The following is a 72,089-nucleotide window of genomic DNA, read 5'->3' on the forward strand; positions in this document are numbered from 1 at the left end:
GAACTCCAGGAGTTGGTGATGGACAGGGAGTCCTGGCGTGCAGTGATTCATGGGCTCGCAAAGAGTCAGACATGACTGAGTGACTGGACTGAACTAAAAAATCTATGGAATAGGAATGAGAATTCAGAAATAACCCCTTACATTTACAGTCAAGTGATTTTTTGACAAAGGTGCCAAGACAACACAATTGGAGAAAGAAGAGTTCTTTCAAAAAATTATCATTGGATCTCAAATGGCTATCCATGTAGAAAATAATACATTTGGGCGTCTATCTCCTTATTGGTTTTTAGGGTTTAAGTAAGTAAGGTAAGAAGAAAAGGGGGGAGACATTTGTGTGGTTAAAGGAAAAAAAAAAAAGGTAAAATGAAAAACCATTTGGTGTTTACATATTGATTGTTTCAGAGTCAGTTTCCCGGTTCTGATCTTGTACCATTGTTTTCTAAGTTTCTACCATTGTGGGACGTAGGTTAAGTGTACATGGGATATTTTGTACTATATCTATAATAGTATAAAAACTGACAATTATCTATCTCAAAATCGAGTTTTAATTTAAAAACAAGCTTGAGTTTTAATGAGAAAAGAAGTAGCAGAAGAAACGCTTTGCAACACAGAACAGGTGGAATTTGGTTGCAGGAAAAAAAATAGAGAAAAGGTGTCTCTGTCACTTATTTTTGGTAAAGTGATGGTAGCTCTGCAACATTCAAAAAATTAATACAATAATTATTATCTACTTTATTCAATGTTTTGAATCCTACCTTATGACTACTGTATTTTATGGTGTGTTGTTTTTTAAAAATAACAATTTTCTTGTGCAGCTTAAAAGGTCAGTATTTATTTTGCCCAATTTCAATGCATTCTGCATTTATAAGACTAACTATTTTGCAACAGTAATTGGTATTCATTGCAATGACTGGAAAAACCATTAGAATCTGATAAAAAATAGTGGATAAATAAGTTATTGATCAAAGAAGATATTAAGAAGAGGTGGAAAAAATACACAGATGAACTATACAAAAAAAGACCTTAATGACCCAGATAACCATGATGGTGTGATCACTCACCTAGAGTCAGATATTCTGGAATGTGAAGTCGAGTGAGCCTTAGGAAGCATCTCTACAAACAAAGCTAGTGGAGGTAATGGAATTCCAGTGGAGCTATTTCAAATCCTGAAAGATGATGCTGTGAAAGTGTGCACTCAATATGCCAGCAAATTTGGAAAACTCAGCAGTAGCCACAGGACTGGAAAAGGTCAGTTTTCATTCCAATCCCAAAGAAAGGCAATGCCAAAGATTGTTCAAACTACTGTGCAATTGCACTCATCTCACGCACTAGCAAAGTAATGCTCAAAATTCTCCAAGCCAGGCTCCAATAATACATGAACTGGGAACTTGCAGATGTTCAAGTGGGACTCAGAAAGGGCAGAGGAACCAGAGATCAAATTGCCAACATCTGTTGGATCATACAGAAAGCAAGAGAATTCAAAAAAACATCTACTTCTGCTGTATCAACTATGCCAAAACCTTTAACTGTGTGGATGACAACAAACTGGAAAATGCTGAAAGAGATGTGAATACTAGACCACCTTACCTGCCTCTTGAGAAATGTGTATGCAGGTCAAGAAGTAACAGAACTGGACATGGAACAACAATTGGACTGGTTGCAAATTGGGAAAGGAGTACATCAAGGCTGTGTATTGTAACCCTGCTTATTTAACTTACATGAAGAGTACATCATGAGAAATGCTAGGCTGAATGGAACACAAGCTGGAATCAAGATTGCAGGGAGGAATATCAATAGCTTCAGATATGCAAATGACACCACTTTTATGGCAGAAAGCAAAGAGGAACTAAAGAGCTTTTTGATTAATGTGAAGAAGAATGAGAAAAAACTGGCTTAAAGCTTAACATTCAAAAAAACTAATATCATAGCACCTAGTCCCATTACTTCATAGCAAATAGGTGGGAAAACAATGGAAATAGTGACAGACTTGATTTTCCTAGACTCCAAAATCACTGCAGACGATGACTATAGCCATGAAATTAAAAGATGCTTACTCCTTGGAAGGAAAGTTATGACCAACATAGACAGCATATTAAAAAGCAGAGGCATTACTTTGCTGACAAAGGACTGTCTAGTCAAAGCTATGGTTTTTCCAGTAGCCATGTGTGGAAGTGAGAGCTGGACCATAAAGAAAGCTGAACACCAAAGAATTGAGGCTTTTGAACTGTGGTGTTGGAGACAACTCTTGACAGTCTTTTGGACTGCAGGGAGATCCAACCAGTCCATCCTAAAGGAAATCAGTCCTGAATATTCATTGGAAGGACTGATGCTGAAGCTGAAGCTCCAATACTTTGGCCACTTAATGGGAAGAACAGACTCACTGGAAAAGTCCCTGATGCTGGGAAAGATTGAAGGCAGGGGGAGAAGGGGACAACAGAGGATGAGATGGCTTGGATGGCATTACTGACTTGATGGACATGAGTTTGAGCGAGTTCTGGGAGTTGGTGATGGACAGGAAAGCATGGTGTGCTGCAGTCCATGGGGTCGCAAAGAGTCAGATACGACTGAGTGACTGAACTGAACTGAATGAATATATTGGTTTTTTATCTAAATTATTTTGGAAAATTTAGATTGAATCATTATTCTTTGAGACAATAATACCCATTTGAGCTTCCTCAGATCAATGGAGGGCTTCCTGGGTAGCTCAAATGGTAAACAACCTGCCTGCAATGCGGGAGACCTCAGTTCAATTCCTGGGTTAGGAAGATCCCCTGGAGAAGGGCATGGCAACCCACTTCAGTATTCTTGGCTGGAGAATTCCATGGACAGAGGAGCCTGGCAGGCTACAGGCTACAGGGTTGCAAAAAGTCAGACAACTGAGTGATTAACAGATCAATAGACACTCACTGCTAAAACAAATAAAATCAACCATACTTTGGGTGGTTTAATTGGCTTGGATAACACATGAGCAATGCATTTCAGTAAATATAATTTTCAACTCTTTATCCAAACTAAGAAACTGTCTCTAAATGAAGCAATCATTATACACTGTGACCGTGACAATGACTGGGCTGTTACTATGGAAAAAGCAATGGAAGCAATTAACTAAAGCTATCAGCCTCTGTTATTAATTATCAGAATTTAGGCTCTGTTACTGTGGTAAAGGTCAGAATGTCAAAGAAACCATATAGCAGTGCAAGCAAAATCACAGAGTGAGTGAGGACTGATGTCAAGGGGGGATAAGGCTTGTGAGTAAACATTTAAAGAATGCCCCAATAGAGCATGCTGCTGCTACTGCTGCTAAGTCACTTCAGTCGCGTCCGACTCTGTGCGACCCCATAGACGGCAGCCCACCAGGCTCCCCCATCCCTGAGATTCTCCAGGCAAGAATACTGGAGTGGGTTGCCATTTCCTTCTCCAATGCATGAAAGTGAAAAGTGAAAGTGAAGTCGCTCAGTCGTGTCTGACTCTTAGCGACTCCATGGACTGCAGCCCACCAGGCTCCTCCATCCATAGGATTTTCCAGGCAAGAGTACTGGATTGGGTTGCCATACGTCTGAAGATTGACCCCAAATGAGGAGATATGTTCTCAGTGGGAAAAGTTTTACTAAAGCTTCAAGTGAGTCCCAAGAACCAAAGTGCTTGTCCCAGTCCTTCATGAGAGGAACACACATCCAAGAAAATATTTGGCTGAAGGTAGGAATCACAGAGAAGCAGCAACAATTAGTAAGAACATCCCCTCCTCACTTCCTGGCCTTGAGAGACATCTCCTGTGATAGAATAAAACAGCTTCCTTGAGAAGGCTACAAGGAAAGTTGTGTTCTTAAGAGAAAACAAAGGCAAGAACTTTCCCCTTTTAATGAATATACAATTTGAGTTTCATAGAGCATGGCAGAAGTTCAGAATTAGAAGGCACATGAAGTAATATTTTTAAAAAAATCTGGATGATGATGTTACCAGGTTGAATGTCTGATGATGACTGAGTTCAACAGGTATCAGATGTGGTAGAGAATGAATTTTAAGTCACCTTTTTACTGCTGCCCTTTAACTACACTAAGGTTGTGGCAGCTTATGAAAAGGTAGCTTCTTGAGGTTTTCTCATCTAATGCTGTTTATAGCTGGGAGAAATCTGTCAAAAGCAAGACACTCTACAGATAGGAAATAGAAAAGCTTTTGCATTGGTTCATTCATTCATTCAGTTTCATGCAAGATATTCCACTAATCACTGAAGATTTCATAGTGAGCAAAACAGACAAAATCCCAAAGCATTTTAGCTTGCATTCTAGTAGGAAGGATATAGAAAGGGTTGAGATTGAGGTCAAGAACTTCTTGGCGTCTCAATGTCAGGTTTGTGTGTATGTTTATATCATGAATATATAATAATATACATGGACGTGTATAGCAGTGAGGGGATAAAGATAGGATAGCAACAGTACCTCAAATAAAATCATCTAAACTTACAGAAGTCAAGAATAATTATGTCTGGGCCTGGTGGGTACTTTTAAAATTTAATGTAATACAATTTAACTTATCTTTATCTATCTATCTACCTACTCATGTATTTACACCTTCATATGACCGATCTAATTTCTGAGCCTCTATCTAAACCAATTTTTTTCTGTTATTTAACTCATGATTCAACTCATGTGGCCAGACATTTTGTATTTCTCATGATTCCACAATCTTTCTTCTTCTACTTCATCCTGCCTAGATTTCTACATCCTTATTTATGCCCCTACCTAAATTTTATTCCTAATCTTCAGCTCTGTTTCATGTTCCAGAAGTCTAGCCCCTAGACCCAATTTTGTTCTAATTGCCCTAATTAGGAACTGGCTCACATTTATTGAAGACTAATCCTAAGAAGCATATAGAGGACAGATACTTATGATAAATAATCTACTAAATTGTATAGCATTTGAACTTTCAAATCTACAATCTTCCTCATGTCTACCAAAGTTATTCACTTTGGAATGACTCTAAATCAATTTACATAGAAATTTACCTCATGACTTTAATTTTAATCCAATTCATTAATTTAATGCTTTAGAATACCACTGGTATTTCCATAATTCTTTCTTGAAGTCTCTCTGGGGAACCAATGTAAAAGAAAAATAAATTTAAGAAAATTTGCTTTTTGAAAGCATAAGGATGGTGGCAAAATCCTTGGCAATGAGGGTGAGCCAAGATGCCTCAACATCTAGGAGATATCAGAGAACCATCCCATGGCCCCTTTTCTTGCTCTTATTGCCACAGTGATAGAAAACGAAAGAAGTTTTGGAGAAGTGACAACATTCTAACATTCTTGCCTATAGATGTGAAAAGAATATTTTGGATATTCATAGATCCAATAAAGTTTCTTAAAACACTTCCATCCAGTAAGAGTTTGAATTACTACAAATTTTTTCAGGACTCGATGTCCACAGCTACTAAAAATGGGGGATGTGTGGCATGTGGGTAGAACCTGTGCCTACATCCCACCTATGCCTAATATACCCTAGTGAAAAGCCCTCAAATTCTCATACGTTATTCATCTTTCTAGGCCTGTTATCAAATTTATCACAAATCTAAGAAACAGGATGACAGAAGTATAAGTGGTGTCCAAATATATCAGCAGCTGTCAGGCACAAGAAAATGTGATGATATAATATACAAGAGGGGATGCTGGCTAGCCTTCAAGCTGGAGAGACAGGAGGTAGAGCCTGGTGAAAGAAATATTAAACCCTGCATCTCAGTTTATGACCATGATTGCCAAGGCAGACAGGAAGAATCTATTTTCTGCCTTGGTGCTAGCATCACTCTTCTCTGAAGTTTGATAGAGTCTGGCAGGTATGTTCTGATTTTCAGAATAAAGAAGGGTTTCATGCATTTAAGTTATATAAATGATGAGGTGCCCTCAATGTCCTAATATTTTTATATAGTTCATATAATCAGTTTCCTTCATTGGAATATGTTATCCTACTGAATTAGATACAAAAGTGTTAGTGTGGACAAACCCATCAACAAATATATATATATATACACACTTCTGATGAATAAAAGATTAGAATAACACCAAGATCCATATTATGTGATAAATATACAATTTCAACAGTGAGAGTCCTTGTGAGCAATCAGTTGTAAGACTTCCCAGATTCCACTTTCAGAAGACACATGCATTTCAGGTTCTTAAGACACTGGAAATTTCATGCTGCTTTCATGACTGATAGGGATTATGGTGATTGTCAGAATAGAGAAGAGTAGATATTAACCTTAGAAAGTTAGAATATTATGCCATAGATTCAACATATTTTCTCTTTTAATTTCAATTTGATTCTCTGAGTACAGAAAGGAAGAATGAATTTTATTATTGGAATCTAAGAAGAATTGATTTTATTAATATTTAGGATTATATTCATCATGATTTCATTGGAAATAGTTTTTAATTGAAGTATACTTAGCTTACAATATTATACTAACATCAGTGTGTAACATATTGATCTGATATTTTTTTATATTACAAAGAGATCATCACCATTAGTTAGTTATCATCTGTCCATGTACAAAAACATTATTTTGCTAATAGCTCTATTTCCTGTAGTATATTTCATTCTGGTGACCTTTTTTTATAACTAGAAGTCTGTATCTCCTAATCTAAGTCATCTATTTAGCTCGTCCTCACCAGCCTCCCCTCTGGCAAGCACTAGTTTTCTCTCTGTATTTCTGAGTCTGTTTTGTTTTGTTTTTCTTGTTACTTCATATTGTTTTTATATATGCCACATGTAAGTGAAATCAACAGTATTATTTCTATGATTTATTGCACTTAACCTAATGCCCTCCAGGCCCACCCATGTTCTCAGATGTGGCAAGATTTCAGTCTTTTCTATGATTCAGTAATATTCCATTACATATATGTGTGTGTCATGTCCAACTGCAATGCAGAAGACCTGAGTTCAATCCCTGTATTGGGCAGATCTCTCAGAGAAGGTAATGTCTACCCACTTCAGTATTCTTGCTCGGCTAATCCCATGGACAGAGGAACCTGGTGGATTACAGTCCCTGGGGTTGCAAAGAGTCGGACACAACTAACGGCTAACATGTTCATTTACATACACACACACACACACACACACACATAAATATATGAAACCTTCTTTATCTTCTTTATGCATTCATCTGCTTCAGTTCCTTCTATACCTTGACTATGGTAACTAATGCTACAGTACACATTGCTGTGCACATATCTTTTTTTTTTTAATTTTTATTTTTACTTTATTTTACTTTACAATTCTGTGTTGGTTTTGCCATACAGTGACATGAATCCACCACGGATGTACATGCATTCCCAAACATGAAGCCCCCCTCCCTCCTCCCTCCCCATAACATCTCTCTGGGTCATCCCTGTGCACCAGCCCCAAGCATGCTGTATCCTGCATCAGACATAGACTGGTGATTCGATTCTTACATGATATTATACATGTTTCAATGCCATTCTCCCAAATCATCCCACCCTCTCCCTCTCCCTCTGAGTCCAAAAGTCCGCTGTACACATCTGTGTCTTTTTTGCTGTCTTGCATACAGGGTCATCATTGCCATCTTTCTAAATTCCATATATATGTGTTAGTATACTGTATTGGTATTTTTCTTTCTGGCTTACTTCACTCTGTATAATCGGCTCCAGTTTCATCCATCTCATCAGAACTGATTCAAATATATTCTTTTTAATGGCTGAGTAATACTCCATTGTGTATATGTACCACTGCTTTCTTATCCATTCATCTGCTGATGGACATCTAGGTTGTTTCCATGTCCTGGCTATTATAAACAGTGCCGCGATGAACATTGGGGTACATGTGTCTCTTTCAATTCTGGTTTCCTCGGTGTGTATGCCCAGCAGTGGGATTGCTGGGTCATAAGGTAGTTCTATTTGCAATTTTTTAAGGAATCTCCACACTGTTCTCCATAGTGGCTGTACTAGTTTGCATTCCCACCAACAGTGTTGGAGGGTTCCCTTTTCTCCACACCCTCTCCAGCATTTATTGCTTGCAGATTTTTGAATCGCAGCCATTCTGGCTGGTGTGAAGTGGTACCTCATTGTGGTTTTGATTTGCATTTCTCTAATAATGAGTGATGTTGAGCATCTTTTCATGTGTTTGTTAGCCATCCATATGTCTTCTTTGGAGAACTGACAAACAACTAATCTCAAAAATATACAAGCAACATATGCAGCTCAATTCCAGAAAAATAAATGACCCAATCAAAAAATGGGCTAAAGAACTAAATAGACATTTCTCCAAAGAAGACATACAGATGGCTAACAAACACATATCTTTTCAAATTAGTATTTTTGCTTTACTTGGGTATATACCCAGAAGTGAAATTGCTGTGTTATATATTGAAGTTCTATGTTTAACTTTTGAGAGAAACTTCTATTATTTATCATAGTGGCTACACAAATTTACAATCCTACCAGTGGTATACAGTTACAAGGGCTCCAATTTCTTCACATCCTTATCAACATTTATTATTTCTTATCTTTTTGATAATATCTATTCTGAAAGGTGTGAGATGGTGTCTCATTATTATTTTTTTATTTCCTTAGATTTTACTTATTTATTTATTTTTTTACTTTACAATATTGTATTGGTTTCGCCAAACATCAACATGTATTTGCCACAGGTATACACGTGTTCCCCATCCTGAACCCCCCTCCCTCCTCCCTCCCTGTACCATGCTTCTGGTGTCTCATTATTATTTTAATTTTAATTTCCATGATGGTTAGTGGTATCGAGCACCTTTTCATGTGCCTCCTATACTTCTTTTAGAAAAATGTGTGTTTAGGTCCTCTATCTATTTTTCAATTGTATCATTGATTTGTTTTACATTGAACTGAGCTGTTTTATATGGAGCTGTATGTTTTCATTAAGTATTTTGTATACTAACCCATACCAGGCATATTATTTGCAATTTTCTTCTCTTATTTAGCACATTGCATTTTCGTTTTGTTTGTTTTATTGTTTTTTGTGTAGGCCTCCTTATGAAATTTTGCTCTGTCTCATAGATTTTGAATATTGTGTTTCCATTTTCATTTTTCTCAAGTTTTTTTCTCTTAATTTCTTCTTTGATTTCTTCATTAGTCTATTGGTTTTTAGTAGTGTATTATTTAGTCTCCATGTATTTGTGTTGTTTTTTTTTTCTCTCAATTTTGTTGCTGTGATATGTTTCTAGGTTCATAGTGTTGAGTCAGAAAAGATGCTTGATGTGATTTCAATCTTAAATTTAGTAAGACTTATTAGTGTTTTGTTGCCTAGAATGTGATCTACCCAACAGAATGCTCCATGTGCACATGAAAAGACTGTGCATTCTGCAGAGTTTGGAAGAACTACTCTGTGTATGGAGCTTCCCAGGTGGCACATACGGTACAGAATCTATCTGCCAATGCAGGAGACACAAGAGGTGTGGGTTCAGTTCCTAGGTCAGGAAGATCCCCTGGAATAGGAAATGACAATCCACTCTAGTATTCTTGCTGGGATAATCCCACGGAAAGAGGAACCTGAAGCATTATAGTCCATTAGGCCACAAACAGTCAGACACAACTGAGTAACTATGCACACATTCTGTGTATATCTATTGTCTTTCAATCTAAGGTGTCTTTTAAGGCCAATGTTTGTGAATGTTGACACTTAAAGAGTAACTATAATTAACCGGATTTTGACAAAGCAAATGTTTAAACATCCATTTTAAACACCTATACTGTGTTAGGTTCTGAGGGATATTGTGGTACTACACATAGGAATGGTAGTGTATTCTGAAGGCATATGAACAAGGGAAATTAAAATAATAATAATACTGGTGTTAATAAGTAATGTTGGAATGAAAGTTAATTTCCTTTATTATGGAAATTATTATGAAGTTATGTTAGAGTGCCTCTCACATAAAAAATGTCACCCTACTTATTTAACTTATATGCAGAGTACATCATGAGAAACGCTGGGCTGGAAGAAACACAAGCTGGAATTAGGATTGCCAGGAGAAATATCAATAACCTCAGATATGCAGATGACACCACCCTGACGGCAGAAAGTGAAGAGGAACTAAAAAGCCTCTTGATGAAAGTGAAAGAGGAGGGTGAAAAAGTTGGCTTAAAGTGCAACATTCAGAAAATGAAGATCATGGCATGTGGTCCCATCACTTCATGGGAAATAGATGGGGAAACAGTGGAAACAGTGTCAGACTTTATTTTACAGGGCTCCAAAATCACTGCAGATGATGATTGCAGCCATGAAATTAAAAGATGCTTACTCCTTGGAAGAAAAGTTATGACCAACCTAGACAGCATATTCAAAAGCAGAGACATTACTTTGTCGACTAAGGTCCGTCTAGTTAAGGCTATGGTTTTTTCCAGTAGTCATGTATGGATGTGAGAGTTGGACTGTGAAGAAAGCTGAGCATCGAAGAATTGATGCTTTTGAACTCTGGTGTTGGAGAAGACTCTTGAGAGTCCCTGGGACTGCAAGGAGATCCAACCAGTCCATTCTGAAGGAGATCAGTCCTGGGTGTTCTTTGGAAGGAATGATGCTAAAGCTGAAACTCCAGTACTTTGGCCACCTCATGGAAAGTGTTGACTCATTGGAAAAGACTCTGATGCTGGGAGGGATTGGGGGAAGGAGGAGAAGAAGACGACCGAGGATGAGATGGCTGGATGGCATCACCGACTGGATGGACGTGAGTCTGAGTGAACTCCAGGAGTTGGTGATAGACAAGGAGGCTTGTCATGCTGCAATTCATGGGGTCACAAAGAGTTGGACATGACTGAGGAACTGAACTGAACTGAACATAGAAAATAAATTTGTTTACACTTACTTTGGAATCTAAGGATGGTGCAAAGGATATCATTGCATGGGTGAGAGATCAGTTTTAGTCACATTCGTTAATTTCTTTCAAATATAAAATTTTATTTTTTTTAAGGAGAGATAATACATAGGTCTAGAAACATTAAAATAAGTTATAAATCCCTGAGCATCACTTTTGCCAGATCCATCTTTCCCAATGCTCACTGTATACAACGTATATATCTTGCACCTTCATTTCAGCCTTTGAGACTTCCTAAAACATCTTCCACTTTCAGGGATTGGAGAATTACATTAAAAGTCAAGGTCAAAACTGTACTGGAATCCTAAGTACAATTTTTCACGTTTGGACGTACTGACATTTGGGGTTGAATAATTCTTTGTTTGAGAGACATCAGAGGATATTTGGCAGTATACATGGACTCTACCTATTAAATGACAATAAACTCCATCCCCCATATGTCAGGTAGGGACAACCAAAAATATCACTATGTATTGCCATGTGTTTCCTAGGGAACAAAATTCTCCCTGATAATCACCTCCCTAGTGTTATTAATTAGGTAAAGTAGATATAAAAATCAGTGAAAAAATATTAAGTATAATCAAGTAGGGAAAGATGGATAAGAAGCTACAAAGTATGTGGAATTCTGACTTTATAGTTCAAAACAGGTCACTGTATATTTCATGAGAGCATTTTATGAAGCAATCACTCAGATTTATTTCTTTCATTCAGCATTCAGATATGCCTTCAATGTTGACTAAATGAGTTAATGCATGTAAACTCTTAAATCATGTCTGATACAGAATAACCAATACATAATAATTTAAAAATATTCAAATTTCTAGTGACCATATTTTTGTGCATTTTTAATGATACATGTAATAATGAAGAATTTTATTTCTTAACGATCAGTTATATATGTTTGTTTGTATTTCAGAGGTACATATAATATTGGATAAGCACTTAATTCATACTTGTGTATAAATTATTGAATAAAAGTGTAAATAAACAAAGTGGATATATTTTATTTTTATCAGTATATCAATAAATATATATCCTTATATGACAAGGATAATAATACACTTTATGCTTGCAAAATATTTGATAAGATGCCCACCTCAGATAACTTAAAAGAAAGAGTTGTCCAATGAGCCTAACTTTATTTGAAAAGGTAGCATGGAATAAATGCTATTAACAAGATTTGAAAATAAATATGTTCAGAAACATAAATTTTCTAGCAGGATACAGAGTTCAGAAATTTCTCAACATTGCTGATTAAAAATCAAGCTCTCCAAAACAGACTTAATAATGAGTATGTAGTTCATTTTGTTAAATTCTCCAAGTTTGGTATATTGATGTTCAGCAATGGCTCAGAGAGAAAAGATTAAGGGCTGAGTCTTGCCTAGGATATTTGAGAGGTTCAAGACACCCATAATTAAGTCTAGACAGAAAAGCATGTGTCTAAAAGAATTATGAGTTTGGTTACAGCAAGTGGAGTTGACCACAATTAGAAACGAACACAGGGGAGAGGAGCATAAAGATAGCGGAGGAATAGGACGGGAAGACCACTTTCTCCCTCACAAATTCCTCAAAAGAACATTTCAACTCTGAGCAAACTCCACAAAACAACTTCTGTAGGCTGGCAGAGGACATCAGGCAACCAGAAAAGCAGACCATTGTCTTCAAAAACAGGTAGGAAAAAATATAAAAGATGAAAAAGGAGACAAAGGAGGTGGGGAGGGAGCTCCATCCTGGGAAGGGAAACCTGTCCTGGGAAGGGAATTTTAAGAAGAGAGGTTTCCAAACACCAGGAAACACTCTCCCTGCCAAGTCTGTGGCGAGTCTTGGAAACACAGAGGGCAACATAACAGGAAGGAAAAATAAAGAAATAATTAAAACCAAGAGATTACAAGCCCAACAGTAACTCCCCCAGCGGAAAAGCAGCACAGACGCCTGCATCCGCCATTGGGAAGTGGGGGCAGGGCAGAGACGCGCGGGAGGCGTGGGCTGCAGTGCTTTGTAAGAATCGGGCAGGAACGCCCCACGCGCAACCAGAACAATCTAACTTGCGCTAGCAAACCAGACTGTGTGATAGCTACCGCACGAGAAGCTCGAACATAAGACACCGCCAGGACCGAGCACAGAACAAAGGACGGAACGGAAAAAGCCGGCTGCAGACCATCCCCCGCCGGGGACAGGCAGCCAGAGCCGTAAGAACTGGAAAGGGGCAATTGCAGACCCGGAGAGACTTTACTTACCTAACTGCAAGCAGGCTTCTTTGCTAAGACTTCTGGGGGTGCTGGACAGTCACAATCTGCCTCACGGGGGACGCCAGCGGTCCACCCAGAAAGTTGAGCAGCAGCGACAGAAAAGGTGACAAGCCGCGGCAATCACGCTCGCCAAACTCCTGAGCTACTCGGACCTGGGAAGGGCACAAAGCGCAGTCCCAGCCGAATCTGTGCCTCTGAGGGCTGCCTGAGTGCCAAACCTGAGCGGCTTGGACCGGGAAGTGCACGCAGCCTAGGGCCGGCCCCAGACGGTTCCCGGCTGAGCATCGTAGAGGCGGAGCGGTTTGTGTGCCGCGAGAAGGGACAGGTCAAGCGGGGCTGAGACACGGTGAGCACACGACAGTGCTATTTGTTTGCAGCATCCCCCCTCCCCACAGCGCGACTGAACTAGTGAGCCTAAAAAACCAGCAAACGGAAGAAGTTAAACAGAGGGAACCACCTTCGAAGTGATCCCACACGGCCCAAAACATCAGAGCAGGGCCAGATATATTTTTACTATTTTTAAAATCATTCCTTTTTTTTTTCTTTTTTTTTTCTAACTTTTTTTTTAATTGTTAAGTCTTCTATTTCTCCTCTAATTTTTATTACTATAACCTATTATTACTACTAAAAAAAAAAAAAGATTTTTTTTTTTTTTTAAGGCAAACACCATATATAGCCTTTGGATGGTTGTTGGTGGGTTTTTGTTTGTTTGTTTGTTTTGTTTTTTTGTTTGTTTGTTTTTTTAATAATTCTTGTTTTTTTTTCTTTCTTTCTTTCCTCCTTTTTCCTTCTGCTTCTTTTCTTTAATATTGTATTTTTGAAAATCCAATCTCTACTCTAGATTTTTAACCTTTGCTCTTAGGTTTTTGTTGTCAATTTTGTTCTTTTAAAAACCCAAACTTCACTACCCAAGTTTACCTGAGAGCGAGATTACTGGCTTGACCACTCTCTTCTCCTATGGACTCTCCTTTTTCTCCACCAGGTGGCCTCTGTCTCTTTTCTCCCCCATCTCTTCTCTATCCAACTCTGTGAATCTCTGTGTGTTCCAGACGGTGGAGAACATCTAAGGAACTGGTTACTGGCAGGATTTGTCTCTCTCCTTCTCATTCCTCTCTCTTATCCTCCTGGTCACCTCTGTCTACTTCCTCCCTCTCCTCTTCCCTGTATAACTCCGTAAATACCTCTGAGCGGGCCAGACTATAGAGTGCACATAAGGAAGTGACTACTGGCTAGCTTGCTCTCTCCTCTTTTGATCTCACCGCATCTCATTCCAGTTACCTCTAACTACCCCCTCCATCTTCTCTTCTCCTTGTAACTCAGTGAACCTCTCTGAGTGTCCCTCAATGTGGAGAAACTCTTCATCTTTAACCTAGATGTTTTATCATCGGTGCTGTATAGATGGAGAAGTCTAGAGGCTACTGTAAAAACAAAACTGAAGACCAGAAGCAGGAGGCTTAAATCCAAAGCCTGAAAACATTAGAGAACTCTTGAATTCAGGGAACATTAAGCAATAGGAGCTCATCAAATGCCTTCATACCTACACTGAAACCAAGCTCCACCCAAGGGCCAACAAGTTCCAAAACAAGACATATCACTCAAATTCTCCAGCAACACAGAAACACTCCCCTGAGCTTCAATATACAGGCAGCTCAAAATTATTCCAAAACCTTTGATGTCTCATAACCCATCACTGGTCACTCCACTGCACTCCAGAGAGAAGAAACCCAGCTCCACCCACCAGAACTCCAACACAAGCCTCCCTAACCAGGAAACCTTGACAAGCCACTGATAGAACCCCACCCACAGTGAGGAAGCTCCATAATAAAGAGAACTCCACAAATTACCAGAATATAAAAAGGCCACCCCAAACGCAGCAATATAACCAAGATGAAGAGACAGAGGAATACTCAGCAGGTAAAGGAACAGGAGAGTTGCCCACCAAACCAAACAAAAGAGGAAGAAGTAGGGAATCTACCTGAGAAGGAATTCCGAATATTGATAGTGAAAATGATCCAAAATCTTGAAATCAAAATGGAATCACAGATAAATAGCCTAGAGACAAGGATTGAGAAGATGCAAGAAAGGTTTAACAAGGACCTAGAAGAAATAAAAAAGAGTCAAAATATAATGAATAATGCAATAAATGAGATCAGAAACACTCTGGAGGCAACAAATAGCAGAATAACGGAGGCAGAAGATAGGATTAGTGAAATAGAAGATAGAATGGTAGAAATAAATGAATCAGAGAGGAAACAAGAAAAACGAATTAAAAGAAATGAGGACAACCTCAGAGACCTCCAGGACAATATGAAACGCTCCAACATTCGAATTATAGGAGTCCCAGAAGAAGAAGACAGAAAGAAAGATCATGAGAAAATCCTTGAGGAGATAATTGTTGAAAACTTCCCTAAAATGGGGAAGGAAATAATCACCCAAGTCCAAGAAACACAGAGAGTTCCAAATAGGATAAACCCAAGGCGAAACACCCCAAGACACATATTAATTAAATTAACAAAGATCAAACACAAAGAACAAATATTAAAAGCAGCAAGGGAAAAACAACAAATAACACACAAGGGGATTCCCATAAGGATAACAGCTGATCTTTCAATAGAAACTCTTCAGGCCAGGAGGGAATGGCAAGACATACTTAAAGTGATGAAAGACAATAACCTACAGCCCAGATTACTGTACCCAGCAAGGATCTCATTCAAATACGAAGGAGAAATCAAAAACTTTACAGACAAGAAAAAGCTGAGAGAATTCAGCACCACCAAACCAGCTCTCCAACAAATTCTAAAGGATATTCTCTAGACAGGAAACACAAAAAGGGTGTATAAACCTGAACCCAAAACAATAAAGTAAATGGTAACGGATCATACTTATCAATAATTACCTTAAACGTAAATGGGTTGAATGCCCCAACCAAAAGGCAAAGACTGGCCGAATGGATACAAAAACAAACCCCTCTATATGCTGCTTACAAGAGACCCACTTCAAAACAAGGGACACATATAGACTGAAAGTGAAGGGCTGGAAAAAGATATACCACGCAAATAGAGACCAAAAGAAAGCAGGAGTGGCAATACTCATATCTGATAAAATAGACTTTAAAACAAAGGCTGTGAAAAGAGACAAAGAAGGCCATTACATAATGATCAAAGGATCAATCCAAGAAGAAGATATAACAATTATAAATATATATGCACCCAATATAGGAGCACCGCAATATGTAAGACAAATGCTTACAAGTATGAAAGGGGAAATCAACAATAACACAATAATAGTGGGAGACTTTAATACCCCACTCACACCTATGGACAGATCAACTAAACAGAAAATTAACAAAGAAACGCAAACTTTAAATGATACATTAGATCAATTAGACCTAATTGATATCTATAGGACATTTCACCCCAAAACAATGAATTTCACCTTTTTTTCAAGTGCTCATGGAACCTTCTCCAGGATAGATCACATCCTGGGCCATAAATCTAAACTTGATAAATTCAAAAAAATCGAAATCATTCCAAGCATCTTTTCTGACCATAATGCATTAAGATTAGATCTCAATTACAGGAGAAAAACTACTAAAAATTCCAACATATGGAGACTGAACAACACACTTCTGAATAACCAACAAATCACAGAAGAAATCAAAAAAGAAATCAAAATATGCATAGAAACTAATGAAAATGAAAACACAACAACCCAAAACCTGTGGGACACTATAAAAGCAGAGCTAAGAGGAAAGTTCATAGCAATACAGGCATACCTCAAGAAACAAGAAAAAAGTCAAATAAATAACCTAACTCTACAACTAAAGCAACTAGTAAAGGAAGAATTGGAGAACCCCAGAGTTAGTAGAAGGAAAGAAATCTTAAAAATTAGGGCAGAAATAAATGCTAAAGAAACAAAAGAGACCATAGCAAAAATCAACAAAGCCAAAAGCTGGTTCTTTGAAAGGATAAATAAAATTGACAAACCACTAGCCAGACTCATCAAGAAGCAAAGAGAGAAAAATCAAATCAATAAAATTAGAAATGAAAATGGAGAGATCACAACAGACAACACAGAAATACAAAGGATCATAAAAGACTACTATCAGCAGTTGTATGCCAACAAAATGGACAACGTGGAAGAAATGGACAAATTCTTAGAAAAGTACAACTTTCCAAAACTGAACCAGGAAGAAATAGAAAATCTTAACAGACCCATCACAAGCATGGAAATTGAAACTGTAATCAGAAATCTTCCAGCAAACAAAAGCCCAGGTCCAGACGGCTTCACAGCTGAATTCTACCAAAAATTTCAAGAAGAGCTAACACCTATCCTACTCAAACTCTTCCAGAAAATTGCAGAGGAAGGTAAACTTCCAAACTCATTCCATGAGGCCACCATCACCCTAATACCAAAACCTGACAAAGATGTCACAAAAAAAGAAAACTACAGGCCAATATCACTGATGAACATAGATGCAAAAATCCTCAACAAAATTCTAGCAATAAGAATCCAACAACACATTAAAAAGATCATACACCATGACCAAGTGGGCTTTATCCCAGGGATGCAAGGATTCTTCAATACCCACAAATCAATCAATGTAATTCACCACATTAACAAATTGAAAAATAAAAGCCATATGATTATCTCAATACATGCAGAGAAGGCCTTTGACAAAATTCAACATCCATTTATGATAAAAACTCTCCAGAAAGCAGGAATAGAAGGAACATACCTCAACATAATAAAAGCTATATATGACAAACCCACAGCAAACATTATCCTCAATGGTGAAAAATTCAAAGCATTTCCCCTAAAGTCAGGAACAAGACAAGGGTGTCCACTTTCACCGCTACTATTCAACATAGTTCTGGAAGTTTTGGCCACAGCAATCAGAGCAGAAAAAGAAATAAAAGGAATCCAAATTGGAAAAGAAGAAGTAAAACTCTCACTGTTTGCAGATGACATGATCCTCTACATGGGAAACCCTAAAGACTCCACCAGAAAATTACTAGAGCTCATCAATGAATATAGTAAAGTTGCAGGATTTAAAATCAACACACAGAAATCCCTTGCATTCCTATACACTAATAATGAGAAAGTAGAAAAAGAAATTAAGGAAACAATTCCATTCATCATTGCAACGAAAAGAATAAAATACTTAGGAATATATCTACCCAAAGAAACTAAAGACCTATATATAGAAAATTGTAAAACACTGATGAAAGAAATCAAAGAGGACACTAACAGATGGAGAAATATACCATGTTCATGGGTCAGAAGAATCAATATAGTGAAAATGAGTATACTACCCAAAGCAATTTACAAATTCAATGCAATCCCTATCAAGCTCCCAGCCATATTTTTCACAAAACTAGAACACATAATTTCAAGATTTGTATGGAAATACAAAAAACCTCGAATTGCCAAAGCAATCTTGAGAAAGAAGAATGGAACTGGAGGAATCAACTTGCCTGACTTCAGGCTCTACTACAAAGCCACAGTCATCAAAACAGTATGGTACTGGCACAAAGACAGAAATATAGATCAATGGAACAAAATAGAAAGCCCAGAGATAAATACACACACATATGGACACCTTATCTTTGACAAAGGAGGCAAGAATATACAATGGAGTAAAGACAATCTCTTTAACAAGTGGTGCTGGGAAAACTGGTCAACCACTTGTAAAAGAATGAAACTAGATCACTTTCTAACACTGCACACAAAAATAAACTCAAAATGGATTAAAGATCTAAATGTAAGACCAGAAACTATAAAACTCCTAGAGGAGAAAATAGGCAAAACACTCTCCGACATAAATCACAGCAGGATCCTCTATGATCCACCTCCCAGAATTCTGGAAATAAAAGCAAAAATAAACAAATGGGATCTAATTAAAATTAAAAGCTTCTGCACAACAAAGGAAAATATACGCAAGGTGAAAAGACAGCCTTCGGAATGGGAGAAAATGATAGCAAATGAAGCAACTGACAAACAACTAATCTCAAAAATATACAAGCAACTTATGCAGCTCAATTCCAGAAAAATAAATGACCCAATCAAAAAATGGGCCAAAGAACTAAAGAGACATTTCTCCAAAGAAGACATACGGATGGCTAACAAACACATGAAAAGATGCTCAACATCACTCATTATCAGAGAAATGCAAATCAAAACCACAATGAGGTACCACTTCACACCAGTCAGAATGGCTGCGATCCAAAAATCTGCAAGCAATAAATGCTGGAGAGGGTGTGGAGAAAAGGGAACCCTCCTACACTGTTGGTGGGAATGCAAACTAGTACAGCCACTATGGAGAACAGTGTGGAGATTCCTGAAAAAATTGCAAATAGAACTACCTTATGACCCAGCAATCCCACTGCTGGGCATACACACCGAGGAAACCAGAATTGAAAGAGACACATGTACCCCAATGTTCACTGCAGCACTGTTTATAATAGCCAGGACATGGAAACAACCTAGATGTCCATCAGCAGATGAATGGATAAGAAAGCTTTGGTACATGTACACAATGGAGTATTACTCAGCCATTAAAAAGAATTCATTTGAATCAGTTCTGATGAGATGGATGAAACTGGAGCCGATTATACAGAATGAAGTAAGCCAGAAAGAAAAACACCAATACAGTATACTAACACATATATATGGAATTTAGAAAGATAGCAATGACGACCCTGTATGCGAGACAGGAAAAAAGACACAGCGGTGTATAACGGACTTTTGGACTCAGAGGGAGAGGGAGAGGGTGGGATGATTTGGTAGAATGGCATTCTATCATGTATACTATCATGTAAGAATTGAATCGCCAATCTATGTCTGACGCAGGATACAGCATGCTTGGGGCTGGTGCATGGGGATGACCCACAGAGATGTTATGGGGAGGGAGGTGGGAGGGGGGTTCATGTTTGGGAACACATGTAAGAATTAAAGATTTTAAAAATTAAATTTAAAAAATTAATTTAAAAAAAATAAAGAAAAAAAAAAGAAACGAACACAAACAGATTTTTAAAAGAGCTAGACAGTGTACTGAAACTATGGTATTAACAGTTTGAATTAGAACAGTATGACTGTTAAGTACTAATATTAGACCTTGGAACCTTTATCCTTTAGAGGCAGCAAGGAAACTGAGACAGCTGCCCAGCCCTCATGATTAGCCATGGAGTCATGCAACAAGAGTGTCCAGTGACCTGATGGATTTACCCACAGGAAATAGACCAGGAATTTAACAAAGGACCACGTCCCTTCTACCCTATACTCAGGATAGGGGTTCCTCATAGTACCTGCTCAGTAAGATCTCAAGAGTTAGAATGGGCATGTTTTATCACCATTATCTTTCCCCTAACTCATTGCATAGATATTATTTACTAGGAGCAGATGTTTTCTTTCTTTTTTTTTTTTTTCTGATTATTAAACTAAGAAAAATCATGTTGGTCTTGATACAAATTATTTCAAAACACTGGACTAAATATCATTTGGGGCTTTTGGGTTTTCTTCCTCCTAGAGGAAATCAGTGTACTGTATATGTATGTGGAAAGGATAGGGACCTGAATATTTATAACTCAAAGGGTAGGCTCTGTTTGTCATTATGGCTATTCACAGATGTTGAGTGCTCTCATTCCAGACATATAGTAGGGTTGACTTGCTTGCGATTTCAAGTCAGATTTTGCCTTGTGGCTTGCTTGGTCCATAAAACGTGAATGCAAGTGCTATGTGTTACTTCCAGGCAGAGGTGTTGAGTACTAGAACATGGCATGCCATACTCTCGTATATAATTCTGTGGTCATGGAAGCTTCTGTCAAGGTGATGCCTTCATAAACCTTGCCAACCCGCAGAGGGCATGTAGCTTAGGCAACAAATAAATTTTGCTCTTTCAAACCACTGAGAGTTTTCTAGTTATTGATTTTTACAGCATAACCAGATCTGTTCTAATTGATACCTTTATTAGTTATTTTTAAGATCTGTGAAACCCTTGAATGCATTTTCAAAATTATTTTTTAAAAAACCCACAAACCACTATTTTTAATGTAACAACTGTTTATTATGATACAAATATATATATTTTTTTCTTTCAAATATTTGCACTACTTCCACTTTATTTTTTTCAGGGTTATTTCTAATGATTAAACAAACATTTTTGTCACATTTTTAAGGAATGCAGAAACTTGCAACAGTAGAGAATTTGACTTTCTTCCAAATCCAACAAAATGTAATTCCATTATGCACTAATAATCATTATTGAAAATAATTTTAGAACATTAGGCAATTTTTTACTGGTTGTCTTTCACCTCGTTAGGTATATTGAGCATTTATTCTACTGTGTAATTGGAGAAGCAATTCAATTATATGATCCATTTCCAAATATGCACACATTCAGTAAAACCCGGTCAGTTTCCCCCTTCTCCTTTCCTACCAGAAGCATAGAAATTACTGTGTCAGAATCAAGTGGACAAATTGCATTACCCAAGAGTCCTATCTCCCAGGGTATTATAGTACAAAGTTAATGAGGGCTTTCAAACACCTGAATCTCTTAATGGTTTTGTTATTCCATTGTCTCCAGTAAAATGGCAAGGAAAGCTACTTCATCAAATATGATTCACAATATAATTGACATTTGATTCTTTTTTCAAAAAAAAAAAGTCAAGAATTCAAAAATGTGTTACCCCCTTAATTATATCTACAAAAACTATTTCAGTAAAAGTGGGTGAGGAGGGTAGTGAATTCAGTTAGAAAGCTGATTAGAAATAGAAAGAATCAGCTTGTCAAACTGGATTAATTTGAATTTTCTTCTCCTTTAGAGCTTTTAGTATTTCAATAAAATATATAAAGCTATTTCAAGATTAATATCTATTTTCTCTGTCTGACCACAGAGAATTCTTTCCTCTTGATAAGTCTAGGAACTGCTATTTTCTTTGTCATCTGATTAAAAAGAAAAGGATTTAGTAACTGAATCCTGGAAATGACTATAAAAATAAAACATCTTAGTGATTCCATTCCAAAAACTGCAATTTATAAATTTGTTATTGAATTAAAAAGCATGATGTCTTTAAAATTTTGAAAGGGACTATGCCTTAAGCAAATGCTTGCTTTAGAGCTATGGAGTATTACATCAGAAAATGTTTTGTGAGAGAATGTTAATGGAGTGATAGCAACAGAATGTATGCAAAGGTAGTAACATCAAAAAGGATTCAGGAGACACCCACATTCAGAATTTCTGATGGCAAAAATTTTATTGTTTAACATTGACTTCATTGCAGGTACAGAGAATGGACTTGTGGGCATAACAGGGGAAGGAGAGTGGGAAGAACTGGTAGAGTAGTATTGACATATATTCATTACCATGCAAAATAGATAGCTAGTAGGAAGCTGCTGTATAGCACACAGGGAGTTCAGTTTGGTGCTCTGTGATAACCTAGAAGGGTGAGATGAGGGGTGGGAGGGAGGCTTAAGAGGGAGGTGGTATATATATCCGTATGGCTGATCCACATTTTTGTGCAGCAGAAATTAGCACAATGTTGTAAAGCAATTATCTTTCAATTAAAAATAAATACATGATTTAAATATTTTATGCTAATATTTTTTTTTTCCCTTCAAGCTACATTTTTCTTCATACTTCTGAAGGCTGGGTTTCTAAGTCTGCAATTTTGGAGGCTACAACTTCAGTTCAACCGATCTCAGACATGCTATAAATGTCAAGGGACTTATTCTGCTTATAATGCCTTTCTTTTTCTGTCTTGTAAATGTCTAGTTATTCTTCAACACTCTATTTACATTCCAACTCAATAAAACCTTTCATAACCCCCTCAGGCAGTTATTTGATTTTTCTTCTGGGATCCCATGATATTTTGTTCACAGTACTTTTAAACTTCATGTATGACATTCTATCTATTTAGATGTCTCTTACGCTGTAAGAACTTTAAGAACCGAGTTTTTCTTCTCTATGATCTGCACACCTAAAATATGCTATATGATGCTGGGAAAGATTGAGCGTAGGAGAAGAAAGGGGTGACAGAGGATGAGGTGGCTGGATAGCATCACTAACCCAATAGACATGAGTTTGAGAAACTCAGAGAGAGTGAAGGACAGGGAATCCTGATGTAGTGCAGTGCATGGGTCGCAAAGAGTCAGACATGACTTAGTGACTGAACAACAACAACATGATAGGATTCAATTCATGTTTGTTAGATGAATAAAAGTGAAAGTGAAGTAGATCAGTCGTGTCCGACATTTCGCGACCCCATGGGCTGTAGCCTACCAGGCTTCTCTGTCCATGGGATTTTCCAGGCAAGAATATGGAGTGGGTTGCCATTTCCTTCTCCAGGAAATCTTCCCGACCCATGGATTGACCTGGGGTCTCCCAGATTGTAGGCAGAGGCTTTACTGTCTGAGCCACCAGGAAAGTCAGTTATATGAATGCATAACATTACAAATGGTCATTTTTGATGTAGCAGAGACTGATAATCATTCTCCAACCTTATTCTTCTCTTCTGCCTTTAGTAACAGACAATAGTCCCATGAGCTGGGCACGTGGCTGCTCAGACACGGATTTATCCATATCCCTGGGTGGATTATATGAATAAGTTTTTTTTATCAATGATATGTGAGCATGGATGATGTATGTAAGTGCTGTCTCTTTACCATAAAAATAAATTATGCATCTTCTGTTTATCCTTATTACCTTATCTACAGACTAGATACCAGATGTCATGCCAATGAGGCAGCTTTGACTCATTGCCAATGAGACAAAGATCACACCCTGAGGGATGGAAGAGTAACACATTAGGAATAAGCTGGGTATTGAGAAGACCTGAGGAACATGGCAGAAAGTGAAGAGGAACTAAAAAGCCTCTTGATGAAAGTGAAAGAGGAGAGTGAAAAAGTTGGCTTAAAGCTCAACATTCAGAAGACAAAGATCATGGCATCTGGTCCCATCACTTCATGGGAAATAGATGGGGAAACAGTAGAAACAGTGTCAGACTTTATTTTGGGGGGCTCCAAAATCACTGCAGATGGTGACTGCAGCCATGAAATTAAAAGACGCTTACTCCTTGGAAGGAAAGTTATGACCAACCTAGATAGTATATTCAAAAGCAGAGACATTACTTTGACGACTAAGGTCCGTCTAGTCAAGGCTATGGTTTTTCCTGTGGTCATGTATGGATGTGAGAGTTGGACTGTGAAGAATGGTGAGTGCCGAAGAATTGATGCGTTTGAACTGTGGTGTTGTAGAAGACTCTTGAGGGTCCCTTGGACTGCAAGGAGGATCCAACCAGTCCATTCTGAAGGAGATCAGTCCTGGGTGTTCTTTGGAAGGAATGATGCTAAAGCTGAAGCTCCAGTACTTTGGCCACCTCATGTGAAGAGTTGACTCATTGGAAAAGACTCTAATGCTGGGAGGGATTGGGGGCAGGGGGAGAAGGGGACTACCGAGGATGAGATGGCTGGATGGCATCATGGACTCGATGGACGTGATTCTGAGTGAACTCTGGGAGATGGTGATGGACAGGGAGGCCTGGCGTGCTGCGATTCATGGGGTCGCAAAGAGTCAGACACGACTGAGCGACTGAACTGAACTGAACTGAGGAAACAAATCCAGCTGCCCGCATGGTATGGTCCACTTCCTCATGGACTGTAATGAGAGAGAGAAATAAACTTTACACCACTTGAGACATCACATTGGATTCGCTTTGTTAGAGAAGCTTAGCCTATATCCAGTATAATATCTTATGCAATGTGTCTGCCCTGTGTGCAGGCAGGTGGTCCCAAGGCCCTTTTCAGGCCTGATGGATACTGTAATAGTGCAGTGGCTCCCAGTAGAACACAATAAGCTAAGTACCAGCTGTTCAAACTGATATCCACTGGCAATACAACTCCCAACAGCAGTAGCAGCTCCCAAACCCTCAGCCACCAGAATGAGTAGCCCCAGTGGTTCCCAAGTATTGGTTCTGTCCACAGCCCTGACAGGGTTTTTCAACTCTGTTCCCTTGTTACCAAATAGTTGCTATCCTCTCTGTATCTACATGACTGGATCTAGTTATGTGTTAAAAGTGCTTAACTAGTGCTCTCTTGAAAAAAGCTCCGGGTTGTTGATTTCCACATGTAAACAAGTTAGCACTAATAAAATGGTCTAGGTCATGCTAGTGATCTGACATCACTAAGTGTAGAGTATCTGGAGCTGAGTCAAGCTGCCCACACTTGGCTTTTGTGATGTGGTAAGAGCAGTCTCCAACACACCACAAACTTAGTATCACTCATCTGTTGTGGCATAACCCAACCATCCAAACTTACTAGCTTAAAAGCTCATTTGCTTCTTGCACTTTTGGACAGTAATTTTGTCTGGGATCACTATGTTAGGTAGTTGGAATAGGAAAGGGGAGTCCATAATGGCAGTGGCTAAAAGACAAAGAAAGGAAAAAGCACGTGAAAAATAGAACAAAGGAAGGTACAAGGTATGGAGTGAGGACCTCAGGTAAAACAAACAGCCCTCCTGGCTACCCCAATTTACACAGGGCAGGTCAAGGGGAGGAGAAAATGCATGTAAAAAGAGGAGCAAAAATTGAGCCACATGCCTCTCTTCTCTTTGCTTCTTTTGGGTCTGCTTGCCCCCACACCTTGAGGATGTATTTTCCTTTGCTTGCCAAATAAAACTGAGCTGTAACGCTAGTCAACACTGGTCCATCCATCACTTCAAATTTTTTGCTGTGGCGAGACAGAACCAAGGAAATTATTAACTCTCCTGGCATTTATCTTACCATTTCTCAGATTTAACCTGGCTGAAACAACCTTCTGCTCAGCCCCTGAGTGGTGGTAGCCAAACACAGCAGAAGCCCAACTTGGCAAAAGCTACTGCAGTGGAAGCTGAACATGAGGAAAACCCGGCACAGTGGAAGTGACAAGAAGCCCAGAGTGCTGGAAACCCGGACAGCAAAAACAAACTCAGCAGAAAGCTCACGTGGTTCAGTCTGAGATTCCAGAAGACCTCCTGTTGGGGTAGGAAGGCCTTGTCTCTATGGCTGAAAGGACATATGGCTAACAAAATCTTAATTCTTTTACAATCTCTCATTCTTTGTTTCCTCAAACCCTCCTCAAACAGGCAAGCAGCAATGGGTGCAATTGAGGGGTTCTGTCAAGGGTACTTAGTAGCTGTTGCCCAAGTGGGTGGAGGTTCTTCTGTCCTTAATCTTCTTTGTGCCAAGGATCAGGCCAATGAAAACTGTGAGCACAGGTCAGGTATTTGGCAGATTTTCTGGCAGGTTATGAAGGGGATTCCTCGGCACATTTTTCCCGATGCTTTTTCCTCCTGTCCTTCAGCTCCTTTCTTCCAGATCTTGAGCCTGGCCAAAACCCATGGTGCCTGACTTCAGGACCTAGAGAAGCTCAGGCTCTTGATGTCTCATTGCAAAAATTCACTGAGAGACACTGTGATAGGTAAGAGGTAGATTTGTTCAGATTTAGAGAGAGGCACACTCCAAGAGTGTGGGCCATCACAGAGGATGAATGTGGTGGCCATGGAATGTGCGGTGGTTAGTTTTCATATGATAATGAGTGGGAGGCTCACTCAAACAATTAGGGAGCCACCCACTCCTCCATGTTTTGACAGTGCCTTAGAACTGTCCTGGCACCTCTGGGTGTGTCATTTAGCTTGCAGATTGAGAATCAAGGTTTAGTTAAATTTTTCTTGTCATCTTGGACCCATTTAATTTTAATCTGTTTATGTTATGCCCTTGCACTATGTCATTCTGTCAAAAGTTGTGCCCTGCCCCCTTCCCTTCTGTTTCCTGAGTCTTGTCAAAGCCTGCAATGTAGCCTCTACCATCTTCTGGAGGGACACCAGAAAATAGCTGGCTTTTGGGAGGGAAATACTGTATAATATCCAATCCTGTCCAAGGTCAGGAGCGGCAGCAGAGAGGAGCTACTTCATGACCAATGTAAGGAGCGGCGGCTGGGCTTTGCTGGAGCAGCTGTGAAGAGATAACTCCAGTCCGAGGTAAGAGAAACCCAAGTAAGACGGTAGGCACTGTGAGAGGCATCAGAGGGCAAAGACAGAAACCACAATCACAGAAAACTAGCCAATCTGATCACATGGACCACAGCCTTGTCAACTCAATGAAACTAAGCCATGCCCTGTGGGGCCACCCAAGACGGATGGGTCATGGTGGAGAGTTCTGACAAAATGTGGTCCACTGGATAAGGGGATGACAAACCACTTCAGTATTTTTGCCTTGAGAACTGCATGAACAGTATGAAAAGTAAAAAAGATAGGACACTGAAATTTGAGCTCCACAGGTCTGTAGGTGCCAATATGCTACTGATGACCAGAGGAGAAATAACTCCAGAAAGAATGAAGGGATGCACCAAAGCAAAAATAATACCCAGTTGTGGACTGGACTGGTGATAGAAGCAAGGTTTGATGCTGTAAAGAGCAATATTGCATAGGAACCTGAATGTTAGGTCCATGAATCAAGGCAAATTGGAAGTGGTCAAACAGGAGATGGCAAGAGTGAACATGGATATTCTAGGAATCAGCGAACTAAGATGGACTGGAATGGGTGAATTTAACTCAGATGATCATCATATCTACTACTGTGGGCAGGAATCCCTTAGAAGAAATGGAGTAGCCATCATGGTCAACAAAAGAGTGCAAAATGCAGTACTTGGATGCAGTCTCAAAAATGACAGAATGATCTCTGTTTGTTTCCAAAGCAAACCATTCAGTATCACACTGATCCAAGTCTATGCTCCAACCAGCAATGCTGAAGAAGCTGAAGTTGAACAGTTCTATGAAGACCTACAAGACCTTCTAGAACTAACACCCCCAAAACATGTCATTTTCATTATACAGGACTGGAATGCAAAAGTAGGAAGTAAAAAAACACCTGCAGTAACAGGCAAATTTGGCCTTGGAGTACACAATGGAGCATGACAAAGGCTATTAGAGTCCTGCCAAGAGAACACACTGGTCATAGCAAACACCCTCCTCCAACAACACAAGAGAAGACTCTACACATGGACATCACCAGATGGTCAACACTGAAATCAGATTGGTTATATTCTTTGCAGCAAAAGATGGAAAAGCTCTATACAGTCAGCAAAAACACCAGGATCTGACTGTGGCTCAGAACATGAACTCCTTATTGCCAAATTCAGACTGAAATTGAAGAAAGTGTAGAAAACCACTAGACCACTCAGGTATGACCTAAATCAAGTCCCTTATAATTATACATTGGAAGGGAGAAATAGATTTAAGGGGCTAGATCTGATAGATAAAATGCCTTATGAACTATGGATGAAGGTTCATGACATTGTACAGGAGACAGGAATCAAGATCATCCCCAAGAAAAAGAAATGCAAAAAAGCAAAATGGCTGTCTGAGGAGGCCTTACAAATAACTGTGAAAAGAAAAGAAGTGGAAAGCAAAGGAGAAAAGGAAAGATATACCCATTTGAATGCAGAGATCCAAAGAACAGCAAGGAGAGATAAGAAAGCCTTCCTCAGTGATCAATGCAAAGAAATAGAGGAAAACAATAGAATGTGTAAGACTAGAGATCTCTTCAAGAAAATTAGAGATACTAAGAAACATTTCATGCAAAGATGGGCTCTATAAAGGACAAAAATGGTATGGACCTAACAGAAGCAGAAGATGTTAAGAAGAGATGGCAAGAATACACAGAAGAATGGTACAAAAAAGATTTTCATGACCCAGATAATCACAGTGGTGTGATCACTGACCTAGAGCTAGACATCCTGAAATGTGAAGGCGAGTGGGCCTTAGAAAGGATCACTACAAACAAAACAAGTGGACGTGAGGGAATTCCAGTTGAACTATTTCAAAACCTGAAAGATGATGTTGTGAAAGTGTTGCACTCAATATGCCAGCAAATTTGGAAAACTCAGCAGTGACCACAGGACTGGAAGAAAAGAACAGTTTTCATTCCAATCCCAAAGAAAGACAATGCAAAAGAATGCTCATACTACCACACAATTGCACTCATCTCACATGCTAGTAAAGTAATCCTCAAAATTCTCCAAGACAGGCTTCAGCAATACATGAACCTTGAATTTCCAGATGTTCAAGCTGGTTTTAGAAAAGGCAGAGGAACAAGAGATTAAATTGCCAATATCTGCTGGATCATGGAAAAAGCAAGAGAGTTCCAGAAAAACATCTATTTCTGCTTTATTGACTAAGCCAAAACCTTTGTGTGGATCACAATAAAGTATGGAAAATTCTGAAAGAGATGGGAATACCAGACCACCTGACCTGCCTCTTAAGAAACCTGTATGCAGGTCATGAAGCAACAGTTAGAATGAGACATGGAACAACAGACTAGTTCCAAATAGGAAAAGGAGTACGTCAAGGCTGTATATTGTCACCCTGCTTGTTTAACTTATATGTAGAGTACATCATGAGAAACCCTGGGCTGGATGAAGCATAAACTGGAATTAAGATTGCTGAGAGAAATATCAATAACCTCAGATATGCAGATGACACCACCCTTATGGCAGAAAGTGAAGAACTAAGCCTCTTTATGAAAGTGAAAGTAGAGAGTGAAAAATTTGACTTAAAGCTCAACATTCAGAAAACTAAGATCATGGCATCTGGTCCCATCATTTCATGGGAAATAGATGGGGAAACAGTGCAAACAGTGTCAGACTTTATTTTGGTGGGGCTCCAAAATCACTGCAGATGGTGATTGCAGCCATGAAATTAAACAATGCTTACTTCTTGGAAGGAAAGTTATGACCAACCTAGACAGTATATTAAAAAGCAGAGACATTACCTTGTCCAAAAATTTCCATCTAGTCATGGCCAACGTTTTTCCAGTGGTCATGTATGGATGTGAAAGTTGGACTATAAAGAAAGCTGAGCACTGAAGAATTGATGCTTTTGTACAGTGGTGCTGAAGAAGACTCTTGAAAGTCCCTTGGACTGCAAGGAGATCCAACCAGTCCATCCTAAAGATGATCAGTTCTTGGTGTTCATTGAAAGGATTCATGTTGAAGCTGAAACTCCAATACTTTGGCCACCTGATGCAAAGAGCTGACTCATTTGAAAAGACCCTGATGCTGTGAAAGATTGAAGGCAGAAGGAGAAGGGGACAACAGAGGGTGATATAGTTGGATTATATCACCGACTCAATGGACATGGGTTGTGGTGGACTCTGGGAGTTGATGTGGGACAGGGAGGCCTGGTGTGCTGCGGTTCATGGGGTTGCAAAGAGTTGGACACTACTGAGCCAGTAAACTGAACTAGATATTCAAGCCTTCATCTTCCATGTTTCCTGCAACATGTGCAACAACAGCATTTCTCAGTGAACGCGCTAGGGTGGGTGACAGTTACATAATGCCTGCCAGAAGTTAATCTGTTGGTGGTATCCATTCAAGGGCAAATGGGCTTCCAGACATAATGTTTGCCACTTTGGGAGTTAGCCCTGAAGGCTGTTTGGGCCCAAACTCTTGCCACCCTTATGCTAAAGTTACAAACATTCCTCTGGATCAAATCTTCACTCTACATTTATGGAACATCTTGTTTGTTGCCTCTTATCAATTTGTTCTTAACCCACTTACTAACTCCTACAACCAGATCCTGCTCCTTTGTAGGCAATATCATTCCATCCTGCTAATTTTAAAATACTCTAAGGTCCTTAACAGGACCATATAACCCACTCTTTTGTCATTACTTCTATTATTACCTAAAATGGATCTATGACAATGAAATGTTTACCACTGGAAACACTCTAAACTGCTCTTATGGAGGACTAGGGGAGGAAATCAGTGACTTGAATTCCCTCAAAGCAATACGAGGAGATAGCTTATAGTTGTTCTACCAGGTTCTCAGTCTCAGGGCACAGGCTTGGATTGCTTTACATCATGATATCTATTCCCATCAATGGTGGACAAACCAGCAATAAGTTAAGATCACAACACCTTAATCCTACCCAGCACTGGTCACACTGGAGACCTTGGAGATGCCAAATCCAGTCCAGGGGTCCCAAGAGGTTGACCTGCCTCGACCTGCCTAGGGATCTGTTCCTTGAAAAGTTATCACACCTCAGCCTGCTCAAGGATCCACCAGTCCAGGGATCCCAGGAGGTTGATACGCCTCAACCTTCCCAGGGACCCAATTCTTGGGAGGTCAACCTGCCTCAGTCTGCCCGGGGATTTGATCTCCAGGAGGCTGCCATGTCTCAGCCTGCCTGGGGATCTGCACCCTGACCTGGGGATGCCTGGCTCTCCAGTTGCAACAGTACTGGGTAGGATAAACTTCAAAAAGACTCACCACTTAGGAAGTCCGCCCATGGAAATAGGAGGCTTATTATTATTATTATTATTATTACTGTCTTTTTATTTTCCTCCCTGTCATAACTGTTTTTAAGATGGGAAATAACCAATCCACTTCTGGGCAGATGCCCTTAAAATGCATCCTTGGTAACTGGAAACTGATCCTCTAACCCTAAGGAGAAGTTGCTTAAAATCCTTTTGTGCCACTGCATGGCCACGGTATCCTCTGGGGGAACAAGGAGCACTGGCCTGAGGATGGGAGTTTACATTGCAATACCCTCCTGCAGCTAGACTTTTATGCAAAAGACAGGGGAATTGGACAGAGAGCCCCTATGTCCAAAATTTCTTCCGACTAAGAGATATGAAGAGACTCTGTCTCAAGTATGGGATTGTTGTATGCCCTAAAAGTGAGCCTACTAGGCAAATGGTGTTAGGCACAAACAACCAAAAGAAGGAGCCCCTCCCCATGAAGGCTCACCTCCTACAACTCCCGAGTTGCCTGTTGTTCCTTCCTTGTATCCAAACATGGCCCCATATCTGGGAGCACCCCCTCCACAAAAGCCAGCTCGAGTATGTCCCTTAGTTGAAACTGGAGGAGAATTTGGACCAACCTGGGTCCATAAGCCCTTCTCCCTCTCAGAACTAAGACAGATCAAACAAGACCTGGGAAGCTATACAGACGACCCAGGCAAATATATAGATACATTCCAACACATTATCTTGGTCTTTGACTTGATGTGGAAGGAAATCATGGTCATATTTAGTCAAACTTTATCTGACCTTGAGCATACTAGGGTCTTAAAGGAAGCCTGAAGTTAAGCTATGGGGCTTCACATGTCCAATAATAAATACCTAGTAGGGGAAACTGTGGTCCCCTCCTCAGATTATAATGGCTCTGAGCACCTCTGGGAAAGGGATCGTTTTCTAATATGTATAAATGCAGGACTAAAAGCAGCCCAGCAAAAAGCAATTAGCTATGCCCGGGTCTCAGCAACAACTCAGGAGCCCAACAAGAACCACATTGCTTTTCTGGAAAGGCTAAAAGAGGCTCTCCAAAAGTTTATCAATCTGGAGTCAGACACTTTTGAGGGACAAGTGATTTTAAAGGACAAATTCCTGTCCCAATGTGCATCAGACATCAGGACTAAGTTACAACAGCCACAGCAGCAGGACCCTGCTGTCTCTTTAGACGAGATGGTCCAGACAGCCACCAATACCTTTTATAGCAGAGGGAAGCCAATGCCCAGGAAGGGGAGAAAAGGAAAGAGACAAGACATGCCCAGATGCTGGCTTCCCTCCAGGGAAGCCCTGTGGTGAACCCTGAGTCCTCGAAGGACAAGGCATGAGGCAAATGCCTAATCTGTAGACAGGTGGGACATTGGGCCAAAGACTGCACAAACTGTGAGAAGTCTCCTAAAGCAGATTGCTACAAATATCATCAATTGGGATATTGAAAAGCACTGTGCCCTGGGGACCCAAGAGCCTCAAGATCAAGTGGCAAGCCTTCCCTCATGATGACTCAACAGGGCTGAAGTGGCCTGCTTAATCCAGCCCCCCTGAAACAGATAACCACCACAGGGCTTGAGCCAAGGGTGCAACTGGATGTGGCAGGTAGGTCTGAGAAGTTCTTAGTTGACACAGGGGCTACCTACTCTGTCCTGACTTCTTACTTCAGTTCTCCTCCCAAGCCTGTACCATTTTGGGTGCTACAGGGAAAACAACTACTAAAAGGTTCACCTGAGCACTTCTTTGTTGCTTGGATGGACAAATATTTTCTCACCAGTTTCTGGTGGCTCCTGAATGTCCTACTCCCTTATTGGGAAGAGATCTTTCCTTGCTTTCAAAATCTTGAAGCTATTCCAGTCCTAATAGATGATGCTTTAAAACTCTCTCTTGAAGGGAAATTATTTTTACCAGCCACCAAGTGAAACAACTCCTGAAAGGGAGAGTCCATTTATGGATGTCTGATCAAAGGATCCTCAGATATCAAGTAGTGCTGATGGAAAATCCAGGCCTGACTATATCTCCTTGTGAGGTTCTTAACCCAGCTACCCTCCTGCCTATCTCCAAGGGCTCTCTCCCCTTTCACTCTTGCCTAGAAACCCTGGACCTTGTCTCAAAACCCTGAGGGGGATTGTCAAAAGATCCGCTGACCAATCCTAAGGAAATCTAGTGCACTGATGTAAGCAGCTTTGCCTTGGATGGAAAAAGAAGAGATGGATATTCAGTAGTCTCCAATTTTGAGACTATAGTGGCTAAACCTTTGCCACCAGGTACTTTTCAGCCTAATTGGCTCAACTCAGCCCTGACTTGAGCTTTAGATATGGGAAAAGGAAAAAGAGTAGCCATTTACACTGACTCCAAGTATGCCTTTCTGGTGCTACATGCACATGCTGCTATTTGGAAACAAAGAGGCCACTTGACCACTCGAGGGTCCCCAATCAAATATGGTGGTCAAATCCTTAGGTTCTTGGAGGCAGTTCATCTCCCCACTGAGGTATCAGTTTCCCATTGTAAAGGAAACCAAAAAGGGAGCACAGAAGTGGCAAGAGGGAACCAATCAGCTGACCAGGGAGCTAAGAGAGAAGCATTTCAGAACAATGACCTAATAGAGATTTCCACCTTAGTTCCACAGACTAATTTGCCAGAAACACCTTCATATACAGAAGGTGAGACTCTTAAAGCTAAGAGTAAGGGTTTTCAAGAAGATCATATGGGGTGGCTCCAAAAGGAGGGACTCTTTTCTCTGCCTGGGAATCTCCAATGGAAGTTGGTTAACCCCTTACATGCTACCACTAATTTAGGGGAAAAGGGCCCTCCAAAGATTACTAGAAAGGTCCTTCATAGGAACAGGCCTCCAAACAACTATATGGCAAGTGGTCTCCTCTTGTCCCACTTGCCAATTAAACAACCTCAAGAAGCTCAAAGACCCCAGCTGGCCCAGCCCATCCAATGTGGGACCTACCCAGGAGAGGACTGGCAGATGGACTTCACCCAGATGCCAGGTTTTCTGGTGTATAAATACCTATTAGTCATGATAGATACATTCACAGGATGGATTGAAAGCTTTCCTACCTGGACTGTGAAAGTCAAGGAGGTGGTAAAAACACTGCTCCATGAAATCATTCTGAGATTTGATCTGCCCAGGTCATTAAAAATTGACAGTGAGACATAATTTACTTCTAAGGTCACCCAGTTCAGTTCAGTTCGTGTCTGACGCTGCGACCCCATGAACCGGAGCACACCTTTTCATACTGTTCATGGGGTTCTCAAGGCAAGAATATTGAAGTGGTTTGCCATTCTCTCCTCCAGTGGACCACATTTTGTCAGAACTCTCCACCATAACCTGACCATCTTGAATGGCCCACAAGGCATGGCTTAGTTTCATTGAGTTAGACAAGGCTGTGGTCCATGTGATCAGATTGGCTAGTTATCTGTGATTGTGGTTTCAGTCTGTCTGCCCTCTGATGCCCTCTATCAGCACCTATGGTCTTACTTGGGTTTCTCTTACCTTGGATGTGGGGTATCTCTTCATGGCTGCTCCAGCAAAGCACAGCCACTGCTCCTTACTTTGGATGTGGGGTATCTCCTCACAGCCGCCACCCCTGACCTTGGATGTGGGGCACCTCCTCCCAAGGAGTCTCTAAAGCATTGGGCATTACTTATTTTCTCCATTGTGCCTGGAGGCCCCAGTCTTTAGGAAAAGAAGAGAGAGCAAAACCAACCAATTCTTAAAATCAGCAATAAAATACATAACTCAGGAGACCTCCCTGGGATGGAAGGAGGCTTTACCAATAGCTCTCCTCTGCACCCATATTGCCCCTAAGCAACAGTTGATCTTAGTCCTTATGAGATGTTATATGGGAAAACTTTTGTTTATGTCAATGACCTCGTCCTAGATCCAGAGGCTCAGACCCTCCAGTCTTATACCGTGGCCATTGGGCAATTCCAACAGGATATACACTTGTGGGGTGTCAAACAGGACCCAAAAGATTCTCAAGAGTCACCACTCTATGCTCCAGGGACTCAAGTCCTAATTAAATTCTGGAAAGATGAGTCCCCAAAGGCTCAACACCAGACCACATGGAAGGGCCTCTACCCTGTAATACTTTCTACTCCCACAGCAGTCAGGGTACCAGGGCATGACTCCTGGATTCACTACTCATGAATCAAGCCATGGAAGTAAACAGAAGAGGACACTCAATATACCTGTGAGCCCCTGGGAGATCTCAGATACCTATTCAGAGCTACAAATGAGTGGCATTCTAATGAATACCCCCAAAATTCAGTTTCTGGGGATAAGATTTCTCAGTACAGCTCTAAAGAGACAATACAATTTGGTAGGGGTTGTTCTCCAAAATAGAGAGGAGATAGATCTCCTGAACCCTGAGCAAGGAGAAACTTGAGCCATCTTGAATGAGATGTGTTGTTTCTGGGTAAGTGCCTCCAGCTAAGTTAAAGAAAGTCTCACAGTCCTCAAGAAAAACATTCCAGATCCAATAGGACCTCAAAGAATGAGCTGGGAATTTCTCGAGGAGGCTACAATCTCTCTTTGAGGGATCCTTCTCTTGGTGATGGAGAATTTGGAGTTGGCTAATGCCCTTATTAATCCCTATAATCATCATATTGATGAGCTTATGATTGCTCCATGTATTATCAGTTGTCTAATCTGTTTTGTCTCTGCCCAGGTCAACAAACTACAACATGCAGTGCCAGTTCAACAAGGAGATATAAAACTACAGCCAACCATGGAAAATACCACTCACCCCTAGATGGACACCATCATAAGGACTCTGAGGCTTGAGACTAGCAAGAGGGGGAGGCCCAATGCCTCTTGCTATCCCAGTTCAGCAGGAAGTAGCCAGAGAGACCTCAAAGCCCCTATTCCCAAAGAATTGGGCCTCCCATCTCTTGAGGGGGGAAAGCTAGGTGGTTAGAATAGGAAAAAGGAGTCCATAATGGTGGTGACTAAAAGACAAAGAAAGGAAATAATCTGCAAAAATAGAACAAAGGAAGGTATGAGAACCAGAGTGAGAACCTCAGGTAAAACAAACAGCCCTTCTGGTTAGCCCAATTTACATAGGGCAGGCTCAGGGGGAGGAGAAAGACCAATAAAAAGGGGAGCCAAAATTGAGCAGCGGGCCTCTCTTCTCTTCATGTCTTTTGGGTCTGCCCGCCCTCACACCTTGAGCATTATTTTCCTTTGCTTTTCAAATAAAACTCAGCTGTAACACTGGTCTGTCTGTCACGTCAAATTTTAGCTGCAGTGAGACAGAACTGAGGAAATTACAAACTCCCTCAACAACTAGGTATTCCCCTGATGTTTTCTCCTGGGACCACTCCTGAGACTACAATTATTGGTCGCAGTTAATGGGCGTCTTGATTGAGACTGGATGGACTAACAGGGTCTCACTCACATGGCAGTACTCACTGTAGGCTCCCACAGACTCTCATCCTATTGTAGACTAAGGAGGATCTTTACTTGAAAGTCCCAGGGTAGATTACCAAGAGGGTGATAGAAGCAATTTCAATGCCTATTGAGATTTCTCTGAAGCCCTATAATGTTCCTCTCCTTGCATTCTGTTACTGTGCCAAGGTAAGTCACAAGGCCAATTCAAATTCAACACAATAAGCTATTCTGATTAGGTAAGTCAGCAGTTTAATTGGTAACATTTTTCCCTTGCCCAATTAGTATTTTAAAATATAGCCACACCATTTCACATCCATTATGATAGTTACTGTAAATTAAAAAGAGACAAAGGAAACAGAAAATAGCAAGAACTGTCAAGGATGTGAGGAAATTGGACCCCTTGTTCACTATTGGTAGTAATGTAAAATGGTTCAGCCATTATGGAAAATATTATAGTAGTTGCTTAAATATTTAAACAGAATTACCATTTGATCCAGTAATTTTACTTTTGAGTATATACCCAAAAAGTAAGGACTCAAAGAGATATTTGTTTACCCCTGATCGTAACAAAATTATTCATAATAGCCAAAATGTGGAAGCAAACCAAGTGCTGATGAGAAGCAAACCATCAACAGGTGAATAAAGATAACATGTAGTATGGGTGTGTGCATGCATACTGAGTTTCTTCAGTAGTGTCTGACTTTTTGTAACCTTATTAAAAAAAGACCACCAGGCTCCTCTCTCCATGCAATATCCCAGGAAAGAATACTAAAGTGGGTTGCCACTTTTCCAGGGGATCTCCCCAACCTAAGGGTCAAACCCTTGTCTCCTGCATTGAGAGGCATATTCTTTACCACTGAGCCACCAAGGAAGCCACAATGAAATATTATTCAGCATTAAACAAGAAAATGAGATGGTTGGATGGCATCACCAACTCAATGGATATGGGTTTGTGTAGACTCCAGCAGTTGGTGATGGACAGGGAGGACAGGCCTGCTGCGGTTCATGGGGTCACAAAGAGTCGGACATGACTGAGACAGAACTGAACTGAACTGAAACAAGAAAAGGAATTTTATAGACACTATAACATGGGAAAACCTTGAGGACATTCAGTTCAGTTCAGTTCAGTTCAGTTCAGTCGCTTAGTTGTGTTCGACTCTTTCAGTTCAGTTCAGTCGCTCAGTCGTGTATGACTCTTTGCGACCCCATGAATCACACCAAGCCAGGCCTCCTTGTCCATCACCAACTCCCGGAGTTCACTCAGACTCATATCCATTGAGTCAGTGATTCTGTCCAGCCATCTCATCCTCTGTCATCCCCTTCTCCCCCTGCCCCCAATCCCTCCTAGCATCACAGTCTTTTCCAATGAGTCAACTCTTCTAATGAGGTGGCCAAAGTACTGGAGTTTCAGCTTTAGCATCTTTCCTTCCAAAGAAATCCCAGGGCTGATCTCCTCCAGAATGGACTGGTTGGATCTCCTTGCAGTCCAAGGGACTCTCAAGAGTCTTCTCCAATACCACAGTTCAAAAGCATCAATTCTTTGGTGCTCAGCTTTCTTCACAGTCCAACTTTCACATCCATACATGAACAGTGGAAAAACCATAGCCTTGACTAGACGGACCTTAGTCGGCAAAATAATGTCTCTGCTTTTGAATATGCTATCTAACTTGGTCATAACTTCCTTTCAAGGAGTAAACATCTTTTAATTTCATGGCTGCAGTCACCATCTGCAGTAATTTTGGAGCCCAAAAAATAAAGCCTGACACTGTTTCCACTGTTTCCCCATCTGTTTCCCATGAAGTGATGGGACCAGATGCCATGATCTTCGTTTTCTGAATGTTGAACTTTAAGCCAACTTTTTCACTCTCCTCTTTCACTTTCATCAAGAGGCTTTTTAGTTCCTCTTCACTTTATGCCTTAAGGGTGGTGTCATCTGCATATCTGAGGTTATTGATATTTCTTCCAGTAATCTTGATCCAGCTTGTGCTTCTTCCAGCCCAGCGTTTCTCATGATGTTCTCTTCATAGAAGTTAAATAAGCAGGGTGACAATATACAGCCTTGACATGCTCCTTTTCCTATTTGGAACCAGTCTGTTGTTACATGTCCAGTTCTCACTCTTGCTTCCTGATCTACATATAGGTTTCTCAAGAGGCCTGTCAGGTAGTGTGGTATTCCCATCTTTCTCAGAATTTTCCACAGCTTATTGTGATCCATACAAAGGCTTTGGAATAGTCAATAAAGCAGAAATATATGTTTTTCTGGAGCTCTCTTGCTTTTTCCATGATCCAGCAGATGCTGGCAATTTGATCTCTGGTTTCTCTGCCTTTTCTAAAACAAGCTTGAACATCTGGAAGTTCACCATTCACATATCACTGAAGCCTGACTTGGAGATTTTTGAGCATTACTTTACTAGCATGTGAGATGAGGACAGTATATTAAGTGAAATAAGCTAGTCACAAAAAGAAAATATTTTTGATCCCCCTCAATTATATGAGGTACCTAGAGTAATGAATTTCATGGAATCAGAAAATAGAAAGGTATTTACCAGGAACTAGAAGGGGAAGCTGTTTAATAGGTATAGAAATCTTTTTGCTTTGTAAAATGAAAAGAGTTTAGGAGATTGTGAATGTACTTAACATTACTGAGTTGTGAACATAAAACGGTTAAGATGCTAAATTTGTTTTATATGTGTTCCATCATAAAACACACACATACACATACAGTCATGAATTCATCGACTCTCATTGAGAGACAGGCACTCTGCCTCCTCCCTTTGAATCTAGGTGAGTTTTTGACTCATTTGAAATCAATAAAATGTGTCAGAATGATGCAATAATTATGGTGTCAGAGAAGGCAATGTATTACATACCTTATTCATTGGAACACTTGCTTGTGGAGCCCTGAGTTGATTTCATAAGTCTGAGTTCATTACAGCTGCCATGCATGGTAAGCAAGCCAGGGTACATGGAAGAGTGCTGAATAAGTGTGATTGACAGGCTCACTCTAAGTCTCAGAACACACAACATCCACTGACCAACATGTAAGTGAAGATGTCTCCAGATGAGGCCATTCTCCAGCCATAGTCATGTCTAGCTGGTTGAATCCTGGTGGAAGTCTCAGACATCAGAATGCCAAGGAAAATCATTCCCACAAAACCTGGCCCAAAGTCCTGATCCCAGATTCAGGGAACTTGATAAAATATTTGTTTTAAGCCTCTAGGTTACATATGTATTGTTGTTGTTCAGTACTGTCTGACTGTTTGTAAGACACTCAGGCTTCTCCGTCCTCCACTATCTCCCAGAATTTGCTCAAATCCATGTCCATTGAGTCAGTGATGCTATCTAATCATCTCATCATTTGTTGCTCCCTTCTCCTCTTGTGCTCTATCTATCCCAGCAACAGGGTCTTTTCCAATGAATTGGCTCTTTGCATGAGATGGCCAAAGTATTGGAACTTCAGATTCAGTATCAGTCCTTCCAACGAGTATTCAGTGTTGATTTCCTTCAGGATTTGATCTGGTTTGATCTCCTTGCAGTCCAAGGGACTCTGATTACATATACATACACGTGTGTGTGTGTGTGTGTGTGTGTGTGTGCGTGTGTGTGTGTGTGTGTGTGTGTGTGTATCTGCTGTGCTTAGCCACTCAGTCATGTCCAACTCTTTGTGACTCCATAAAGTGTAGCTTTCCAGACTCCTCTGTCCCTGGGTATTCTCCAGGCAAGAATACTGGAGTGAGTTGCTATGCCCTCTTCCAGGGGAACTTCTGAACCCAGGGATTGAAGCCAGGTCTTCTGAATTGTAGGCAGATTCTTTACCATCTGAGCCATCTGGGAAAACACAAGGATATTAAAGTGAGTAGCCTATCCCTTCTCTAGGGAATCCTCCCTATTCAGGAATTGAACTGGGGTCTCCAGCATTGCAGGTGGATTATTTACCAGTTGAGCTACCAGGGAAGCCCATATATATACCATATTTGTTATATTTGGTGGTTTAGTCACTAAGTCATGTCATGAGACCCAATAGCCTGTAGCCCACCAGGCAGCCCATGATAGTAGCTTTATTGAGATATAATTCACATACTATAACATTCATTTTTTAAAGTGTATAACTCAGGGATTTTATTATATTCAAAGAGTTGTACAACCTTTACTTCTCTTTAATTTTAGAATATTTCATCTCCAAAAAAAAAAGAAAATTCCACACCCATTTGAGGTCATTTCTCATTCCTAATCCAGCCTTACTCTATGGATTTACCTATTTTGGAAATTTCATATAAACAGATCACACTACACACGATCTTTGTGTCTGACTTCTTTTGTTAGAATGAGGCTTTTAAGGATAGCCCATGTTGTAGCATGTATCAGTATTTCATTCTTTATATGACTGAGTAATATTCCATGGTATGAAAATGCCATATATTATTTATCCAATCATCAGTTGATGAATATATTGATTGTCTTCGCTTTTGAGCTATTCTAAAGAGTGATTTTATGAACATTTATGTTCAAATTTTTTCATGGATACATTTTTAAAAAAATTCTCTTGGATATATACCCATGAGGAAAATTGTGCAGTCATATGGAAAAGACCCTGATGCTGTGAAAGACTGAAAGAAAAGGGATAAAGGGGAAGGCAGGAAAAGGGATAAAGGGAAGGCATAGAATTAGATGGTTAGATAACATCATAGACTCAAGACATGAATTTGAGTAAACTTCGAGATGGGAATATCAAACCACCTAACCTGCCTCTTGAGAAATCTGTATGCAGGTCAGGAAGCAATAGCTAGAACTGGACATGGAACAACAGACTGGTTCCAAATAGGAAAAGGAGTATGTCAAGGCTGTATATTGTCCCCCTGCTTATTTAACTTATATGCAGAGTACATCATGAGAAACGCTGGACTGGAAGAAACACAAGCTCAAATCAAGATTGCCGGGAGAAATATCAATAACCTCAGATATGCAGATGACACTACCCTTATGGCAGAAAGTGAAGAGGAGCCAAAAACCTCTTGATGAAAGTGAAAGAGGAGAGTGAAACAATTGGCTTAAAGCTAAATATTCAGAAAATGAAGATCATGGCATCTGGTCCCATCACTTCATGGGAAATAGATGGGGAAACAGTGGAAACAGTGTCAGGCTTTATTTTTGGGGGCTCCAAAATCACTGCAGATGGTGACTGCAGCCATGAAATTAAAAGACGCTTACTCCTTGGAAGAAAAGTTATGACCAACCTAGATAGTATATTCAAAAGCAGAGACATTACTTTGCCAACAAAGGTCCATCTAGTCAAGGGTATGGTTTTTCCACTGGTCATGTATGGATGTGAGAGTTGGACTGTGAAGAAGGCTGAGCGCTGAAGAATTGATGCTTTTGAGCTGTGGTGTTGGAGAAGACTCTTGAGAGTCCCTTGGACTGCAAAGAGATCCAACCAGTCCATTCTGAAGGAGATCAACCCTGGGATTTCTTTGGAAGGAATGATGCTAAAGCTGAAACTCCAGTACTTTGGCCACCTCATTAGAAGAGTTGACTCATTGGAAAAGACTGTGATGCTGGGAGGGATTGGGGGCAGGAGGAGAAGGGGACGACCAAGGATGAGATGGCTGGATGGCATCACGGACTTGATGGATATGAGTCTGAGTGAACTCTGGGAGATGGTGATGGACAGGGGGCCTGGCGTGCTGAGATTCATGGGGTCACAAAGTGTCGGACACGACTGAGCGACTGAACGGAACTGAACTGAACTCAGGCAATAGTGAAGGACAGGGAAGCCTGGGGTGCTTCAGTCCATGGGACTGCAATATATGTGTGTGTGTGTGTGTGTGTGTGTGTGTATATATATATATATACACATATGGATTCATACATTTGCATATATATTCATACATATTTATATTGTTACAAGATACTAGATATAATTTCCTGTCCTTATTTATCTATTTTGTATACAGTAGAATGTATCTTTTGGTCCGATAGTCCTAATTTATCTTCCCTTTCCCCTTGCCCTTCAGCAACCACAATTCTGTTATCTGTCTTTGTGAGTCTATTTCTGTTTTGCAAATAAGTTTGCTTGTATCGTTTTTTTCTGAAAATTCCACATATAAGTGATGTCATATGACATTTGTTTTTCTCTGTCTGCTTACTTCACTTAGTATGATAATCTCTTAGGTCCATCCACATTGCTGCAAATGACATGATTTCATTCTTTTATATGGCTGAGTAGAATTTGATTGTGAATATATACCATATCTTCCTTATCCATTCATCTACCAGTGAACATTTAGGCTGCTATCATGTACTGGCAACTGTAAATAGTGCTATTATGAATATAAGGGTGCATTTATTTTTTTGAGTGAGAGTTTTCATCTTTTATATATATATGTGTGTATATATATATATATATAATGTGTATATATTCTCTCTATATAGATATGGATAGATAGATAGACAAATAGATAGATAGATAGATATACAGAAGTTGGAGAAGGAAATGGCAGCCCACTACATTATTCTTGCCTGGAGAATCCCATGGACATAGGAGCCTAGGAGGCCATGGTCCATAGGGTCTCAGATAGTTGGACCCTACTGAAGCGACTAAACACGCACACATGCATATACAGATGTGGAATTGTTGGATTTTATGGCAACTCTTTTTAATAAAACCTCCATATTGTTCTCCAAAGAAGCTGCACCAATGTACATTCCCACCAACAGTCTAGGAGGGTTCCCCTTTCTCCTCAGTTTTCCCAGCATTTATTATTTGTACAATTTTTACTTTTCTATCTTCTGAAAAATCACAAAAATGAGTATTAGTGTTAAGTATATTTATCCTAATGGATGATAAATTTGTATGTGATTCTATAACCAAGCAATGTAAAACAGTATTTTATAAAACAAAATTTTAGAAAATGTTATAGATTAAACCATGCTAGACTAGGATGGAAAAGGAAGATGGATTCATGACTTTCCTCAATCTTCTTTTTATTAAAAATGGCATGTGCTGAGCAAATCTGTCCATTTAAAGGAGTTTCTCATATCAGGACTAAAAAGACCCAAATAAAGAATTTAGATGTGCCATAAAACTTGTTTGTAATATATATAGCTTTATCACAAACAACAAAGAATGAAAGTAATTTTCATTATTTTAAATTAATTTGAACTTTCCCAAATTTTGGAATATTGTATCTTTGTCAGGAACTCAAATTTCCACCAATGAGAAGCCAAGCACTGTCTTTCACATGATTGTCTAATTTATCCAAATGCCCACATAATTGGACTTTGTTTCAGCATTATTATTTTCAAACTTTCACTGTTACTGGGAATTCAGTCTTGCTAAAACAAAATGAGATTAAATGTATGTCATAATACTGATGATATTTCAGATCTATCTATTACCCTTTTATAATCTAATGATAAAACTAACTCAAGGAGGAAAGTAAAATTTAAAGTGTTCCACTTGCTGCAGGAATCTAGGGCATTAAAAAAAAATCTAATGAGGGTAATTGCTTACAGTAAAGAGAGTTAGTAATGAAAGAGGAACTTTTCATTCTATCCATATGCAATATATAGTAACTGTTTGGCAAGGTGAATTAATAGCTTACCTAAAGTCTGACCACCTGACCTGCCTCCTGAGAAATCTGCATGCAGCCCAAGAAGCGACAGTTAGAACTGGACATGAAACAACAGTTGGGTTTCAGATTGGAAGAAAAGTTATGACCAACCTAGACAGCGTATTAAAAAGCAGAGTCATTACTTTACCAACAAAGATTCGTATTGTCAAAGCTATGGTTTTTCCAGGAGTCATATATGGATGTGAGTGTTGAACTATAAAGAAAGCTGAGTGCTAAAGAATTGATGCTTTTGAACTGTGGTGTTGGAGAAGACTCTTGAGAGTCCCTTGGACTGGAAGGAGATCCAACCAGTCCATCCTAAAGGAAATCAGTCCTGGGTGTTCATTGGAAAGACTGATGCTGAAGCTGAAACTCCAATACTTTGGCCACCTGATGTGAAGAACTGATGCACTGGAGAAGACCCCGATGCTCAGAAGGATTGAAGGCAAGAGAAGGGGACAACAGAGAATGAGATGGTTGGATGGCATCACCGACTTATTGGACATGTATTTGAATAGTCTCCAGAAGTTGGTGATGGACAGGAAGGCCTGGCGTGCTGCAGTCCATGGGTCAAGAGGAGTCAAACACGACTGAAAGACTGAACTACAACTGAACTGAAAGTCTAACCAAGACCAAGCACCTTCAGGTATCTCCCCAGTGCTCACTGATGGATCAGGAGACTGTTCTAGCACTTTGTAAGCAATAGATCCTTCATACTTCCTGTGACATGGAATGTAAGAGCAGTACTGTGACCCATGTTTCTGAAAACCTAACAGAAACTTCTATTTCTCAAGAATTCTATCAGGAATATCTTTTCCTTTATACAGATAATGGGCCTCACATTAGATTGAAGTTTTATTTCATTTGGTTTGAATAAGCAGGGTCAGCTCAATCAAAGGTCAATCAAATTAAATGTTAAATATTAAGATAATATTTTACTAATAAAATAAAACAGCTACCTTATTAAGTCAATAGATAATTCTGAAGCTTGTGTAATAGAAGAAAAATTTCCTTTGGATTCAAGAACAGTTTGCTTAATAAAAAGTATCATAGAATCTTTATAATCAAAATAAAAAACAAAGTCAGGACCAAATATTTTCTGATGGCATGTGGTGTCTAGTGTCTAAAATAGTGCTTTACTCACTAGGATTTTCATATTCTTAGTGTGTGACACTGTCATAAATTTATACAGTTGAGAGTTTGCATGAAGACAACATATTCCATAATCAATTTAATACAAATAGGTCATCAGAATTATTTAGCAAAAGCTATGCTCTCTGAAGTAAATACATAGGGTAATTTAAACTGAAATTCTAAGAATGCCCTTTTCAATATATGACAATTTCTACACGCCAAACAAAATGACAGTTCACTAAAGATGAGTAACTTCTCTGGTTCTACTAAAGTGGTCAAGGAAAATTCTCTATAATTACTTACACATGTTTTCATTTTTTAAAATTTAAATCCTCCCTCTCTCCCTGTCTCTTGTTCCCCTCCTCTTCCATTGCCTATCTCTCCTGGGAGATAGTCAAATAGTCAAGTGTGCTTGCTTGTCTCATAAGTATTTCCATAAGAACCTACCTGGAGTTTGTATGGGTTATTTTATTTTAACTCCTTCCTCAGTTGCTACCTAAACTCTTGTAATTGCTCAGTGCAAATATACACAAAGTAGGAGTTCAATATTAATAAAATAAATATATACATAAATTAAAATACTATAAACATAGTAGCCCAGCATTCACAGGATTAAGTAGAAAATGGTAATAGATATCAAGAAAACTTTTTAAATGAAGAGGCTGTTCCAGTTGATTGCTTTAACCTTTGAGAAGTTAAACTGGTAACTTGTTCAATAACTAGATAGAGCTTTAGAGTGAAATGGTGCTTATATAACTTTTAGCTAAAAAGAGATAACTCAGGTGGATGAGATGAAATAGTACGCACAACAGAGCAGGGGTAGAAACTCTCAGTACATCCATATGGTTTCTCAGGTGGGTTTCATGGTGGGATGGGTCAGAGAAATGTCCCCTCTGGTTGCACAGTGGAATCATCTGGAGAGATTTTCACATGCAGGATGTAGATCCTTCTCACAGAGAGTCTAACTTATTGGGTCCTAAGTGAATTTCAGGCACTCAATCTATAGATTGCATTTGTTTTGGAGATTATCCAAACCCACTAGATAAATAAGTAGGTATTTTGTAAAGCATAGACCAAACTTCTAAAGATGTTTTCAGTATCTGTAAGTAACTAAAGAGCAGAATACTTGTTAGACAAAGCCAGAATTCACAATATGTATTAAGTGTAAAATGAAGAGAAATAGGAGAGATGCATTAAGTATAAGCTAAGTAGTTGGTGGCCTTCCCAAGTGGCGCTAGTGGTAAAGAACCCACCTGCCAATACTGGAGACATAAGAGACGTGAGATGGGCTCAATCCCTGGATTGGAAAGATCCCCTGAAGGACAGCATGGCAACCCACTTCAGTATCCTTGCCTGGAGAATCCCATGGACACAGGAGTCTAGTGAGCTACAGTCCATAGTGTCACACAGAGTTGGACACAACTGAAGTGAATTAGCATGCTTATGACCAGATAGTAAGTACCAAGAGTGACTATTTATAAGACATGTAAATAACAAAAATATACACAAGAGGCATATGATAGTGATGAAGTTTCAACCTGACCATGTGTTTCATTCTTCCTCAAATGTTCTGTGCTCCCAAAACATAAATAAAAGCATTTTGCTGGCTAATTGGCAAAGGACAGCTGTTGCCAGGAATAATTATCCTCATGTCTGCTCCAAAAAGAAGACCAAGGGCTGTTTCTATCTATGGACCCAAATGCTAAAAAGCCTAATTCTGGTCTTCATAACCACACAATCAGCAGGGAAAACTGATGTGGCAGGGAGAGATACAGTACATGTGACACTTAATAGCCCATTTAAATTTATTTATTTATTTATTTTCTTCTCCTGATGTCATTATTATGTTTTAAATATAAATTTATTTATTTTAACTGGAGGTTAATTACTTTACAATATTGTATTTGTTTTTCCATACATCAACATGAATCCACCACAGGTATACACGTGTTTCCCATCCTGGACCCCCCTCCCTCCTCCCTCCCCATACCATCCCTCTGGGTCATCTCAGTGCACCAGCCCCAAGCATCTAGTATCATGCATCAAACCTGGACTGGCAATTCGTTTCACATATGATATTATACATGTTTCAATGCCATTCTCCCAAATCATCCCACCCTCTCCCACTCCCCCAGAGTCCAAAAGACTGTTCTATACATCTGTGTCTCTTTTGCTGTCTCGCATACAGGGTTATCGTTGCCATCTTTCTAAATTCCATATATATGCATTAGTATCCTGTATTGGTGTTTTTCTTTCTGGCTTACTTCACTCTGTATAATAGACTCCAGTTTCATCTACCTCATTAGAACCTAAAGAAACTAAAGACCTATATATAGAAAACTATAAAACACTAGTGAAAGAAATCAAAGACGACACTAATAGATGGAGAAATATACCATGTTCACAGATCGGAAGAATCAATATAATGAAAATGAGTATACTACCCAAAGCAATTTATAGATTCAATGCAATCCCTATCAAGCTACCAACGGTATTTTTCACAGAGCTAGAACAAATAATTTCACAATTTGTATGGAAATACAAAAAAACCTCGAATAGCCAAAGCAATCTTGAGAAAGAAGAATGGAACTGGAAGAATCAACCTGCCTGACTTCAGGCTCTACTACAAAGCCGCAGTCATCAAGACAGTATGGTACTGGCACAAAGACAGAAATATAGATCAATGGAACAAAATAGAAAGCCCAGAGATAAATCCATGCACCTATGGATACCTTATCTTTGACAAAAGAGGCAAAAATATACAATGGATTAAAGAGAATCTCTTTAACAAGTGGTGCTGTGAAAACTGGTCAACCACTTGTAAAAGAATGAAACTAGAACACTTTCTAATACCATACACAAAAATAAAGTCAAAATGGATTAAAGATCTAAACATAAGACCAGAAACTATAAAACTCCTAGAGGAGAACATAGGCAAAACACTCTCCAACATACATCACAGCAGGATCCTCTATGACCCATCTCCATTTACATTTAAATACTCCCTTTCTTTTCTTCCCTCCGAAACAAGCTCTGGGTACTTCTTGCTTGTATGCTTGTATTCTATCATAAATGTATTAAATTATTTTTACCCATATCTTTCCCCTGCTTCTGACTGTATGCTTTAAAAAATGATTTAGTAATAAGGTCACTTGAGTAATTTAATTTTGTGAATCTCACCATTTTGTGCCTCTGAAATAGCTCAATTGGTATTGTACTTGGAGACTGCCATTGCAATAACATAACTTCCTCTATGACATGATCAGTATTTGAAAAATACTTCCCAAGAGATTTTAATATACACCTGGGCTTGAGAGCTTCTGGGATAGAGAATTTGAAGATCTGAAGGAAAAGTACAGATGACACAGAATAAATTTACATTTTGTACTCTTTTATATTGGACATCTGGAATTCATAAAATTAAAAAAAATAAGACCATATCTTGATAGTAGAATGCATTTGGGACTGGGTGAGGAGAGCAGACTAGAAATTAAGCAGTGAATTTGAACGGCTGAAAAAAAAAAACATCTTGGTGAAATGAACCTGAAATAGGATGAGGGCTCTGGATGAAATGGATATCTAAGTGAGTAGATGGATCTCAGGATCCCTTCACTTCCCAATTCATATTATGAGGCCAATATTAACTGGATAAAAAAGCAATCAGAAACTTTACCAGAAAATAGAACTACAGGCCTGCATCCTTCATTTATGTCAATATAAAGGTCTCTAACACTTCTTAACAAAATTTTGTAAAAGCAACCCAATAATATACAAAAAATGTATGTAATATAGATAGCCAGTTAAAATTTGCTTTGCAACAGAGGGAACTCAGCACAGTGCCCTGAGACAACCTAGAGGGATGGGATGATCTGTGGGGTTGGAGGGAGGTTCAAGTGTACCTGTAGCTAATACATGTTGATGTTTGGCAGAAACCAACACAATTGTAAAACAATTATCCTCCAATTAAAAAAAGAATTTTAAAGTTTATATCAAGTACAACTGCAGTTTATGTCAGGAATGCCAAACTAATTTAGCAATAGAGATTTCCCCATTGTTCCACTCCATGCTTAGTTATCAACAGGACCTGAACTTCTGATGGGGTCATCAACTGTGCTAGTTTGCCCAGGACTATCCCAGTTTAGGTACTTCTATTACTTCCCAGAAACCCATCCCCAGTATGCAGGAAGTACTGGTTTATCAATGATGAGGAAAGAAAACTGACTTAATTTACAAAACTCATACTGTAGCCCTAAAGATAGAGGCTGCAAGAACTCTACTTTTAATGTCTAATGGATAAAGAACATTTACCTTCTGTTGTTATTGTAATTGTATTTTGCCCCTTTCACTGATTATTTCATTTCTTTTGACCAATGTGACTTGTGTGCAGTTTAATAACAATGAACTTAAACAATCTGTCTTTATGTATGGGTTAACTGTTGTGCTTTGTATAAAGAAATAGTGACTTTAGTCTCTGACAGTGATTACTATGACCATGTTTTCTAAGAGTTAAACCATGAAACAACTTCAATGTCAAAACCAGCATGAAACATTGAAAAATGATAAATAACTGTTACTTGAAGGAACTGGATTAGGGAGGTAGCCAAAATACAGCATACGCCAATGAGAATGTGGGCTTGGATGTGGGAGAAAAGAGGATGTTAAAGCATACATGAACACTGAATCTTACAAGTCCAGTGTGAGATAGGCAAGCACTCCAAAACCAAACCAAAGTCTTTCTATTTCCCACAAAGATAAGAATGTTCAGCTGAAGACAGAAGCCACTGAATTTGGGCATACCACACAAATAAACATGTATTATTGCTTTGTTCCTTTGATAGTTCTATAAAGCTCAATACAGATACATATCCTTATTGAGAACTTGCAGTCAAATTGTCTTTGGAAGAACAAAGGAAGAAATTTTGATAGTAGATGTACTGAAGCTTTACAAAGTAGAGCTAATTATGTCAAATCTTAACAATGATCATGCTTCTGGAGTATATCAAGTGACTCTTTGAATGATGGCAGCAACAACAAATACGTCCCTCTCTAAATTTTAGATGAGGAACTTTGGTTTGAAAAACAGAGTTTGCAATAACCTTTTTGATTTCTATGAAGACCTAAATGAAATGTAAGAAAATATAAAGCTAAAGATTGTTGAAATTTGTCAAATTCAAAATATAATTTACTTATCTAATCTGCTTATTTGGAAGACAGTAAAAGTAAAATTTTGGCAAATTTAATTAAGTCTACAAATTTCTAATCAAAGAAAATAAAAATAAAGCTATAAATATTGCTCTTTTCTTGTATAATTAACTGCTAAAAGCGCATGTAGTTTGTTTACCTGTGATGCTGAGGTTTTTAATAAAGATTTTGTTTAGTGTTTGGTTTTCTCAAAATGAAGTATTTATTGAAATTTACATTACTTTATTGAAATGCAAAATGGTCTCTTTCAGCATGAATTTATAAAATAACTATCTTTCACCATAGAAAATGTGTTAAAATATTGGTCTGCTGTAAAAATTACATTTTCAAACCGTGAGACAAAAATAAGTGCTTTCTAATTTGGAAATATAGTAAGAATATGAGTCAAAAAAAGGTTGCAGTAAAACACAAATTTATATTATATTTACTCAAAATTTCTTGATAACCTTAAAAGAAGCCATAACGTGCCAACAAAAGGATTAAGTTACTGCACTTGAGTTATTTGATGTTATGTGTAGGTTGTGACAAGTTACAAAGAAAAAAGACATCTTTTGAAAGAAGACTGCCTCAGAACTCAAAAATATTTCACCAGATAAAGGTGGCTAAATTAAGCATAATTTCTCGTTTCTTTACTAAAGCTGGCTTTTTTTTTTTTTTTTGGAATTCAACTTTCACATGTTCAAATTAGTTCTGTGTTTTAAAACAGTTATTCCTGAGAAAGAATTTAACTTGCAATAATAGTCAATGCATTTCAGAGTATTAAAAAAATGTTGGACATTTTGACATGGATAGCTTATATTATGAACATATAGATTCCAAAGACAAATACCTGGTCTACAAAAACAAGGCTATAGATAAAAAGTGGGTGGTCATTTTTCGAGAGCTGAAAACTAATTCCATATGTTTAAAACTATGTTGTTGTTAGTAAGTGAAATATTATGTCCCATACAGAAATGCTTTTTAAAGAAGATATTTAGTTTGTTGGCATAACACTAGACATATCAGAAAGTGGTATTATGTAAATTTGATAAAAACAGACCTGTAAGTTGAACAAAATTTAAGATTGACTATATTCAATTTTTTTTTTATTTTTTTTATTTTTTTTTGTTTTTATTTTTATTTTTATTTTTATTTTTTTTAATTTTAAAATCTTTAATTCTTACATGTATTCCCAAACATGAAACCCCCTCCCACCTCCCTCCCCATAACATCTCTGTGGGTCATCCCCATGCACCAGCCCCAAGCATGCTGTATCCTGCGTCAGACATAGACTGGCGATTCAATTCTTACATGATAGTATACATGATAGAATGCCATTCTCCCAAATCATCCCACCCTCTCCCTCTCCCTCTGAGTCCAAAAGTCCGTTATACACCGCTGTGTCTTTTTTCCTGTCTTGCATACAGGGTCGTCATTGCCATCTTTCTAAATTCCATATATATGTGTTAGTATACTGTATTGGTGTTTTTCTTTCTGGCTTACTTCACTCTGTATAATTGGCTCCAGTTTCATCCATCTCATCAGAACTGATTCAAATGAATTCTTTTTAACGGCTGAGTAATACTCCATTGTGTACATGTACCACAGCTTTCTTATCCATTCATCTGCTGATGGACATCTAGGTTGTTTCCATGTCCTGGCTATTATAAACAGTGCTGCGATGAACATTGGGGTACATGTGTCTCTTTCAATTCTGGTTTCCTCGGTGTGTATGCCCAGCAGTGGGATTGCTGGGTCATAAGGTAGTTCTATTTGCAATTTTTTAAGGAATCTCCACACTGTTCTCCATAGTGGCTGTACTAGTTTGCATTCCCACCAACAGTGTAGGAGGGTTCCCTTTTCTCCACACCCTCTCCAGCATTTATTGCTTGCAGATTTTTGGATCGTAGCCATTCTGTCAATTTTAACATCTCATGAGAGAAAAAAAGATTTATTTTAAAGTACTGCAGGCAGTTTAGAAAAGTACTACTAAAAAAGTTGGGAAAAAGAGTAAAAATAATCCATTACACCATATGTTGAAATATATTTTATGAAATATATGTCATTTGTTTAATTAACATAAAATTCTTTGATAAATAGAAAACTCATTGTTCATTTGCTAATTGTGTCTGATTCTTTGCAACCCCATGGACTGCAGCATGGCAGGCTTCCCTGTCCTTCACTCTCTCTGAGTTGAGTCAAAAACCATCTCATTCTCTCCTCCTGACCTCAATAAAATTTTCCAGTATTAGGGTCTTTACCAATGAGTCAGTTCTCTGCATCAGATGGCCAAAGTATTGGAGTTTCAGCTAAAGCATCAGTCCTTCTAATGAATATTCAGGATTTATTTCCTTAAAGACGGACTGATTGGATCTCCTTGCAGTCCAAGGGACTCTCAAGAGTCTTCTCCAACACCACGGATCAAAAGCATCAATTCTTCAGTGCCTCGTTTTATTTATAGTCCAACTCTCACATCAATACATTACTACTGGAAAAACCATAGCTTTGACCAGATGGAATTCTGTTGGCAAAGTAATTTTCTGCATTTTAATATGTTGTCTACGTTGGTTATAGCTTTTCTTCCAAGTAGCAAACATCTTTTAATTTCATGGCTGCAGTCACCATCTGCAGTGATTTTGGAGCAGCAAAAAATAAAGTCACTCACTCCATTATTTCCCAATCTATTTGCCATGAAGTGATGAGACCAGATACCATTGTCTTAGTTTTCTGAATGTTGAGTTTTAAGCCTAGTTTTTCACTCGTCTCTTTCAATTTCATCAAGAGGCTATTTAGTTCTTCACTTTCTTTCATATGGCGGTATCACCTGCATATCTGAGGTTATTGATATTTCTCCTGGAAATCTTGATGACAGTTTGTGCTTCATCCAGCCCAGCGTTTCTCATGATATGCTCTAAATATAAGTTAAATAAGCAGGGTGATAATACAGAGCCATGACATACTCCTTACCTGATTTGAAACCAGTCTGTTGCTTCATGTTCAGTTCCAACTGTTGTTTCTTGACCTGCATACAGATTACTCAGGAAGAAGACCAGGTGGTCTGGTATTCCCATCTCTTGAAGAATTTTCCACAGTCTGTTGTGATCGACACAGTCAAAGGTTTTGGCTTAGTCAATGAAAGAGAAGTAGATGTTTTTCTGGAACTCTCTTGCTTTTTCAATGATCCAGCGGATATTGGCAATTTGATTTCTGGTTCCTCTGCTTTTCTAAAACCAGCTTGAACATCTGGAAGTTCATGGTTCACGTACTGAAGAACCCTAGCTTTGAGAATTTTGAGCTTTACTAGTGTGTGAGATGAGCGCCATTGTGCAGTTGTTTGAGCATTCTTTGGCATGACCTTTCTTTGGGATTGGAATGAAAACTGACCTTTTCCAGTCCTGTGGTCACTGCTGAGTTTTCCAAATTTGTTGGCATATTGAGTGCAACACTCTCACAGTATCATCTTTCAGGATTTGAAATAGTGCAACTGGAATTCCATCATCTCCACTAGCTTTGTTCGAAGTAATACTTCCTAAGGCCTACTTGACTTCACATTCCAGGATGTCTGGCTCTAGGTGAGTGATCACACCATCTTGATTATCTGGGTCGCGAAAATCTCTTTTGTACAGTTCTTCTGTGTATTCTTGCCACCTCTTCTTAATATCTTCTGCTTCTGTTACATCCATACCATTTCTGTCCTTTATTGAGCCCATCTTTGCATGAAATGTTCCCTTGATATCTCTAATTTTATTGAAGAGATCTCTAGTCTTTCCCATTCTGTTGTTTTCCTTTATTTCTTTGCATTGATTGCTGTGGAAGGCTTTCTATCTCTCCTTGCTATTCTTTGGAACACTGCATTCAGATGTTTATATCTTTCCTTTTCTCCTTTGCCTTTCACTTCCCTTCTTTGAACAGCTATTTGTAAACCTTCCTCAGAGAGCCATCTTGCTTTTTTGCATTTCTTTTTCTTGGGGATGATCTTGATCCCTGTCTCCTGTACAATGTCATGAACCTCCATCCATAGTTCATCAGGCACTCTGTCTGTCAGATCTAGTCCCTTAAATCTATTTCTCACTTCCAGTGTATAGTCATAAAGGATTTGATTTAGGTAATACCTGAATGGTTTAGTGGTTTTCTCCACTTTCTTCAATTTCAGTCTGAATTTGGCAATAAGGAGTTCATGATCTGAGCCACAGTCAGCTCCCAGTCTTGTTTTTGCTGACTGTATAGAGTTTTCTACCTTTGGCTGCAAAGAATACAACCAATCTGATTTCGGTGTTGACCATCTGGTGATGTCCATGTGCAGAGTCTTCTCTTGTGTTGTTGGAAGAGGGTGTTTGCTATTACCAGTGTGTTCTCTTGGAAAAACTCTGTTAGCCTTTGACCTGCTTTGTTTTGTCCTCTAAGGGCATATTTACCTGTTACTCCAGGCAAATGTGTTTCTTGACTTCCTACTTTTGCATTCCAGTCTCTTATAATGAAAAGGATATCATTTTGGGTGTTAGTTCTAGAAGGTCTTGTGGGCCTTCATACAACTGTTCAACTTCAGCTTCTTCAGCATTGCTGGTTGGGGCATAGACTTGGATTACTGTAATATTGAATGATTTGCCTTGGAAACAAACAGAGATCATTCTGTTGTTTTTGAGATTGCATCCAAGTACTGCATTTTGGATTCTTCTGTTGACTATGATGGCTACTCCTTTTCTTCTAAGGGGTTCTTGCCCACAGTAGAAGATATGATGGTCATCAGAGTTAAATTCACCTATTCCAGTCCATTTTTGTTTAGTGATTCCTAAAATGTCGATGTTCACTCTTGCCTTCTCCTGTTTGACCACTTCCAACTTGCCTTGATTCATGGACCTAGCATTCCAGGTTCCTATGCAATATTGCTCTTTACAGCATTAGACTTTACTTCCATACCAATCACATCCACAACTGGGTGTTGTTTTTTACTTTGGCTCCACCTCTTCATTCTTTCTGGAGTTACTTCTCCACTGATCTCCAATAGCATATTGGGCACCTACTAACCTGGGGAGTTCACCTTTCAGTGTTTTATCTTTTTGCCTTTTTATACTCTTCATGGGTTTCTCAAGGCAAGAATACTGAAGTGGTTTACCATTCCCTTCTCCAGTGCACCACATTTTGTCAAAACACTCCACCATGGCCCATCCTTCTTGGGTGGCCCTACTTGGCATGGCTCATAGTTTCATTGAGTCAGACAAGGCTGTGGTCCATGTGATCAGTTTGTTACGTTTACAGTGATTTTGGTTTTCATTCTGTTGGCCTTCTGACAGACGAGGATAGGAAGCCTATGGAAGCTTCCTGATGTGAGAGACTGAGGGGAAAACTGGGTCTTGTTCCGATGGGTTGGGCCATGCTTAGTAAATCTTGAATCCAATTTTCTGTTGATGAGTGGGGCTGTCCTTCCTCCTTGTTGTTTGGCCTGAGTCAAACTATGGTGGAGGAAAGGAAGACAATCAGTTCAGTTCAGTCACTCAGTCGTGTCCAACTCTTTGCGACCCCATGAATCGTAGCACACCAGGTCTCCCTGTCCATCACCAAATCCTGGAGTGCATCCATCAAATCAGTAATGCCATGCAGCTATCTTATCCTCTGTCATCCCCTTCTTCTCCTGCCCCCAATCCCTTCCAGCATCAAAGCCTTTTCCAATGAGTCAACTCTTCGCATGAGGTGGCCAAAGTACTGGAGTTTCAGCTTTAGCATCATTCCTTCCAAAGAAATCCCAGGGCTGATCTCCTTCAGAATGGACTGGTTGGATATCCTTGCAGTCCAAGGGACTCTCAAGAGTCTTCTCCAACACCACAGTTCAAAAGCATCAATTCTTCACTGCTCAGCCTTCTTCACAGTCCAACTCTCACAACCATACATGACCACAGGAAAAACCATAGCCTTGACTAGATGGGCCTTAGTTGGCACAATAATGTCTCTGCTTTTGAATATGCTATCTAGGTTGGTCATAACTTTTCTTCCAAGGAGTAAGCATCTTTTAATTTCATGGCTGCAGTCACCATCTGCAGTGATTTTGGAGCCCCAGAAAATAAAGTCTGACACTGTTTCCACTGTTTCTCCATCTATTTCCCATGAGGTGATGGGACCAGATGCCATGATCTTCGTTTTCTGAATGTTGAGCTTTAAGCCAACTTTTTCACTCTCCACTTTCACTTTCATCAAGAGGCTCTTTAGTTTCTCTTCACTTTCTGCCATATGGGTGGTGTCATCTGTATATCTGAGGTTATTGATATTTCTCCCAGCAATCTTGATCCAGCTTGTGTTTCTTTCAGTCCAGCATTTCTCATGATGTACTCTGCATATAAATTTAATAATCAAAGTGACAATATTCAGCCTTGATGTACTCCTTTTGCTATTTAGAAGCAGTCTGTTGTTCCATGTCCAGTTCTAACTGTTGCTTCCTGCCCTGCGTACAGGCTTCTCAAGAGTCAGGTCAGGAGATCTGGTATTCAGAGAGCACAACTTATGTAAATTTTTTTTTATATTTATTACTCTATTTTGTCAAACATATTACCTAAATAGCCTTAATATTATTTATTGCTGTCATCATTATTTTGATTAATCAGTAGCACTGATGTAACAAAATGTAAAAATAAAACAGAAAAATAATTAATTTCAAGTGACTGTCATGTTCATGCTAAAAATATAGCTACCCTACTATAAGTTTTATTGTTATATTAATTGTTGTTGTTCTTCTGGTATGGCTTAATCCTATATTGGCTCTCTAAAGTGTTGGTTTTCCAGGGGGTCGCTGTCCATGGTATTTCCATTCCCCAGATGTGGACTGATGTTGGTGCTAGGGTTGTAATGGGGCAGGTACAACCTCAATCTTAATTGGCCTACTAAACTTGCTTTTTGGTGCTGAGTTATTGTTATTGTTTTTTCCTTAGCACTCTTGCCTCTTCTCTTCACAGCAGTAAACTCTGCTGTGGCTCTTCTTAGAGAGAAGTATTTTTCTTCTTTTCAACCCAGTGATAGCAAACCTCTGTTGGTATTGGAATAGGAACTTAAGCCCAAATTGGTTTGTACTGAGGCAATTAAATTGCAATGTATAATAAATTTTATAATAAGTCACTGACATTTGGGTGTTTCTAATTATAGAAAACATCTTATCATGTCTAATTCACTTTTATTCATTATTTTTGTGTTTTCTCAATTCTTCGGTAATTATATTAACTGTGATTTTGGTGTATCAACACAGCATCTTTCAGGAGAAGATTTTTTGGGGTGTATTTTTCAGTTTTTTTATATTTGCATCAAGATCAGTCTCTGTGTTAGTCTGACCTATATTTTCTCCCTATTCCTAGATTTATTCTAGGAAAACTTGTCTCTAAGGGTGAAACCAATCATTTAAACCTTGGATTTAGACTTTATATGATTTTTTGACATTATACCTCACCCCATTCTGATAGCAAGGTCGGCAAGACTCCTAGGCCCACATCCCATCCCTCTTTTACTTAATCAAGGTCTCTACATCTAATAAGTAGATTCTCTTTGGTCTCCCAACATGAAGTCTTATTCAAGTAACCCATATGGTTTGTCAGATTTGTCAATGTTCAGTTGTCAATGCAGTGTATCAGAATTGCCTGGTGTTTATTTAAAAATGATGATTCATGGTCTATAACCCAATAAATTCTTATTCAAGAGGTTTTGTGTAGGGCAAAAAAAAAAAATCTAAATTTATAGAAATATCTCCCCAAGTGGAATACTAAAAATCTGTGAACTAAAAGGCACTGTTTAGATTTTCTCAGTTTATTTCTTGTTAAAGACTTGTCCTTGAATGAGTTCCCTAAGAGTAGAAACAACTCATACATGTTGTCTTTCAGACACTAATGGCCTATTCTTGCCTTGGCCCCTTGTTCCTATATCCTGGCCAGAATTAAGAGATTTTCCTAATCTGGTGGAATCCGAACAAGATTGTATGCCATAAACCAATTCCTCTAGCAGAGAATGTTTAATAATTTTATCTCATATTGTAAAATGTAAAGAAACCAGTCAAATGTACAAAAGTGGAGAGCTCTTCAAAGTTCTTTGGATGACTATAGCATATTATTCACTTGGTTTGACATCTTTATGTAGAATAAGTTTCATTAATGAGTTTGCCATTTGATCCTCTAACACTGTTAGATTATGAATTATTTCTCTTGCCCCTCCAAGGTCATTTTGAAGATCCAGTGTTTGGTCAAATGTCACCATTTCTTTATATTCTTCTAAATCCTTTCTAGCATTCATGTATTTTCCTTAAGCAAATGTATCATTTTAACACTTTAAAATTCAGTTTGCATCCGTTTTACTACATTGCTTTTCATCCTCCATGTATGTTGTTTTTGTTCTTAAAATATTTTCTTCTTAACATTTCATTTGCTGTTAGTGGGCATCATCAGCAGAGCTTTGTCTGATGTTTAGTCATATTTTCAGTGGCATAACTTACTTGATAGAGTTGGAAATGACACTTTCCTATGATTTTACTTTATAGTTATAATGATATTTTCCATTATTTATCATTTAAACTGAGATGTATTGACTCAATGCTAGATTTTGTATTATCAAATTATAAAACAGATTTAAGTTTTTTTTTCCTGTCTGAAACAAGCAAGCATACAGATAAAACTTAAGAACTAAATGCAAATTTGAGTAGCTAGAATAATAAATATGCAATTGAGTATAACACTTTGGGAAATAGAAAAAATAATAATTGTTTGGCTCACAAAGATATTATTTAGATTTATTTTTGTTCCTTTAAAACTAAACGTATAGCTTATAACTTTTATTGAGATTTTCAACTAACTGTTTATTAAAAAGGTGAAAAAATTATTAAGAAGGAAGGTAAATTTTACTTGTAGAATTACTACATAAGCTTTTTTGAAAGAATTAATAGGTCAGTTCTGTGTGCTTAGTCGCTCAGTTGTGTTCAACTCTTTGTGACCCCGTGAATTGTAACCCATCAGGCTCCTCTGTCCATGGGGATTCTCCAGGCAAGAATACTGGGGTGGGTTGCCATGCCCTTCTCCAGGGAATCTTCCCAACCCAAGGATCAAACCCGGGTCTCCCACATTGCAGGTGGATTCTTTACCATCTGAGCCACCAAGGAAGCCAATGTGCTCTCAAGTCAGTTATGATTCAGTGACAGGTTCAGTCTCTCTTCCTTTTGGTTGTAGCCTAAGTTGATTTTGTTTTGTTTTGATTTTATAAGTTATTTATTTTTAACTGGGGGAATAATTGCTTTACAATATTGTGCTGGTTTCTGACATACATCAATTCAAATCAGCCATAGTTATATACATGTTCCCTCCTTCTTGAACCTCCCTTCCACTGCCTACTCCATTCCAACCTTCCAGGTTGTCACAGAGCACTGGGTTTGAAATCCCTGTGTCACACAGTAAGTTCCCACTGGCTGACTATTTTACATATGTAATGTAGAAATATATGTTTCAATGCTACTCTCAATTCGTCCCACCCTCTCCTTTTTTATTATTTTGACAGAGTGTGGTCATTGTGTAAGCATGGCTTTTATTCAGGGTAAATCGGTTTGCTTAGTATATTTAAGATGAACCTCTATTGCATTAACATCCTTTTGATCTTCACATTATCTGGCATGCAATTTTTTCATTCATAGATAAAATGATATAATAATTGTTAGATATATTATAATACTTTTCAATAATGGAAAGAAATGCAAACTTAAAAGTGCCCGAAGAATATTTATGCATTTCAAATTTGAGGATTATGTTTGAGAGACAGTTCTCTGTCACCATTAAACTCTAAGAACTTCAGATTTTTCACTAGAACTTAATAGTAACTCAAAAATACTAACAAATTTGAGATCTTGGTGAGAGGAAACATAGGAATATTGTAAGACTAGTTAATAACAGATATTGCATACTAATCTGACTTTTCATGAAGTATGGTTTTTTAATATTAATTATTCTTACAGATACCTATGCATCCACGTCTTGCTCATTTGAAAGCCAAAGTGTTAGCTACTCAATTGTGTCCATGTCTGACACTTTTGGAAACCTATGGACTATAGCCCACCAGGCTCCTCTGTCCATGGAATTCACCAGGCAAGAATATTGAAAGGGGTAGCCATTCCTTTCTCCAGGGGATCTTTCCACCCAGGGATCAAACCTGTGTCTCCTGCAATTGAAGGTGGATTCTTTACCATTTGAGGCTTCCCTGGTGGAAGGGTCCATCCACACTGCTACAAATGACAATTTCATAATAGTTTTTGGCAGAGTGGCCTTCCATTTTGTATATAAAACTATACCTTCTTAATCCATGCATCTAATGATGAGCAGTTGAATTGCTTCCATTTCAGGGCTATTGTAAATGATATTGCTTTGAAAATTGGGATGCATTTATCTTTTCAAGTTAGTGTTTTCGTGTTTTTGAATATACACCCAGGAGTAGAATTGCTGAGTCATATGATAGCTATAGTTTCAGTTTTTGAGGGACTTTCTTAATGTTTTCCTTATTTGTTACACCAGTTTACATTCCTACCAATGATGTATGAGAATTCCCTTTTCTCCACATCCTTGCCAACACTTCTTTCTTGTAGACATTATGGTGCTAATCATTCTGACAGGGGTGATTTGATATCTCATTGTGGTTTTGATTTGTATTTCTCTAGTAAGTAGTGATGTTGGGCATCTTTTCATGTATCTTTCACCCATCTGTATGGTTTCTTTGGAAGAATGTCTATTCAGGTCTTATGCCCATTTTTTAAATCTTGTTTGTTTTTGTTGCTACAGTTGTATGAGCTATTTATATATTTTGGATATTAATACCCATAATGATTATAGTATTTGCAAACATTTTCTCCTATCAGTAGGCTGTCTTTTCATTTTTTGTATAGTTACTTTTGCTGTGCAAAAGCTTTTAAGTTAAAGTAGGTTTTGTACTTTTATCTATGCTTTATTTACTTTGCTTTAGGAGACAGACCCAAAAACTCTCGTTAAGTTGTCAAAGAATGTTCTGCTTATGCTCTCTTATAGCACTTTTATGGTTTTAGGCCTATATTTAGGTCTTTAATCCATTTTGAGCTTATTTTTATATGTCATATGAGGAGATGTTCTAACATGTATGACAGCTTTACTTCCTCCCTTCCAATTTGTATGTCTTTTATTTCTTTTTCATGTTTAATTGCTGAGTCCAGGACTTACAATACTATAAAAATAGCAAGAATAGGCCCCAGTCTGTGGGGTTGCAAAGAGTTGGACATGCCTGAGAAACTGAGCACACAAGAGTAGATATTGTTCCTGATTTTGGGAGAATGGTTTTCAGCTTTTCACTGTTGAGTATGGTTTAGCTGTGGTATTGTCATAACTAATTATACTATGTTGAGATATGTTCCTTCTGTAAGAATTTTGATGAGAGTTTTTCTCATGAATGTATGTTGAATTTTGTCTATGCTTTCTCTGTATCTATTGCAGTAATCATATTATTTTTATCTTTTATGTTCTTAATGTAGTACATTACATTATATGATTGAATTAAAAATGGAACTATTCCTGCACCCTTGGGATAAATCCACTTGATTGTGGAGTACAATCCTTTAAAAAAAAAAAAATATTTTTTTACTTTGCAATACTGCATTGGTTTTGCCATACAACGACATAAATCCATTACAGGTGTACGTGAGTTTCCAAGCCTGAACCCCCCTCCCACCACCCTCCCCATGTCATCTCTCTGGATCATCCCAGTGCACCAGCCCCAAGCATCCTGTATACTGTATTGAACCTAGACTAGAGATTCGTTTTTTACATGATAGTTTACATGTTTCAATGCCATTCTCCCAAATCATCCCACCCTCTCCCTCTCCCACAGAGTCCAAAAGTCTGTTTTTTACATCTGTGTCTCTTTAGCTGTCTGGCATACAGGGTTATCGTTACCATCTTTCTAAATTCCATATATATGTGTTAGTATACTGTATCGGTGTTTTTCTTTCTGGCTTACTTCACTCTGTATAATCAGCTTCAGTTTCATCCACCTCATTAGAACGAATTCAAATGTATTCTTTTTGATGGCTGAGTAATACTCCATTATGTATATGTACCATGGATTTCTCATCCATTCGTCTGCTGATGGACATCTAGGCTGCTTTCATGTCCTGGCTATTATAAACAGTGCTGCAATGAACATTGGGGTACATGTGTCTCTTTCAATTCTGGTTTCCTCAGTGTGTATGCCAAGCAGTGGGATTGCTGGGTCATAAGGCAACAGTCCACACTCTTCTCCATAGTGGCTGTACTAGTTTGCATTCCCACCAACAGTGTAAGAGGGTTCCCTTTTCTCCACACCCTCTCCAGCATTTATTGCTTGTAGACTTTTGGATCACAGCCATTCTGACTGGTGTGAAATGGTACCTCATTGTGGTCTTGATTTGCATATCTCTGATAATGAGTGATGTTGAACATCTTTTCATGTGTTTGTTAGCCATCCGTATGTCTTCTTTGGAGAAATGTCTATTTAGTTCTTTGGCCCATTTTTTGATTGGGTCGTTTATTTTTGTGAAATTGAGCTGCAGGAGTTGCTTGTATATTTTTGAGATTAGTTGTTAGTCAGTTGCTTCATTTGCTATCATTTTCTCTCATTCCAAAGGCTGTCTTTTCACCTTGCTTATAGTTTCCTTTGTTGTGCAGAAGCTTTTAATTTTAATTAGATCCCATTTGTTTATTTTTGCTTTTATTTCCAGTATTCTGGGAGGTGGGTCATAGAGGACACTGCTGTGATTTATGTTGGAGAGTGTTTTGCCTATATTCTCCTCTAGGAGTTTTATAGTTTCTGGTCTTATGTTTAGATCTTTAATCCATTTTGAGTTTATTTTTGTGTGTGGTGTTAGAAAGTGTTCTAGTTTCATTCTTTTACAAGTGGTTGACCAGTTTTCCCAGCACCACTTGTTAAAGAGATTGTCTTTAATCCATTGTATATTCTTGCCTCCTTTGTCAAAGATAAGGTGTCCATAGGTGTGTGTATTTATCTCTGGGCTTTCTATTTTGTTCCATTGATCTATACTTCTGTCTTTGTGCCAGTACCATACTGTCTTGATGACTGCGGCTTTGTAGTAGAGCCTGAAGTCAGGCAGGTTGATTCTTCCAGTTCCATTCTTCTTTCTCAAGATTGCTTTGGCTATTCGAGGTTTTTTGTATTTCCATACAAATTGTGAAATTATTTATCCTACCTCTGTGAAAAATACCGTTGGTAGCTTGATAGGGATTGCATTGAATTTGTAAATTGCTTTGGGTAGTATACTCATTTTCATTATATTGATTCTTCCGATCCATGAACATGGTATATTTCTCCATCTATTAGTGTCCTCTTCGATTTCTTTCATCAGTGTTTTATAGTTTTCTATATATAGGTCTTTATTTTCTTTAGGTAGATATATTCCCAAGTATTTTATTTTTTGCGTTGCAATGGTGAATGGAATTGTTTCCTTAAGTTCTTTTTCTACTTTCTCATTATTCAATTCTGTTCAGTCACTCATTCGTGTCAGACTCTTTGCGACCCCATGAATTGCAGCACGCCAGGCATCCCTGTCCATCACCAACGCCCGGAGTTCACTCAGACTCACGTCCATTGAGTCAGTGATGCCATCCAGTCATCTCATCCTCAGTCGTCCCCTTTTTCTCCTGCCCCCAATCCCTCCCAGCATCAAAGTCTTTTCCGTGAGTCAACTCTTCACATGAGGTGGCCAAAGTACTGGAGTTTCAGCTTTAGCATCATTCCTTCCAAAGAAATCCCAGGGTTGATCTCCTTCAGAATGGACTGGTTGGATCTCCTTGCAGTCCAAGGGACCCTCAAGAGTCTTCTCCAACACCACAGTTCAAAAGCATCAGTTCTTAAGTGCTCAGCCTTCTTCACAGTCCAACTCTCACATCCATACATGACTACTGGAAAAACCATAGACTTGACTAGATAGGAATGCAAGGGATTTCTGTGTGTTGATTTTATATCCTGCAACTTTCCTATATTCATTGATTAGCTCTAATAATTTTCTGGTGGAGTCTTTAGGGTTTTCTATGTAGAGGATCATGTCATCTGCCAACAGTGAGAGTTTTACTTCTTCTTTTCCAATTTGGATTCCTTTATTTCTTTTTCTGCTCTAATTGCTGTGGCCAAAACTTCCAGAACTATGTTGAATAGTAGTGGTGATAGTGGACACCCTTGTCTTGTTTCTGACTTTAGGGGAAATGCTTTCAATTTTTCACCATTGAGGATAATGTTTGCTCTGTGTTTGTCATATATAGCTTTTATTATGTTAAGGTATGTTCCTTCTATTCCTGCTTTCTGGAGAATTTTTATCATAAATGGATGTTGAATTTTGTCAAAGGCTTTCTCTTTTTTATATATTGTTGGACCAATATACAAATATTGTCAATATTGACAATTGCCAATCCTGAACATGAAAAACATGTTACACTCAGGACATTGTCTCTTTAAGAAATGACTGATAAACCAGAATCAAATTTCAACATTCAACTCTAAGTTTCTTTACCAAGTAACAACAGAATTCCTCTCTCTCTTTCATTTCACATGTTTCCTTCATATATCTCTTTAGTTTAAGCAAGGTTAGAGCTAAGACAAGGGTGAGCCTTCCTGAGAAAAATTGCCAGGGCTAATAAAGACATAGTATATTTATAGGTTTCACTGTGGGGACTATGGAGGAGGATGCTGGGTTACTATCTTATGGCACAATTGAAACTAAACTCCAGAAGACTCTTATCATCATGCTATCAACTCACTGGAAGTAGGAAGTTAGAGAGAATTCAGATGTCTAGAGTCTATGGCTTAAAGCCAGAACCAGCAGGAAGTAGAAACACTCCACCCCTCCAGGAAATCTCCTGAAATAAGCAGATGATCAGTTCTTCCCACTGCATTTTCTTTCAACTCTGGTTCTTTCTTTTTTGCCAGGCCTGAGGTAGTTTGGATTGCTTCCCTGATAGCTCAGTTGGTAAAGAATCTGCCTGAAATGCAGGAGAACCTGGTTCAATTCCTGGTTCAGAAAGATCCCCTGGAGAAAGGATAGGCTACCCACTTCAGTATTCTTGGGCTTCCCTAGTGGCTCAGCTGGTTAAGAGTCCACCTGAAATGTGGGAGACCTGGGTTCGATCTCTAAGTTGGGAAGATCGCCTAGAGAAGGGAAAGGCTACCCACTCCAGTATTTGGGCCTGGAGAATTCCATGAACTGTATAGTCCATGGGGTTGCAAAGAGTCAGAAGTGACTGAACATCGTTCACTTGAGGAACTTCAAGGCTTTATTTATTACCACCTCCAGAAAGTCCTTCTAAGCCACTAGACCCATGATCATAACAAATATTTCCCATGATTAATATTCCCTAATTGTCAATGTCACAATTTTTATGTGTGCCTTAGTATTTATATAGGACTTCGCTGGTGGCTCAGAGGGTAAAGCATCTGCCTGCAATGTGGGAGAACCAGGTTCGATCCTTGGGTTGTAAAGATCCCCTAGAGAAGGAAATGACAACACACTCCAGTATTCTTGCCTGAAGAATCCCATGAACAGAGGAGCCTGGTAGGCTACAGTTCAAGGGGTTGCAGAGAGTCAGACACAACTGAGCGACTTCACTTTCTTTCTTTCTTTTCTTAGTATTTATATACAAATAGTTCATTCATTATTCATTCAATTATCCCAAAAGTGTTGGCATAGTGCTAAGAAAATATATTTGGTCCCAACTGTTATGGACGAATAAACCCAATAAAAATAAACAAAAAATAAATAACAAAATATCAAAAATCCATGTATTGGTGTGATAGAACTTTGGAAACTGCCGGGAGCCAGCGTGGGGAATCCTGCCTGTGGCAAAGGTCATGAGGAAGGAAGCCTGACATACGCAAAGGCATGATCTGGCCTCAGGGGTTCCCCCTGGATTTTCCTGAACATCTACCCAAAAAAACCAGAGTCTGCCTGCCTTATTGTACTGTGCTTCCCACTCTTCTGACATTAACAGGGGCTGTCCCCCACCATCTTTCTCTGGAAAAAGTTAACTTAGAGCTCCAACTGGCCTCCTGCATATGAAAGGAGTGTCTCAGCTCAAATCCTTCTGATGGCCCTCTAACTTGCCTGACAGTTGGAGACTTTTACAACTTGTGATTGTTTACAGTCCCCCAAGCACCAGAGGAATGAAGCTTAAAGCATCTTAAAGATATAGAGCCCTTTCTAAAAAGCTAAAAATTATATTGGTGATGGGTTTCACTGTTGAGTTAATGACTGCTGCCAGGCCTCCATATTCTTTATCTTTTAGGCACCTGAAGGATATTAATCAATGTAATTGGGCTATAGAAAAAGGAATATAGTAGTTTTGATGTTAGCAACACTAGACTTTTGAGTTAATTACTTTTCTCTTTGTTATAAATCACTGTACTCCTCTTTCTTTGTTATAAATTGTTGTGTCCTTGTTATGTAAGAATGTAACTTTATTCAGTGCTTTCTGAGAGTGACACCAGACTTTGGGAAGAACAACACTTTTAAGGTTTTCTGGTTGACAGACTCTTATCAGAAAAGGGCTTTAAAATGTTAATTGGCCTTCTGGCCAGAAGATGATGTAAATCACCTAAGACTTATATATACAGCTAGGTACGCAGAGAAAAAGCCTGGTCTTGATAAGAGTCAGGGCTGCTGATGCTGCATAATTTTGTATTATCCATTGATTTCTATGTACAACCAAGAGTATAAAAAGCTTTCTGGACAATAAAGGATGGGCCAGTCACTGGAAAGACTGGTTTCCCCCATGCTGAATCTCTCTCTCTCTCTCTCTCTCTCTCTCTCTCTTTCTCCCTCTCCCTCCCTCTCCTTTTCAGGCTGAATTTCCATCTGGAGCACGGAGGCTCACCACGTCTATTTACTTGCCCTGGCTTCTAAGACCCATGCGAGAGGGAGCCCAAGGCGGGGCACCCTCCGCTATTCAAGCGGGTGCCGGTGGCCTAACGTAGATGGTACAAACCTCTTGTCTCGAGGTTTTATTAGTTTTCTGCATAAACCAAGTTATTCAGCCTCTTTTCTCCACTAATTTTCCTACTATACTATTCCTTCCTAAGCTCTCTTATATTTCTAAGTAAATAGTCCTTTCCCAGACTCCGAGTCCATCCCCAATTAGAATTCCCTGGATCCACCAGGGCTGGACCCCAGCAGGAAACATTCATTTTAATTTGAGTATCAGAGAAAACCTCTCTAAAGAATTGACTTGAGCTGATACCTGAATGAAGGGAATGATACAGCCAAGAAAAGTTATCCAAAAGTAAAAATATTAAGGTACTATTGAGTTTAGTATATCGTGTATCCGAAAAATAAAAGTCAGTGTGTCTGGAGCATGAAGCACATGTAGATTAGTACAAGATGAGCTCAAGAAAAAACATTAGAGGATATATAAAGTAGTTGCTTATGGGTCTTGGTTAGGTTTTGAATAATATTTTAAGTGTGATGTTAAACTGTTAGAATTTGTGATTATAAGAGTAGCATAAATTAATGTTAGAAGACATTTTTGGAGTGGGTTTCAAGAATGAAATTAAAACAGTTTAAGTCTATTGAAGTAAACCTGGAAACATGATGTTCCTTGGACTAAGATGAGGGTAATGGAAGAACAGGAGTAGATGGATACATAGAATTTATTGGTGTGAGGATTAAAAAAAGTGAAAATTGAAGCATAAGTGTACATTTTGGCTTGAGCAAACAGATTGATAGTGATACCATTTTTTGAGATAATCAAGACTTGGGAGAATAGAAGATTTGTTAAGCGTGTATAGAAACTGAATTATCTTTTGAATAAGACTGAGACACCCATTTGTTCCACAGATAAATTACAAACATATTTTTTCTTGGTTAGATTGTCATAGGCCAGTTTATCTGTTATTTCTAAATTTCTTTCTAATGCAGTAGATCACATAATATTATAGCTGTATGGCATGAATCACCACACATTTACAGTGCTCAGATAGTTTGGTCTTGTCAAATTGTAATAAATCAGTTGGTCAAATGGATTAAAGTAAATAGTGGTTGTTGATTACTAGTTTTTTTCATACTTGCTCCAATAAGATTGGCATCCAAATTCAGTTTATTCTTTATAATAATTAATGCAACCATTTGTAATAATGTAATAATGAAAGAAAACATACTTATAGAAACAAGCACTGTGCTTTGGAAGTTTAGGTTAACTGCAAGTACTTTGCCAAAATAAGCTTTATAGAAAATGATTAAATTAAAGTTTAAACAACAAGGGATTATAAAGTGAACGAACGTCCCAAACCTATTTTTAAAGTACAAGATAATGTAGAGATTTGGGGCCCATTGTGGATACTATAAAACATCTACAAACATTAAAGGACAGGTTCATGGTCTAGGAAAAAGTAAATGTAAGTCAAACAATACTTAATGTCAAGATGCAGGAATAAAAGCTCAAATCTTAAGATATTTGAAAACTAATATCAGAATTGGTGCAACTTAAGAACTGAAACACATAATGAACCCCTGCTCAACAAAAACAATTTCATGGTACTTCTCTAAGACAGTTAATCAAGTCAGACTTAAGGCATGTGTAGCATCACTGTTTTATGTGTGGAGAAATCATTAAGGTGGTTTTGTGTTTCTTTGTTATGTGGATGGTTGAGTGGAACGTTAAAGATACTGTGATTGTCCTATAGAAATTAGCATGAGGTTAGGAGAAAATGCTTTGAATGAGACCAATCTGAATTTGAAGTATAATTCATCCATGGTTCAAAATTGCCAGGGCCAAATTATTCCCTTTGTATGTTAGGGTTTACAGAGCTTACTTCCCAGAGTTTACATGAGTTTTAAATGAGCTTCTGTCTGGTGTATAGAAAGTATTAAAAATATGATATCTTAATTATTATTGTTACTATTTTTCTTCTGATTGTGGCATGGGAAACATGGGGGCATTACAGACATACTTTGCATAGCACCACTGGGAAATTAAAGCAAGTTGTTAGGTGTTGTATTTGTCTGAGGTCTCCAGGATATTGAAGGAAGAGGGTTTTTAAGGAAAAGAGGACTGACAGAAATGCAGGTCAGAAATTTCCAAGATTAACATTTAAAAACAAAATAAAATTATAAATAAATTTTCTAAGAATATTGCACCAGTAAGAATAGGAAAATCACTCTAAATTAAGAGACATTTCAGTCTGAAACAACTTGATTAGTAAGGAATAACCATAGGTATGATATCATAGTTAAAGGATAAATTAAATTTAGATAGTTGCGTCCTTTTGGTTGTTCAGTTGCTAAGTCACGTCTGACTCTGCGACCCCATGGACTGCAGCTCACTAGGCTTTTCTTTCCTTCATTATGTCCTGGAGTTTGCTCAGATTCATGTCCATTGAGTTGGTGATGCTATCTAACCACCTCATCTTTTGGTCCACTCCCCCCCACCACCACCTCCCCGCTTTTGCCTTTAATCCTTCCCAGCAGTAGGATTTTTTTTTTTTTTCCAATGAGTTGGCTCTTTGCATCAGGTGGTCAAATTACTGGAGCTTAAGCATCAATCCTTCCAATGAATATTCAAAGTTGATTTCCTTCAGGATTGACTGGTTGGATTTCCATGTAGTCCAAGGGACTTGCAATAGTCTTCTCTAACATCACAGTTCAAAGGCATTCATTCTTTGGTGATCAGCTTTTTTTTTTTACTTTCCAGTTCACACATCCGCACATGACTGCTGGAAAAACCATAGCTTTGACTATATAGACATATGCTGGCAAAGTGATGTCTCTGTTTCTTTTTATACACTGTCTATGTTTATCATGGAGACAGAAATAGCAACCCACTTCAGTATTCTTGCTGGAAGAATCCCATGGACCAAGGAGCTGGTCTGCTACCACCCATAGGGTTGCAAAGAGTCCTACATGACTGAAAAGACTTAGCAGGCAGATTTATCATAACTTTCCTTCCAAGGAAGAAACCTCTTTAAATTTGACTGCAGTCCCCAACAGCAGTGATTTTGGGGACCAAGAAAATAAAACCTGCCACTGCTTCTACTTTTTCCCCTTCTATTGACCACAAAGAGATGGACCCAGATGTCATGATCTTAATGTTATTTAATGTTGAGTTTCAAGCCAGTCTTTTTTTTTTTTTTTTCACTCTCCTCTTTCACACTTATCAAGAGGCTCTTTAGTTGTGTTCTAAATACACATTAATACCTATATTCCAGGACACTTTAGGGAAGGGAAAGGGATTGCATTATCTATTTTGGGAAGGTCAAATTCGAATCAGTGACAGCTGAGGTGTCAGATGACAGGTTGGGCAGGCCAGTGGTAGTGAAAACATGAACTACAGAGACTACATTGAATAAAGAAAGCACCCACAGCTAAAAAGATGAAAGAAAGCAACAACACGAACAGAGACAGAGTCAATCTAGCACCTAGGGGAAATGCTGGCATCTGGAATCTCAGATCTCAATAGTTAACAGTGACCTTGGAGCTAAAGATATCGAGTTTACTTTTCCCTGAAGTTGAGATTCTCTGTAGGACAGATCTGTTTTATTTGAACTTTCTTCATAGAAAACATATACATACAGTAATGATCAAATGTAATTCATCCCTAAAATGCAACAACAGTTCAATATTTGAAAATCAATTGTTACTGAATCATATTAATCCAATTAGGGATAAAAATTATATGATTAACTCAGTAGATACAGGAAATCATTTGACAATGTTTAAAATGTTTAAAGGATAAGGTGATACTATATTAGATAGTATTTAGGTAAAACATTCAAGAAATCTATAAAAATCTTAAAAATAACAAACTCGAAGAATATGAGCTCAAAATGAAAAATAATCTTAATTTGTATATGCTCATGAAAACCACTGGCTAATACATTAATGCTGGTAATAGTACTATTAAATAGTATATAAAAAGCATAGAAATACTTAGGAATAAACTTAAAATATATAAGTATTTTAGACTGAAAACTATAAAACATCACTGAGAAAATTAAAGAAATTAAAAAAATTAAAATACACCATAGTCACTAAGAGATATTAATTCTCTCAATTTTGGTAAATAGAGTCAACATACTCTCAAACATAACAACACCATGTTTTATTGTACAGAAGTTGATGAGCTGATTTTAAAATTTGGGGGAATTTTGAAAGACTCACAACAGCCAAATAAACTTTAGAAAAACAAAAAAGAACAAAGTTTGAGGACTTACAATACTGATTTCAAGAATTATTTATCATTCTACAATAATCAAGATTATTATACCAAGTACCCAATCAGTAATTGGGTGCAATCTGCAAAACAACAGAATGATTTCTGTTTGTTTTCAAAGCAAACCATTTAATATCACAGTAAT

Source organism: Capricornis sumatraensis, chromosome 13, assembly GCF_032405125.1.
Source record: "Capricornis sumatraensis isolate serow.1 chromosome 13, serow.2, whole genome shotgun sequence".
Taxonomy (NCBI): Eukaryota; Metazoa; Chordata; class Mammalia; order Artiodactyla; family Bovidae; genus Capricornis; species Capricornis sumatraensis.